Genomic DNA, 72,089 nt, shown 5'->3' on the forward strand with positions numbered 1-72,089 from the left:
ATTAGATGAGTCGATGGAATTTGTACTAGAGGTAGACATCTATTACACAATATCAAACACGTTAAGAGATTAATATATCACATAATATTTACATATTAATAATATATAGTTTCCAACAAAAAGTGTTAAGCAATCGTTTTTAAAGAAAACACGGTCGAAGTCCAGACTCACTAACGCATCCTAACAAACTCGGTTAGACACACACTAATGCAATTTCTGGTTCTCTAAGACCAACGCTCGGATACCAACTGAAATGTCCCGTTCATATTGATTATAAACGTTCCATATTAATTGATTTCGTTGCGAGGTTTTGACCTCTATATGAGACGTTTTTCAAAGACTGCATTCGATTTTAAAACAAACCATAACCTTTAAAATATTACGACGATTATCGAAAATGATAATCTGAAATATAGCATTTTCACACGACCATTACATAATGGTTTACAATAATATTACACAACAATATGTGTCTTCGAATGCAGTTTTTAAACAATATTATACAAGCATGCTGACTCCAACTCTTGTCCATAAATTAGCATGCAACAGCGGAAGCTCTTAATAATCACCTGAGAATAAACATACTTTAAACGTCAACAAAAATGTTGGTGAGTTATAGGTTTAGCCTATATATTTATCAAATCGTAATAATAGACCACAAGATTTTTATTTCCATTTCTCAATAACATGCAATCTGCATAAAAATCATTCATACGATGAACACCTAGTAACCGACCTTAACAGGATGCATATAGAATATCCCCATCATTCCGGGACTCACATCGGACATGATAAATCAAAGTACTAAAGCATCCGTAACTCGGATGAGGCTTGTTGGGCCAAATAGATCTATCTTTAGGATTCGCGTCAATTGGTGACAATTATCATAAACACCAATTCTTAGGCTACCAAGCTAAAAAGGAGCATATTCGGTTCGATAATTCAATATAGAATGTAATTTTGATCACTTGTGTCTATTTTGTAAAATGTTTATAAAACTGCATGTATTCTCATCCCAAAAATAATAGATTTTAAAAGTGGGACTATAACTCACTTTCACAGATTTTTTTACTTCGTCGGGAAGTAAGACTTGGCCACGGGTTGATTCACGAACCTATAACAAATGTATACATATATATCAAAGTATGATCGAAAATATTCACAACATTTTTTATTACGCTTTAACGATTTAAGTTTGTTAAGTTAGCAGTCCAACGTTAGTAATCTACAACTAGTTGTCCACAGTTAGATGTACAGAAATAAATCAATATATATTATCTCGAATCAATCCACGACCCAATGTATACAAGTCTCAAGCTAGATCACAACTCAAAGTACATATATTATTTTGGAATAAACCTCAATCCTGTATAGCTAACTCAAGCATTACTGCATATAGAGTGTCTATGGTTGTTCCGAAATATATATAGGTGGGTCGATATGATATGTCAAAACGTTATATTCATGTCTATGGTATCCCAAGATTACATAATATATGTTAGAATACATGTATAATACAATATAAGTTAGTTAAGTTATGATTTGTATAGATTTGTTACAAATTTCACGTAGCTACAACAAGCAAAATTATCCAATCTTGTTTTACCCATAATTTCTTCGTTTTAAATCCGTTTTGAGTGATTCAAGTTGCTATGGTTTCATAATGAACTGAAATTTATGAAACTAAACAGAAAAAGTATAAGTTTATAGTTGGAAATACAGGTTACAAGTCATTTTTTTTAAAGAGGTAGTCATTTCCGTCTAAAGAACGACATCTTGATGACCATTTAGAAAAACATACTTCCACTTTGAGTTTAACCATGATTTTTGGATATAGTTTCATGTCCATAATAAAAATCATTTTTTCAGAAGAACAACTTTTAAAACAAAGTTTATCATAGTTTTTAATTATCAAACCCAAAACAGCCCGCGGTGTTACTACAACGGCGTATGTCCGATTTTACGGTATTTTTCGTGTTCCCAGATTTTAAATCATTAAATTAGCATATCATATAGATATATAAAATGTGTTTAGTTGATTTTAAAAGTCAAATTAGAAGGATTAACTTTATTTGCGAACAAGTTTAGAATTATCTAAACTATGTTCTAGTGATTACAAGTTTAAATCTTCGAATATGATAGTTTTGTATGTATGAATCGAATGATGTTATGAACATCATTACTACCTCAAGTTTAGTAGGTAAACCTACTGGAAGTGACAAAATTTGATCTAGCTTCAAAGGATTCTTGGATGGCTTGAAAGTTCTTGAAGTAGAATCATGACACGAAAAAACTAGTTCAAGTAAGATTTCCACTCGAAATAAGATTGTTATAGTTATAGAAATTGAATCAAAGTTTGAGTATGAGTATTACCTTGAATTAGAAAGATATCTTACTGTAAATAAGAAAGATTTCTTAAGATTGGATGATCACTTGAAATGAATTTGCAAGATTGGAAGTAAACTAGTAAACTTGAAAGTGTTCTTGGTGTGTTCTTGAGTTGTTGTTTTGTATGTTGACCTAGGTTAGGATTTATGAGCTAGATTGAGCTAGATTTTGATAAGATGATGAAGAACACTTAGAACAATGGAAGAACACTTGAGAGAGAGTTGTTTGATGCATGAAAGTTGTGATCAAAATGTGTTTGTGTGTGTGCATATTCACGTGAACTAGGGGTGTTCATAAAGGCTCCATTAGTTTGTAATTTCGTGTAATCATTCATGCTAGTTGCCAAATGATGGTTCCCACATGTGTTGGTGACTCACAAGGGCTGCTAAGAGCTGAATTATTATGTGTATATACCAATAGTATATACGTCTAGGAGCTGGGTATTGTACGAGTACGAATACGGGTGCATACGAGTAGGATTGTTGATGAAAATGAATGAGAATGCAATTGCAAGCATTTTTGTTAAATAGAAGTACTTTGATATGTGTCTTGAAGACTTTCAAAAGTGTATGAATACATCTTAAAATACTACATGTATATACATTTTAACTGAGTCGTTAAGTCATCGTTAGTCGTTACATGTAAGTGTTGTTTTGAAACCTTTAAGTTAACGATCTCATTTAATATTGTTAACCCATTGTTTATTATATCTAATGAGATGTTAAATTATTATATTATCATGATATTATGATGTATGGATATATCTTAATATGATATATATAAATTAAAGTGTCGTTACAACAATAATCGTTACATATATGTCTCGTTTTGAAATCCTTAAGTTAGTAGTCTTGTTTTACATATGTAGTTTATTGTTAACATACTTAATGATATAAATAATTATCATTTTATCATGTTAAATATAGTGTAACAATATCTTAATATGATACATATGTACTTAGTAAGACGTTGTCATAACGATAATCGTTATATATATCGTTTCGAGTTTCTTAATTCAATAGTCTCATTTTATGTATATAACTCATTGTTAATATACCTAGTGAGATACTTTCTTATCATAATATCATGTTAACTATATATATATATATATCCATATATATATAACATCATATAATTTTTACAAGTTTTAACGTTCGTGAATCGCCAGTCAACTTGGGTGGTCAATTGTCTACATGAAACTCATTTCAAATAATCAAGTCTTAATAAGTTTGATTGCTTAACATATTGAAAATATTTAATCATGTAATATACCAATTTCATTATATATATATATATATATATATATATATATATATATATATATATATATATATATATATATATATATATATATATATATATATATATATATATATATATATATATATATATATATATATATATATATATATATATATATATATATATATATATATATATATATATATATATATATATAAACATGGAAAAGTTCGGGTCACTACAGTTTTTATGTTAATGTGTGGTTTTAGTATACGAAGTTCCGGTGAAGTCAGATATTACTCTGAAACAAGAGAAACCGCTTCCTCAAGCAACCGTGTCTCAAAAGTACTCGATCAGTCAACATCATCCAAGGTAAATTATTGTATATTCGTACAATATTTAGAATGATGCTTTCCCTTTTTCATTTATCATTTTAAGTAGTATAAACCTGAAGACTATAATACTATGTGTTGGTTGAGATTTGATTGAGTACGTGATTGTGGACCTCTGGTTAATCGCCATTTTATTTCTTTGCCATTTTGTTCCATTTTCATCACATCCTTTATTCAACATCACACAATAAATCTCTTTGATTTACTTAACCTATCTATATTTATATTAATTATGTTTCATGACTTTGTTGGAAGCAACATATATATTCTCGCTAAAGAAGCATAAGTTGTATCGTATAATACATGTAAGCTTAATGTATTATGTGTTGTTACGGTGCAGTTCACTTATCTTATAAGCCATTCTCATACTCATTGCGAAAGTTTGAGAAGCCAACCATTATGTGTCTATAGCTTTCATGTTTCTCATTGTATTGTTTTATTATCTATATTGATTGATTGATATTGATAATCTTAACGATATTCTCAATCAATATAGCTTGCTTATTTGTTTTTTTCCCAGGTTTTAACTTGCTTGCTTTGTTATGAGTAATTGAACATGACTACGTAAATTGTTTTAATTTCTTGACAACCTAACAAATACTATATAAAAAATAATTTCTCTGACAATTCATATCTTGATTCGTTCTTAAAAAACTCCGCGAATTTGCGAGTTTTAAGCTAATTTTATATTATACTATTATTTTTATTTAAAATGGTGTTTATTATAATATATAAGAGAAAACTTTTATTACATAATTAACATACGCTAAACAATTTATCCGATAATATTAACTGAAAATCAGTAGTTAGCTAATATTTATTGACCAAGAATAAAATATAACTAAGATGCCCTTAGGGCACGAGGTGTCCGCGTTCATTTTTCAGTGTCTAAATGGAAGCTGAAATTGACTTTCAGTGACATTGGTGGAAGTGTTTACAGTGTCCATTTTTATTTTTTAAATTGAGTTTAATACATTTTTTTTTATTTTTTTGATACTTATATATTTTATTAAATAATAAAAGAGACACGAGACACTATTTTTATTTATAAAAAGTAAATTACAATCTTAAAAAACTTAAACATACTACGATTATTTAAACGAACAATTATTTAAAACTTAAACATAAAACGACACAAACTGTGACGATCGCTCCAAATCCATATGGACGAACACGTCATTCATCGATTTCATTGCGAGGTATTTGACCTCTATATGATACGTTTTGTAAACATTGCATTTTTGTGAAAAGGCCCACCATAAATGAATATTTAAATCAAAGGTTTTCGACATCTGATGATTTCTACATATAGACAATCATCATAAATAATAGTTTACAATAGTACTTAATAGTGTTTACTGTAGCAAATAGTGTTTACTGTAGCAAATAGTGTTTACTGTAGCAAATAGTGTTTACTGTATCAAATCATTGTAGCAAAGTCGTTTTCACTGTAGCACTGTAGCAAAGTACGATTTCACTGTAGCAAATAGTGTTTTACTGTAGCAAATAGTGTTTTACTGTAGCAAAGTCATTTTTACTGTAGCAAATAATGTTTTACTGTAGGAAAGTCATTTTTACTTGTACATACATATATATACATACATATAATTGTTCATGAATCGTCGAGAGTAGTCAAAGGTAATTGTATATATGAAACAGTTCTAAAATTTTGAGACTCAATCTAACAGACTTTGCTTATCGTGTCGAAAACATTAAATCATTTAAAGATAAAGTTTAAATTTGGTCAGAAATTTCTGGGTCATCACAGTACCTACCCGTTAAAGAAATTTCGTCCCGAAATTTAAGTGAGGTCGTCATGGCTAACAATAAAAATGTTTTCATGACGGATATGAGTTGATAAATAGAATTTTATCACCTTTGAATTATATGGATAAAACAATCCGATTTCTCGAAGCGTATGAGAGAAGTTATCGTAAAAGAGTGAAATGAAAGAATAGAGATTCGTCTTAACTTTTGACGTAGTTAAGATTGATTTCCGGAATTTAAGGAATATAAAATCTTCATAATCTAAATAAGATTTGATTCTTCGGAATTTGCGGAAATTAGGATTTTCTTTGATTAAATGCGTAATCTGCCTCGATTGCTATGTCTGATATTTCGCTATAAATTGACCTCTTCCGTTTCATTTATTTTCACCACTCCTATAATCTTCTTTCTTATTTCATACATCCCAATAGATTGTGAAAATGCTTAATCCAGTTCTGATTCTTGATATTTTCCTGGTTATCGTATCCTTCATTCTTCTTTTTCATCTGCCACCAGAGGAAGTTATTTTCTTCTACTATTACCTTGGAGTTATAGTGTTTTTCATTCTCCTGTGTCTTTATATTGCTATACGCATTGATATACACGGTTTGTAATTTCGAGGTTGTTATCGGGCTTTATATTCTCCATTATATTTCGGAGCTTCATGCTTTCGTTTTCTCTTCCCGACCTTAAGTCAAGCGGATAATGGTCCAGAATTCGTAGGTATGAAGTTTCAGATGAACATAATTAATGTTTTAAGAAAGAAATGGTAATAGTACAATCTGACTTGTCAAATTACCAGAATACCTCGAAAAAGACCGAATCATTAAGAAAATATTTTCTTGATATTTTTAGAGATTATATAGAATGAAAGATTTATGTAACATGGTTCATGATGAGAGTATGATCTGTGAACCTTTATCACGTTCCATTAAAAACTCAGCATGACTTACTATAATATAATCACGTTGATCAAATGTCATTATATTATACTAACTCATGCTTCAGTTCCCAACACTACTTCAAAGACATCCATTTTTTGAAATTTTCAGAATTTAGAAACTGAAACAGTTTCTTTTATGATATAACACAGATAGCGCGAAGAGATGAATGATTTCAGATAAGAATAGTTATGAAAATATCTTCAGAAATATGGAGGATATTTATAACGGAAGATACGATGATATCTTATAATATTTAAGATAAGATGATGATAAAGAATATTATACGTAAAGGTTTTAGAGTAAGGAGCAAGGTATTCGCTAATGATTTCAGCAGACACTGAATCATTTGGATTCTTTGAAGGTAGATTTAGTCTTTGTGATTTGTCCACAGCCTCCTTCATGGTCTGCTCAATCCGTTTTTCAGTTCCAAACCTTCTCTTTTTCTCAGCTTTACCACCATACTATTCTTTATCATCAAACTTTTGACTGTTAAGGTCGTTTACAGTTTTTGCTGCTTCATCAGCATTTTTCCAATTTCAGAGAACTATTTCATAGTTTGGGATATTTTTCAGAAACTTCACATTCGAAGTATGTAAGTCTAGAAGATAGATGTTATCTATATATAACTGTTGTCGTAGAAAATGCTGCGAGATTCAAAATACTGATTGCTAATTCCCGGTAGTTGGTATGACAATTACCGTTACAAGATGTGGATGATTACATGATAGGATTTCAATGAGTATAATGACTTTCGGAAGGTCAAGGATCAATGAAGTTGTTGGTAAATTTACTGCTAATGTGGTGGAACATAAAAGGTTCTCCAGTAACAAAAATGTATATGTCAAGGTTATAATAAGACTAATCTGAAAAGTCGAAATTGACTGGTTGAAAGTGGGGTAAAACTGGATACTTTGAAAAAGAAATTGCAAGGTTATTTTCGGTAAAAACAACGCTAAAGGATCTTGCACAGTTTTGAAGTCAAAGTATAGATTTGAAAGATGTAGAGATCTAAGAATGATGTCATCGGTTCAGAGTTATGACTTGGATTCTGATCCGTCAATATCAGAATATGTATTTGAATTTGTATGGAAACGATTGTATATCGCTGTGAACATAGTTAATAATTTTTGAATCAAAGTTGAAGAATGTACAATATAACATATTAATTGTGAACTTATATATTTCCTGGGAATTAACTACCCGTTAAAGATTTCACAAGTAATATTTTGTACAAAAGAATTTTCATTACATTCTTTATGAAAATATATGTATGTATATTTCTTCAGATGTAATACGGATTTAATGAGTTAATATCATATTAAGCTCATTTGATTTTCGACTTGACTTAAAAATGATTAATCTCTAAAACATTAAAGATTACATAGTCTTTGCGGAGTATTTCACTAATGAAATCAACACTTCATTATTTATTCTTATTGATATTCCTTAGTGAAGGATGTTGGTGCTCGTGGAATTTTTGTGAACCTTACAAGGCACAGATGATGTTTTCTGGAAAGTTTCGAGTACATCAAAAATGAAAATGTAAAATCAATTATGTAATTGAATAATACACTTGGTTTATTATGAAATGGAATTCATTAAGTTGAAACAGAGATTGTAGTTAACAATGGTTAAGTTGTTAAGGAAGGATGTACATCATTGCATATTAGTAATATGAACTAACCGAGTAGTACCTACCAGTTAAGATTCACACGTAATAGCTTAGTACGAAAAGATTTATTTTGATTTCAAAATTCATATATATTAAATATACATAAAATTTCTTCAGGGGAAATGAGTTAATACTTCATCGGTTATTGTTGCTGGTATTTCTTGGTAATTACGGTGCGTATGACATTGATGCTCGTGGAATAGATTGTGAAGTTGAGGTTTGCGATGCGGTTGTTGTTGGTGGTGGTAATGGTAATGTTGGTGTTGTTGTCGGTGGTACTGTTGATGCCGGTGATGTTGCTGGTGCTTGTAACCTTTGCACCATATTCTCCAAAGCCACTACCCGAGCGCGAAGCTCGTTGACTTCTTCTACTACACCGGGATGATTGGCGGTTCGAACGAGCGGATGAATAAGATCCAAAATTTGAGATAGTATATTATCGTGACGAGATACTCTGGAAATGAGAGAGAAAATGGTGTCTCGAACAGGTTCGCCGGTAAGTGCTTCAGGTTCTTCGCCAAGAGGGCAATGTGGTGGATGGAAGGGATCGCCTTCTTCTTGTCTCCAATAATTAAGTAGGCTACGAACCCATCACCAATTCATCCAGAATAGATGATGGCTGATTGGTTGATCCATTCCGGTTACACTGTCTTCGAAATTCAGGTGAATATCCATATCGGAATAGCTGTCGGAGTTTAAGGAATTTGAACTAGATACGAGATCCATCTTGTATAATTAGGGAGATGATTTTTGATATGAATTAGATTATAGAATTTAGTTTGGTATTCTTCAATACATAATTTACATATGCATATATAATACCAAATTCCATAAATCACGGAGGAATTTTCGGAAGATGTCAGGAAAAGTTTACAGTAACAGATACGCTAAGATATGAATTTTTGTCTATACACTATTTATGCAATAAATGCAGGAAAACATGCCTAGACTTAAGAATGATAAGCAGATAATTTCCGACAAGAAATGATAAGCAAAACTTTTGACATGCAGCTACGGTCGAAGTCCAGACTTACGAATGCATCCTAACAACTATCAGTTAGATACACTAATGCAAGATCTGGTTCACTAGGACCAACGCTCTGATACCAACTGTGATGATCGCTCCAAATCCATATGGACGAACACGTCATTCATCGATTTCATTGCGAGGTATTTGACCTCTATATAATACATTTTGTAAACATTGCATTCTTTTGAAAAGGCACACCATAAATGAATATTTAAATCAAAGGTTTTCGACATCTGATGATTTCTACATATAGACAATCATCATAAATAATAGTTTACAATAGTACTTCAGTTGACAATGCAGTCAAAATAAGATACATGGTGATGATTTGGTGAATGCAACGTTTCCTTGAAAAATATGTCATGTAAGACTCCATGCACATAGCTTGTCTAACATATAAGCAAACAGCGGAAGACTTCTAGGGAACCTGAGAATAAACATGCTAACAAGTGTCAACACAAAGGTCGGTGAGTTCATAGTTTTAATGTTTTGCATAATCTGTACATAAAGGTGGATCACAAGATTTCAGTTGTTTCATCCAGAAACGTTTATCAAAATATTCTACGAAATTGAGCACCCTGGTAACTAAACTTAACGTATATATAATTTGTACCCTTTGTATAATCATCTTAATAATACACGCAAACCAACGTGTACGCTTCTCAAATAGCATACGTCCGTTAAAAGGCTAGTGCTCTAGCTCAGACGGGGATATCAAGCCCTATGGATCCATATACTACTACTCACGCCCACCAGTTCTTATAACCGGCAGTTACTAGTTACCAAAGCTAAGGGATTTTCGGTTCAAACTCAGTATAGAATTTAATATGTACTTGTGTCCATTGTTTAAAATAAAGTGCATGTATTCTCAGCCCAAAAATATATATTGCAAAAGCATTTAAAAAGGGAGCAAATGAAACTCACCTTAGCAGCATATAAAGTCGTTCACCAAAATGTGATCGAAACTCGGATTACCAAATAATCGTAAATCTCAACCTAGAGAACATATGTTGGTCAATAAATATCTATCAAGCTAGGTCGGGTCATAGTGTATCACAATCCTAATGCTCGAGATCGACATACAAAAGTTATCCAAAGTCGTTTCAAAAAGTCAATTTTGACATTAGTTCAATAAAACGAGACATACCTTATATAAGGAGTCATTTACTCGGTTGGTAATATTCAAAAATCCATTTTATCAATCTCGTAAACAAGTTGTTTAAATCTTAATTGCAGATTCAAAAGCAATTTCAATTAACGTCAATCATAATTCAGTTGATCATATCTCTTAATCCGTTCATCGAAACTATTCGATATCTAAATGAAAAGTCATTGATTTTTCGCCAGCTTTCCAAAAACATGCATATCATATACCTTTTACCAGTAACATATGTATTTAATTCGTGATTCATCATAAACTGTTTAACGACGAAATTTAGCATACAAGCATGTATAAATATATATACTCGAGCACTAGACATGGATACACAATTAATATATAAAAGATAAAATATGAGTGCTTACGTATCAATATTGAGATTCAATATTGTAGGAAAGTACGTAGACGTAACGGAGATGATAAACACTAGATTTGATTCACAAATATACCCCCGAACATTACCCATAACCTCCTTGGCAATAACCCATAATTTTCTTAGCTCTATCCCGCTTGAAAACCATTTTGAAAGTGACACGCTCATAACCTCGTCGTAGTATTTTATGTATAATACTAATTAATAATATTAATAATAATAAGATTAATAATAATATTAATCTTAATAATAATAATAATAATAATAATAATAATAATAATAATAATAATAATAATAATAATAATAATAATAATAATAATATAAATATAAATAATAATACGGAGGAATGAAGAATGAAAAGTGAATCAGAAATCGGAAAACGTTCGAATTTATAGATGTGGCCAGATTTCAGACCCCATGCGATCACATGAGTTTTCAGTGTTTTTGCCATGCGATCGCATGGCCGCCTTTTCCGTTTTTGTTTGCTAGTTCGTCGACATCAAATAGTGTTTGCTGTAGCAAATAGTGTTACTGTAGCAAATAGTGTTTACTGTAGCAAATCATTGTGGCAAAGTCGTTTTCACTGTAGCACTGTAGCAAAGTTCGGTTTCACTGTAGCAAATAGTGTTTTACTGTAGCAAATAGTGTTGTACTGTAGCAAAGTCATTTTTACTGTAGCAAATAATGTTTTACTGTAGGAAAGTCATTTTTACTTGTACATATATATATATACATACATATAATTGTTCATGAATCGTCGAGAGTAGTCAAAGGTAATTGTATATATGAAACAGTTCTAAAATTTTGAGACTCAATCTAACAGACTTTGCTTATCGTGTCGAAAACATTAAACCATTTAAAGATAAAGTTTAAATTTGGTCAGAAATTTCCGGGTCATCACACAAACCACCATCTATTCCGACTCCTCTTCCTCCTCCCTCTCCTCCGCACCACTCTCCATCCAACGCTTCATTGCGTCACGCCTGATAGTATGAATAAACGCGAGACTTCCATTCGAAGAAAAAAAAAGCGAAAAGAAGACTGAAACAACCAGGTGAAGACTTCAAGTGATGATCACAAACCCTATCCCTAATTTTATTATAAATTTAGGATTTCTGTTTCTATCAGCAATAATAACCCTTTCCGTCCTTAATAGAACCCACACAAACACCTTTCAATCTTCAAGAAGCCTCGATCATTCAGATTCTCAAGAACAACGAAGAAACCCTAGAATGATTTCTTTCAACAATCTAAAATTTGAGCGTACCACGCTCTGATACCATGTAAAATTATTATAACTAAACCATAACCTAGATCATTAATCGAACAGAAAGATTATTACACAAACTATCAATCCTCGAAAACTAGAAATACACACCAGATTAAACCTCAACTACACTCACATCAAATGAACTTGTAGGAACTAAACTCACAATCAAAATCACAAGATAGTGGATTGATTTCACAAATCAGTTAAGAATAGAGGAAATAACTAGATTGATCTAGAGAGAAAATATGGTGAAAAATGATAATTGAATGAAATCGTATGCTAACCCTAACCAGAGATTAGGCTTATATACTCCAGCTAATTGAGCAAGCTTTCTTCTTCTTGGGCTTATTAAACAGCATTTTCTTATAGTAGCCCAATACCTTCTTGTATAAAATAACTTAGTCCAAATATTACACTAAGCCCAATTAGCTGCTGTAATTTCACTTTGCACCTTAAAATATAACATATTCTTCTTTCAACAACAAAACTTGAGCTACAGTGAACTTTTTAGACTACAAGCCTGCAACATCAACTTGCTTTAGTTTGCTTCCACAACTACAACAATCCATGCATCTGCTACTCTATCTCACACTCAAAATATCAACATGAATTCCTGCAATTATACTAGAAAACACCATAAGTGAGTGTAACTTAAATAAATGTATTTCAAAATAAGTTTGATTTTAAGTATTATTTGAATAATAATAACAAATTGAATCTAGTTACCCATTGAGTTAATGCATCGGCTAGGTTAAATATGATCATTTTAGATCGCCAGGTGGTCATGAAAGGTTTAAAAAATGGTTGCGGACTATTCCGAATAGTTCTTGTACCTCGGACTTAATTAACTCGCCTTCTCAAATAATCCAAACAGTTAGAGTAGTTATTAAAGCACACTTGAATTGTACTAAACGAGGATATTGATAAGTACGATTCTTGAACTGTTACAAAATTGAACTAGTTCAATCACATTAATTCAAATCTCATACTATAACGTATGCAGTTCATCAGGATTACGCTCTGGTTGTTTTCAACCTTTCTATAACCACCACAAAATCTGACATAATCATGATTCGAACTCGAGGCCTCTTGCAAAGAACTCGGGGATCTAACTAATGGACTAACTAGTGATGGTTTAAAACCTGTAAAAAACATAAATAAATAAAAATACACGGATATATAAAAGAGAAAAATGGAAATCAATCATTCACGTTTTAAAAGTCAAGAGTGTATATTTTCAACCAGGCCCGACCCAAAGAGGGTGTAACGTGTGCAACTGATTAGGGCCCTAAAATTTAGAGAGCCCAATATCTTTTCATAGATACTGGCCGAATATATATATTCTATAAGGCCAAATTTAAATCAGACCCAACGAAAGTAAGCTAAGCTTTTTGTCTTATTGAATTGTAACCAGTGTCCTTGAATATTATAGAATAAATATTCTTGTTTGTCCATCGATGTGGGATACGAGATGCAAATGAACTATAGTTGAAACTTGAAAAGTATGGATAGTCCATCTACAATAAATAACAACTTTATTACCTTTTATTAGAATATCATTTTGTAAACACCTTTTTATATAAACATAATTACGTTGAAATATGCCGAATTCAGAAGAAAAAAAAAATCAAAACTCGAATCCGGAAAAAAGTAATAAAAAAAACGAACCGTAAAGCGGTTTCAAAACCGAAAAACCCCGAATTCGTTACGGTCTAAAGGTCTTTTTTTCCCATCTCGCTCGGGGCACTAAAATCCTCGGGACCGGCCCTGTTTTCAACACATCGAAACGAGGACTTTTAAGGCTTGTGTTTGAAGTTATCCGTGTTAAGGCTATTAGACCGGTACTAACACGACGTCAGAAAGAACGCGTCAGATGAGGTGGCCACCATTGACGGAATTGAACGGCACTAGCGCAACGTCACTTTTTGACGCCTCCCTCCGTTAGTTGTTTTTCTGACGGTATGGGTCAGATTTGGTAGAGTCGATCACAAGTTTTTGCCATTTTATATTTATATTTAATTTATTTTTTTTCCCATCCAATTTTCAATCAGATTTTACCACCTCACCCTCCAAATATTTGACACTAAAACTTGACATTTTGGGTTAACGGCCTAACGGGGGTCAAATACAGTCACAGTCAAAAACCCACTTTTTCACCAAAAAGTGCACAATTCGACTCTGACGTCACAGTCAGGGTTAGAAATAGTCTTAAGGAACATATCTTAATAAGAATCTTATGGGTTCGTGTGGCTAAGCTAGTTTGTATCGCCGGTCATCAACAAACAATTGATACGTTTCATATCGAGCTTAAAGAACTTGGCTAATCAAACAAGTTGGCTCGTGATAGTGGCTTTGGTATAAGTTTCTTAATGTTGTAAAAAGCATTTAGAACATAGGAGTCCATAGAGCTTTGTAAATTAACAATAGTCAACCATGTCATTTAAATACTGAAAATTATGCTATAATTTTTAGTCAAAATCATCAAAGATCTGATCGCTCAACACGTACAGTTGATATTGATATATTAAGAAGGGTCGTCTCAACGATTTTAAGGACCCTGAACGAGACAAAAAAATGAACCTCATTATAGACATTAAATCTTTTAATACATATAAAAAGATAAAACTATAAAAATTATTAATACAAAAAAGTTCATAAAAAGCATATCAATCTATCTTATTCACAAATAATTGTCATTTTATTATAATTAAACTACTATTTTTTTTAGAAATTTTGAGCCCTTAAATTTTTTGGGCCCTATTCAATTACACATTCTGCACATGCACAGACGACGCACTTGATATATAAAAAGATAAAACTATAAAAATTATTAATACAAAAAAGTTCATAAAAAGCATATCAATCTATCTTATTCACAAATAATTGTCATTTTATTATAATTAAACTACTATTTTTTTTAGAAATTTTGAGCCCTTAAATTTTTTTGGCCTTATTCAGTTACACATTCTGCACATGCACAGACGACGCACTTGATATTAAACCATTTACAATATATATATTAGCCAACAACTATGAATAGTACCCCGCTTACATCATCATCGCGTCAGAAATTTATATTAGCCAACAACTATGAATAGTACCCCGCTTACATCATCATCGCGTCAGAAATTTTGTACCTTTCCTTTTTTTTCACTTTTTTTTTTGAATATTGTATTTCCTATCTAAGCTTTTGGCCCAACAGATTGGGCTATAGGCCACCATCTAGTTCAACTATATCAGCCTAGTTGTAGGAATAGTACTTGCTTACCTCATGCTTACGTCATATATATATTTAATATTTTTATTCGGCCCAAATGGGCCAGGCCCCCCACTAGTTTATATTAAGTTTGGGTACTTCAATAGTTCAATCAATTATCGAAAGGTTTCTGATGATGTTTCAGTCCTAGAAAAACAGGCCCAAACACGATAGCCCATAAAAACCTTAACTTATGGCCCAATTTTTATTTCATTCGTTACATGTACCGTACGTTTTTAGCAAAACCAAAACTATAAGGATCTGACCCGAACCGACCCCTAGATCTGAAAGGGTTACGTTGCACACAGTACAAATCACTTGTTAAATTAAAAGTTGAAATCCCCCACCAGCAGTTATTCCCCGCCAAAATCGTCCCCGACTAACTTGTGTTTATTCTTTCAGTTAACCCAAAAATCAAAATAAATAAAAAACAACGAAAATGAAGCCACTCATATTCATTACTCTGATTTTCACTCATCAAATCGTGAATATCGCATGCGTTCAAATCTTATCAAAATCAAAGCTCGAAAAATGCGAAAAGGTTTCTGGTAACATCAATGATCCTCTCAATTGCACTAAAAAAATCGTCATCGATTTGGCGGTTCCTAGCGAATCCGTAAGTATTCAATCCTCATATTTACTGTATTTATTCATTTACACCGTTCAATTAAGTACTCCGTACTTGATTTATAAAATTGTGTATTTTAGAATGGTGAAGAAGCGACAATTGTGGCTGAAGTTGCTGAAGTGAAGGAAAACGCAAGTTCTAACCCTAGAGCGCTCCGTATGCCTCCCCAGATTACTATTAAAAAGTCTGCTGCGTATGCACAATATGAATTGACTTATGTTAGGGTAAATTTGTATTTAAAAGTTGTTTCTGTATTTGTTTAGTGAATGCGTTTGTAAACTGTACGTAATATACTCTGATGTTTATTATTGAATTGAATGTTCCTATAGGATGTCGCTTATAGACCCGAGGAGTATGCCTTTATGACTCGCAAGTGTTCGTATTGGGGTGATCCAAGTGTTGTGGGTCCCTGTGAGAGGTACGATTTCATGCTTCCCGTGTATCACTATGTTGTAAAGGTTTGAAAAACGGATAGTCTTCGAGCATAGGCAAGATAGGCAACTGCCTAAGGCCACAAAATTTAGCCACAAAATTTAGAAGGGCCCTAAATTTTGAATTTGTAAATATTTTTCTCAATATATTTAATTAAATCAAATAAAAAAATTGTCAATTAAAGTTAATATAAGTAAATAAATAAATAAATTGAAGTATTCTTTTTTATGCGTAGTAAAAAAATTTAACGTATATGTGTGTTCATTTTAATTTTCGTCCAGGGCCTTTAAAATTGTTGAGACGGCCCTGCGGATGGTTCAGAATGACTGTAAATCACATGTGATTAGATACGTTTGAAACTCATTTAATAAAAGGTTTATGTGATTTGAGTGAATCTACACAATCATATGTTTATATAAAGTTCTCCCTGATATGATATCGTTTTGACTATATTTGATAGAACTTCATTTTGTGTCTGAAATTAAGGTTCAAACATGATTGTTTATAGCTGATGGAAGTTATCTTTGTGTGTGGTTGATAGATTGTTTTATGATAATGGAGAGATGATTCCACATACTCAGGTAATACTTGATGCGAGTCTCATCAAGCATATTCTTATATATACTCGGAACATATATTAGCAGCATGCTTCATCTTAAGTTCCCTTTTTGTATCCACTTTGTATTTCATAAGTGGTGTTGATGGGCTTTGTTGTATGAATTTACGATACAATGAGACAATGAACAATCAATTATCTTTACAACGTATCAATTTAACATGCCCATATACTTATATTTACTTCTTTTTTGGTGTAGCCAATGTGTTGTCCTTGTGGGCCTGACCATCGGGTACCTACCTCATGCGGCAATATTTGTATGTGCTCTGAAATCGGTTTTCTTCTATAAAACATTTACGTTGTTCATTTTTTTCTTTAATAACGATTTCGTTCCTTTTTGATATTAGTTAACCAGATTAAGAAAGGAAAGGCAAACACCGCACACTGCCTCCGTTTTCCAGGTGATTGGTATGGACTTGACATCCTTTTCAATAGCTTCTCTCAATATCAGCTTTTCTATTTGGCATTTTTTATATAATTTTTATATGTATAAGTTCATTAAAAGTATTCAGCAAAGAAAAAGTAACCAATAATATTTTAATGATGTGGTTTCAATTCATATATCATTACACGAGGTAATAATATAAGTTACATGGGCCCTGTACTAAGTTTGGTTCGGTTGATGCGGAATCTAAGTTTGGTTCAAGGCCCAATTTGGTCTTTTGTAATAACTCACAGCTCGTGGGAGATAGGAATTCCAATGGATTTGTCTCCAATGATGGGCCTGTTTGTAATAAGATTAATTTTGGTTCATTTGCGGTTGACGATGTCGATTTGATGGAACTAGATTTGACATTTGACAAAGGAGTGAGTTTCGGAGAGATTACGGAAAAATGTCCAAAGGCGATTCGAAGTCAAGTGAACATCGTAAGGATTTAGTCGATGGGGTCATTGACGATTCTTTTGATGCGACGGAGTCGAAGAACGGCAACATTACGTTTGCGGTTAGATTGGATCGTTTGAAGGAGGAGAAAAAAGAAGAATAATTGTTGGCAAAAAGAAAGGTTGAATCAAACTGTGAAAGACCAAAACCGATTTTGATTGGTCGAAGTGGAAGACTTTATTGTGATAGTGAGGTTTCCTCGTGTGACGATTTTTGTAAAGCGTGGTATGTTTCGAATAAGGATGTTTCAAGATGTTTACTTAGTGAGGTTAAGCCGAGGTTAACCCGAGGTCAAGAAAGAAGGCGATCGAGGCTTCCACATCGAATACTTATAAACTTAAAGATAACATCGACGACTTGGATTAACGGTACGCAATTTAAAACTTGTTCATGGGCCCTAAAGTTTGAAGAGATGGTGGCTCATCGGCAATTGGGATATGAAATATGTCCATGGAGGCTCTCACGGTATTCGACGTTATGAGACACGGTTGGTCGCCGTGAGCGCACCGGGTGATGCATCCGCTAACGTGTTATCTTTCAAGTTTGAGAATTGATACGGGAAAAATGCTTTAAAAGAGACTGTCAACGAAAATTTGAAAAGGGCGGGTCCTCGAGGTTGATTGTTATGGTCCGTTTTGTTTTTCTTCGGTTGCCTTTGTTCGTTGTATTACATCTATTATTCTGTTTTTGTGTGGTTAATATGTTTGTATTTTCTTTGGGATGTTGGGAGGCTCACTTTTATAGATAGTTTTTGTTTAGTTGGTTGTTTTCTAAGCGCGAGCCTGATGGGAAAATAATCACAACGGGCAATCTACAAAGCGGAAACAAACCCGTTTGACAAGCATTTCCAGACCCGTATGAACCCGTGAGGAAACTAACAAACAAGCTATATCAAAACCAACCCAAATCAGTCCCCAAATCAGTAGCAAATCAACTAATAACGAATAATCAAGCACACACAATACACGCGAGACTTTTTACGTGGAAAACCCCTCAAAATCGAGAGTAAAAACCACGGGACTCGTAAGCCACTTAAATTCCACTATCATCAACAAGGAGAGAAATACAATAATCCTTCTCTAGATCAACTAGAGGTATACAACATCATCATACTCTTGAACAAGAACAATCAACAAGTATATGAAATAAATAAAGACAAAAGAGGAATAAATCACCCAAAAACTGCTCTCTGCTCCAGCAGCAATAACTCGACCTACAGGCCTTTTTAGACTAATTCAACGGTTGAAAACCTTGGCACTGATGTCAGGAAGACACAGCCCAAAAATGAAGAAGATTCAACGGTCGGATCTCCGGGGATCGAAGGTTTTCTGGACTGCTGTAAGAAGTGACGGAAATTGGATTTTTTTTTCTCTCTTTTTCTTGAACTCTCTTCACTCTTGATAATGAAAAACAGCTGCAACTTGATGTTTTAAGATGCCCTCCTATGCTTGACCAAGTCAACCAAGCAATGGGCCTAATTTTGTTGGGCTTGGACTTGTTAATACTTACTCATATTTGGAAACCCAATAACAAAACCCAACAAATCTCCCCCTTTCCAATTATGAGGAAGGAATCGCCATCCCAGCGATCGAGCAACATACCTTGAGCTTCTCACTTGCTAAAGCCTTTGTGAACATGTCGGAACCATTATCATCAGTGTGAACTTTATCAAGTTCAAACGAACCATCTTCAAGACGTTCTCTAATCCAATGATACCGCACATCTATATGTTTTGTCCGCTTATGATACATAGAATTTCTAGCCAAATGAATCGCACTCTCATTATCACAAAGAACCACATATCGTGATTGCTTAAACCCAAGGTCTTGTAGAAACCTTTTCATCCACAATAGTTCTTTGCACGCTTCTGTTGCTGCCATATACTCAGCCTCGGTTGTAGACAATGCAACACACTTTTGTAACCTTGATTGCCATGAAACTGCTCCCCCTGCGAAAGTCATCAAATATCCAGAAGTGGATTTCATGTTATCTTTGTTTCCTGCCATATCTGAGTCTGTATAACCAACAAGCACCGGCTCTCCATTTCCGAATGTGATACCTAACTTTGAAGTACCTCGTAAGTATCTCATAATCCATTTAACCGCTTCCCAATGCTTCTTACCCGGATTTGACATAAACCGACTAACAACACTTACCGCATGAGCTATATCTGGCCTAGTACACACCATAGCATACATCAAGCTACCAAGTGCTGACGCATATGGAACTATATCCATCTCCTCAACATCCTCCTTTGAAGTAGGACAATCTCTTTCTGTTAGCTTAAAGTTGTTTGTAAGAGGGGAACTAACCACTTTAGCATTCTTCATGTTGAATCTACTTAGCACCTTTTCAATGTATTGCTCTTGTGATATATGTAACGTCTTAGCACCTCTATCTCTAGAAATCCGAATGCCAAGAATCTGTTTTGCTGGCCCCAAGTCTTTCATAGCAAAAGACTTACTCAATTCTCGCTTCAACTGCGCAATTCTTTTAATATTTTTACCAACAATTAACATATCATCAACGTATAACAACAATATGATGAAATCATCATCACCAAACCTCTGAAAGAAAACACAATGATCTGAAGTTGTCTTTCGGTAGCCTTGCTTTCCTATAACCGACTCAAACTTCTTATACCACTGTCTCGGTGCTTGCTTCAACCCATATAAACTTTTCTGAAGTCTACAAACATAATTTTCTTTACCCTTAACCTGAAAACCTTCAGGTTGCATCATGTAGATTTCCTTATCCAAATCACCGTGAAGAAAAGCAGTCTTGACATCCATCTGTTCAACCTCAAGATCAAGACTAGCAGCTAACCCAAGAACCACTCGAATAGATCCCATCTTCACAACCGGTGAGAAAATCTCATCAAAATCAATACCCCTTTTCTGGCTGAATCCTTTAACGACTAACCTAGCTTTGTGATGTCAAAGCAGAGGGGTATAAAATACTATTAAATTTTAGAGGAAAACACTATTAAATACGATACAATTTTACACAAGATATTTATTTATTTATAGAATGGATATACTTAAACCTTGCTACAACACTTATAGGCAGTGTACCTAATCGTACAGTAGTGTAGTTTTTAGTAAGTCCGGTTCGTTCCACAGGGAGATCTTTAAGCAAAGCTCAACGCTATATTAGTTTACTTTTATTAAAATTACAAAAATATATATAAGTAATATTATTATTATAAAGGGGGGGTTTTTACCGTTTAATGACCGGTTTGTCGATTTTAAAACTTTAGTCGCAGTTAAAACCTAATGTAAAATATAAAATAAATACAAGACTTTAAATTAAAGCGTAAAGTAAATAACGATAATGAAATTGCGAATAATAAAAATTGCGATAAAAATTAAATTGCGATAATTAAAAAGTACGATAATTAAAAGTGCGATAAAATGAAATAACAATAAATAAAAGTGCGATAATTAGAAGTGCAATTAAATATACAATAAAGGAAATAAAATATGATATAAAAGAATTATGCTTATTTAAACTTCCGTAATCATGATGTTTGACGTGTTGATTTTAGTTTTATGCCCATGGGTTAATTGTCCTTTGTCCTGGATTATTCAATATGTCCGTCTGGTTTTTGTCCATAACAGTCCATCAGTCATAAATATAAATTGCAAGTGTCCTTGTCAAATTATTATTATACCCGAAGATAAATATTCCAACTAATTGGGGATTCGAATTGTAACAAGGTTTTAATACTTTGTTTAATGAATACACCAGGTTATCGACTGCGTGTAAACCAAGGTTTTACTACTTTGTTAACAATTACACCAATTACCCTTGAATGTAATTTCACCCCTGTTTTAATTATTCTAGTGGCTATTAATCCATTCCCGTATCCGGTTAAATGAACGATTATTCGTACAAATAAATACCCCGCCCATCGTGTCCGATCGAGTGTATATGGTAATTTATAGGGACGCCCAATTGTAAATCTTTATATTAACATTAACAAACTTTCATTTAGTTAAACAAATATAAAGCCCATTAATAGCCCATAGCCTAGTTTCCACAAGTGTCGTTCTTTTATCCAAACCCCAATTATGGTACAAAGCCCAATTACCCAATTTTAGTAATTAGCCCAACATCATGATTACTTCGTTTTAAATAAGCATAATAATAACTTAGCTACGAGACATTAATATAAAAAGGTTGAACATAACTTACAATGATTAAAAATAGCGTAGCGTTACACGGACAGAATTTCGACTTACACCCTTACAACATTCGCTAACATACCCTTATTATTAGAATTATAATTAAAATTAAAATATAAATTATAAATATAAATATATTACGTATATATTGAGAGAGATTGAGAAAATAATGTGTAAATTCGATCAGAATTCGGTTGGCTTTATAGCCAGAAATGATTTTTGGGGCTCCGCGACTCGCGGCAAAAAGGCCTTCAAACTCCGCGAGTCGCGGAGAGGTATTTTCAATTTACTCCCTTGGAGTTTCTGGCTGCCGACAGTTTTTAATATATATATATAATATATATATAATTAATATAATTAATTATATATTATATTATATTTATATACATAGTTAACTTGTAATTTTTAGTCCGTTGCGTCGAGCGTTAAGAGTTGACTCTGGTCCCGGTTCCGGTTTTTCGAACGTCCTTGCGTACAATTTAATATCTTGTACTTTGCGTTTTGAATCTTGTACTCTTGTGATTTCGAGACGTTTCTTATCAATAATTGGAACCTTTTTGATTGTCTTTTGTTCTTTTGAGCTTTTTGGTCGTTTGCGTCTTCAAATCGTCGAATCTGTCTTTTGTCTTCACCTTTTATTATTTAAACGAATATCACTTGTAAATAGAACAATTGCAACTAAAAGCTTGTCTTTCTTGAGGAATAATGCTATGAAATATATGTTCGTTTTTAGCATTATCAAATATTCCCACACTTGAGCGTTGCTTGTCCTCAAGCAATATCGTCTTGAAATACTAGAATCACTTTTTTATTCTTCACACTTTGTACATCAGTGATTTCTATACGGCGGTATAAACAATGGTAGTAACGATATGGTTTACAGTCCCACATGACTATAAAAATTTAGATCCATTAAGGAAATTGGATCTTTATGAAAACATTTGATCTTTTGAAAATTAAATCTAGTTTTTACCCTAGATAAGTTTTCCGGAATAACCCTTTACCGGTGTTTGCAAAATATTTGTGGGTTTGGTGGGTTTCAGATTTGAAAATTTTAGCTCAAAACTTGCGGTTTTGTGTCACCCACTTGCTAACCTTGTATTTGGAAAGCAACACGTCCAGTTTACTTGTCCCGTATATTACCTTTCGGCAAACTACCGTCCGGTTTTAAAGGAAAGCGTTGAACAAGCAACTGTTTAAGGCAATGTCCCGTGACATGCTTTTGATTATGGTCTATAACGTGTCGGACGCAATTACTATCCTTGGTAGGAGCAATAGTAAAGCTCATCCTATGATTTTTCGGTCTGGCACAAGGTTCTGTCTTTGACCATGTTATGCAACCACCGTTCTTACGGTTGACACCCGATTTAATTCAGGTGACCTAATGAATTCTAGGTGAATTCCTAGGATTTTACGTTCAATGGTAATGAACGCATTGAAAATAGGGTTTTTCAGAAAACAAATCGGTTTATAATTTTGATCAAAATATTTTCTCGTTCAAGCTCGAGTTTAGATATCATTGAATTCCATGAGTTTGTAATTCTCAATCTTTAAGGTCAATCTCTAGGATTGAGTAATATCAGTCTTAAAAGCTGATTTTTAATCTTTAAGGAGATTATCCTTTCTGGGGATCTGATTCATTAGTCTTATCCAGCTAATTTGCACGGTGCCCCCCCATTGTACGAGATAAATCCTTCTCATGGTTAGGATAAATCTGACCACATGGCGACCCTGTTTGATGCTGAGGTCCGTGGATTTCCTGCTGATTTTAGTGATGACTTTTCTAGATTTTTCGTCAACCTACAGCTGGTCTGAACGACAACTTCATGACCTAAATCAAGAAGCGCGTGTCTTTTTCGGAAGACTTTACTTCCTTTTAATGATGGAATTGATTCATCGTGTAGATCCATCTCTTCTTTTCTTTCATTGGGTAAAACAGTTTAGTTTAGTTCAAAGCAAAAGTATTTTCAGTTATTTGTTACAAATATATGTGGCATATGTTTAAAATAACTTGGTAAATTTTCCCACACTTGGCTTTTTATTTCTTTTTATCGTCCTCTATTCCATTTTAAATGAATTTTAACATTTTAGTTTGTTTCTCAATTTATCTCCTTTCCGAGGTAACAATAATTTCGGTGTTAAAACCTAGTTTTATCGTTCATAAATATGTATAAACATGATTTTAATTCATTTAATTGAAAATTTTACTAGAATTGGGTAGTCAGTATATAAGACTAGGGCTGTTCTTTTTTATCAGAGAGCACTAGATTCTAATACAACTACTGCTTTACTAGTATTTTTAATGGTAACCAAGTGTTTAATACAAAAATTTTTAAAATCCGAAAGAATTTAACCCCTTCCCACACTTAAGATCTTGCAATGCCCTCATTTGCAAGAAATCAGTAACAATTTAAATTATTGAGGGTGATTTGTGTGAAAATGATTAAATTTTTACCAAAGTTTCCAAATATATTGGCGTTTGTTTGCTGAATGATAAATGGTGCACGTCATTTGTTCATTCCGTCTTGTTGTTATTTCACATGTATTTTGCATCATTGTCGTCAAAATTACTTGCTTTTGCTGAACTTAATGCCAGTCTTTGAAAATGCGTTGTTTTACCCTGTTGTGTACATAAGATAAACTGCAAACATATATACATATTTTTGAAGTTTGGTATATTACCCCACATTCAAAAATTATTAAAATCTAAGAATAAAAGTTAGATAAATATAAAAATGATTACAATATTAACAAAAAATATTAAACATATCAATAATTACAAATTACAAAATAAAAATAAAAATAAGTAAACTAAGGATGATATTGGTACCAATAGGGGTTCCACGCATAACCATAAGTGCTATAGAATGCCTCGGCAGGGTCATACGTAGGATATGGTGGCTGCATCTCTATCGACCAAGGAGGGAAGACGGGTTTCGGTGTAGGAATATAGTTTCTACCTATGTGTTGGCAATGCGCTATGATCTGGTTCTGATGAACTTGCCAATCTTCAAATGCTCTCTGTCTAGCATTTTCGTATTCCTGAGAAGCTATAAACCTTTGCATTTCTTGCCCCCCTCCTACATTACCTTGTTCCTGGTTTCTCTCTACCTGTGGATGTCTACCATTGTATCGTACTGCGGCGTTGTTTCGCCGCTTCAAAACTTTCGCACCATGGTACACATTTAAACCTATAGTGTCGCGGGGTTCCGGCTCTTCTACTAATAATCCCCCCCGACTTATATCCACACCGAGATATTCACCAATCAAAGTAATAAAAATACCACCCCCTATTATGCTATGTGGACGCATCCCTCGAACCATAGCTGATAAATAATAACCCACACAATATGGTATACTTACAGCGCTGTGTGGGTCTCGAATACACATATGGTAAAACAAATCTTGTTCATTTACCTTTTCTTTGTTTTTACCCCTTTGTGTAATCGAGTTAGCTAAAAACCTATGTATTACTCTTAATTCGGCTCTATCTATATCCAAATAAGAGTAGTTTCCCCCTTTAAAACGGTGGTGGCTTGTCATTTGACTCCACACACCGTGTGTATCAAAATTCTCATCTATTTTCCTACCGTTTAGTATCAATCCTCTACAATCGGCAGATGCTAATTCCTCAGGCGTATATATACGTAAAGCCTGAGCCATGTCTAGTAAAGACATGTGGCGCATCGAACCGCCTAACAAAAATCTAATAAAAGAACGATCGGTTAAACTGGCTACCCGATCATTCAACTCTATACTACATAACAACTCTTCACACCATACTTTATATACAGGTCTGCGTATGGTGAATAAACATATCCAGTCATTAAAAGAAGAATTACCATACCTCTGTACCAGTAATTCCCTAATTGGCCCGGCCAATTCTACAGCTTCCAAGGGTCCCCATTCTATGACCCTCGGTACCTCAACAACCTTTGAGTGAAGAGTATGCAAACCCCGTTGATATTTTGGATAATCTATCCAAAGTCTGTCAAATCGTAGGTTCGGGTGCAACTGTTCCAAATGCATATCTGAAAAGGTCATGACTGGATGAGGTACATCCTGCCTGTAGTAGTTATCTACCTCCTGTTGTTCCAAGTTCTCAGCAGGAGCGTGACGGGCTTGGGATGAAGATTCACCCCTTTCAGTCTGCAAAACACATCAAACACAAATTTTGTGCATCCAAATATGCATTAGTGTCAGCAAAATCATCAATTAAAATAATTACAATGACATTATCAATTTATATCAAACTTAAGCTTATTTTCACATTTTTATCAATTCTACACTTTTTCAAATAAGCATATACGAAAATTTTCGCCAAGTTCATAAGCATTCAACTCAAATAACATGTCAAAATAATCATTACTAGAAAATAAACAAGTCTCAAATGGCATTATCTTTCAAAAATCAAGTTCATGAATTTTGGACTTGAAAAAGTCCACTTTAATTCTCAAAATCATGTTTAGGCTCAAAGTTTGGATCATTTAACTACCTAGACATGTTACACTACTTAATTTAGCAACAATTCATGACAAAAATCGGCCATAACCTGTTTATATCAAAAAGCCCCAAATTGCTCAAGAACACAAACCCTAGATTCTAAAGATTTTGAAGTTTTTGGCTTCAAATCATGTTAACAAGCATCAATCTAGGTTATACATGCATAATATACTAACAATTTAACACTAATTACACTAAAAATTAACAAAATTCAAATTATGAAAATATGCTCAAGAACACACTAAAATTCGGATTTAAAGGTGATTTGGGGTGTAATTGTACCTGTTTTCTTGAGTAGTTCCTAGATATCATCCTTCTCAACATGATTGTAGTGAAAAATTTGAAGATTAACGGTGAAAAATCGAGTTTTTGGGATGATTTTTGTGGGTTTTCTCGGGTCTTTTTCGCAGTATTTTGGGTGTTTTTGTGTTGGTGGGAGTGAACTGATCGTGTGCAGCTGTTTTATTTTTTTTCTGTAATTTGGTCCCTCCGCGAGTCGCGGAGGTTTTAACTGAAAACTCCGCGAGTCGCGGAGTTATTTTTTTTTTTTTTTTTTTTTTTATAATCTTTAACTTATAAAACAATTAAGAAATTAATTTTAAAATTTTGTTTCCCTTGTTATTTAGGACGAGGTCGTTTCGGATCGATGTCCTAGTCCGTCCCTCGACAAAATTTTAAAATTTGTCTTTTTGTAGCGATTGTTTTAAAAGCTAAGATTTTTGGGTTTTTTAATGTTTTTGGCATACTTTAAATCAATAAGATTAAAAATAATGATAATAAAAGTTCTCGTCCCTCCCTCGGGTAAAGCAATTTCGGTTCAGAGACCTAGTCTTCAACTTACGACGAATTTTAAAATTCATATTTTTAACTTAATGAGATAAAGTAAATTTTTGTTTTTAAATTCACACAACTTAAATATAAAATTCAAAATTAATATTAAAAATTCAAAATTCACACCAAACTTAAAATTTGAAATGCATAAAATTAAAATTTCATATTTTAAAAATTAAAAATTCACACCAAACTTAATTTAAAAATTCATAAATTCATACCAAACTTATATTAATTTTTCAAATATTTACAATTTTAAATATATTGTTTTTACAAAGTTTACAATATTAATTTAAGATTTAAATATTAATTTTAAAAATATGGTAAAAATAAAATTAAAAATCTTTTTGTCTTTTTATCCCACTTTAATCAATCAAATATTATCAAAAATATGCGCCCCTCTTTTCGGTAAAGTAATTTCGGTTCCAAGACCTAATTTAACTCATGACGAATTTTTGAAATATTTTGGTTTGATTGTTTAAAGATATTTATACCTTAAGAATAAACGTTAAATTTCGCAGTGATGTAATAAATTTTTGAATGATATCAATAATTTCGGTCGCCAAACCTAATTTTATTTAATACCAATTTAATACTTTTTAGCGAACAAATTAGCGTTTATTATCAAAAGGTTAAAAATAAAAATAAAATAAAAATAAAAACTATACAGACATACCTGTGAAATAGATTTCTTAGTTATATGATCTATTATATTCATAAGATAGTCGGTTCAATTGGTCTTCCATGGCTGCATAGGCGTAACCTCGAGCATTCATTGTCTTTTCTTCTAAACATATGAACGGTCCGTCTCTGCATAAAGTAACAAATTCGGTATTTGAATAGGTTTGATTATTTGAACATTTACCTCCATGTGACCATTTTCCGCATTTGTGACATTTTTCTAGGTGTCGTGCTCTTCTTTTCGCTGCGGATTTTGATTTTCCTTTACCAAATTGTAACTTATTATCTTCGCATCTGGATCCTTTTCTAACTTCGTCCATTCTTTCTCTGATTACTGATACTAATTCACTCGGTAGTATGTCATTATTTCTTTTAGTGATCAAAGCGTGTAGCATTAGACCATGGTTTAGTTCACAGGCAGTCTTCATTTTGTAAAAACCTAAAAAAAATAAAAATTCAGAATGGGGGGAGAAGACTAGTTCTTTAGGGTCTGCTAGGGAAAGACCATACGTGTTCCATTTTCGAGAACTATACGAAAACAGACAATCTAACTCTAACAGAAATTCATATTATCCTTTAAAGACTTGATTCTCCCCACACTTAGTTAGCTGTGGTGTCGAAATTGTGATTAACTTCGTTGACGACTTCCATCGGACCATGTATGTAATGTTTAACTCTGTGACCATTAACTTTAAATTCAATCCCATTTGAATTTATTAATTCTATTGTTCCGTATGGGAAAACTCTTTTGACTATGAATGGTCCAGACCATCTTGATTTCAATTTTCCAGGAAATAGCTTGAATCGTGAATTGAAAAGAAGAACTCTGTCTCCTTCTTTAAATTCTTTTGAACTTCTGATTCTTTTATCATGCCATTTCTTCGTTCTTTCTTTATAGATTAACGAATTTTCGTATGCTTCATGTCTTAATTCTTCTAATTCGTTTAGTTGACTTAATCGTAGATGTCCAGCTTCATGTAAATCAAGATTACATGTCTTCAAAGCCCAAAATGCTTTGTGTTCAATTTCTACTGGAAGATGACACGCTTTTCCATAAACAAGTCTAAAAGGTGTGGTTCCAATTGGAGTTTTGTAGGCTGTTCTAAAAGCCCAGAGTGCATCCTCCAATTTAATGGACCATTCCTTCAGATTTGATCCTACGGTTTTCTCTAGAATACGTTTTAAGGCTCGGTTGGTATTTTCAACTTGTCCACTTGTTTGTGGATGATATGCGGTGGAGATTTTATGAGTTACTCCATATCTTTTAAGAACTTTCTCAAGTTGATTATTACAGAAATGAGTACCCCGATCACTTATTAAAGCTTTCGGTGTTCCAAACCTTGCAAAAAGACGTTTCAAAAAGTTGACTACAACTCGTGCATCGTTAGTTGGGAGAGCTTGTGCTTCCGCCCATTTAGATACATAATCAATGGCTACGAGTATATATAGATTATTATGAGATTTTGGAAATGGACCCATAAAGTCAATACCCCAAATGTCAAATACTTCACATACTTGGATGACATTTTGTGGCATTTCATCACGTTGACTTATTTTTCCGGCCCTTTGACATGCATCACAGGATTTGCAAAGAAGGTGTGCGTCTTTGTAAATTGTAGGCCAATAGAATCCAGCTTCATAAACTTTTCTTGCTGTTAGTTGAGGCCCATAATGCCCTCCTGTTGGTCCTGTGTGACAATGGTTTAAAATTTTACTAGCTTCATCTCCAAATACGCATCGGCGTATTATTCCATCGGGACAACTTTTAAACAGATGTGGATCTTCCCAGAAATAGTGTTTTATATCACTGAAGAATTTCTTTCGTCTTTGGTACGATAATCCTTTTTCAAGGAATCCACAAACTAAGTAGTTTGCATAGTCTGCAAACCATGGGATTTCTTTATAATCTATCTTCAATAGATATTCATCAGGAAAGTTGTCTTGTATGGCTGATTCATTCAGAACTTCTAATTCGGGATTTTCAAGACGAGAAAGATGATCAGCGGCGAGATTTTCTGCTCCTTTTTTATCTCGGATTTCAATATCAAACTCTTGTAAGAGTAAGATCCAACGGATTAATCTTGGTTTAGCATCTTGTTTTGAAAATAGGTATTTAAGAGCAGAATGGTCGGTATAGACCACCGTTTTTGCTAGAACGAGATATGATCGAAATTTGTCAAAAGCAAAGACAATAGCAAGGAGTTCTTTTTCAGTAGTTGTATAGTTCGTTTGTGCTCCTTGTAATGTTTTACTAGCATAATATATAGGTTGAAATCGTTTTTCAATCCTTTGTCCTAAAACGGCTCCCATTGCAAAATCACTTGCATCGCACATTAGTTCAAATGGTAGATTCCAATTTGGTGTTATCATGATCGGTGCATTAGTGAGTTTTTCTTTAAGAATATTAAAAGATTTGATACATTCATCTGAAAAGATGAATGGTGTATCCTTTTCTAGGAGTTTATTCATAGGAGTGGCAATTTTAGAAAAATCTTTTATAAAACGTCGGTAAAAACCGGCATGCCCTAGAAAACTCCTAACTCCTCTAACATTGGTGGGATGTGGAAGTTTAGCAATTACATCTACTTTAGCTCTATCCACTTCAATTCCTTCTTTTGAAATTTTATGTCCAAGAACGATGCCTTCTTTAACCATGAAATGGCATTTCTCCCAATTAAGTACTAGATTTGATTTTTCGCATCTAATTAGCATTCGTTCCAGATTAACTAGACATGATTTAAATGTATCACCGAAGACTGAAAAGTCATCCATGAATACTTCCATGCATTCTTCTATCATGTCATGAAAAATCGCCATCATGCACCTTTGAAAGGTTGCAGGGGCGTTACAAAGTCCAAATGGCATGCGTTTGTAAGCAAAAGTACCATAAGGGCACGTGAATGTGGTTTTCTCTTGATCTTCGGGTGCTATTGGAATTTGAAAATATCCGGAAAATCCATCTAGAAAACAATAGTAACTATTTCCGGCTAATCTTTCCAACATTTGATCTATGAAAGGTAAGGGAAAGTGATCTTTTCTGGTGGCGTCATTTAATTTTCTATAATCAATACATACACGCCATCCTGTTACAGTCCTAGTAGGAATAAGCTCATTTTTCTCATTTGTGATGACAGTCATGCCACCCTTCTTAGGCACGCATTGAACTGGGCTTACCCATGGACTATCAGAAATTGGATATATCAAACCTGCATCTAGCAGTTTAATAATCTCTTTCTTAACTACATCTTGCATATTAGGATTTAGTCTTCGTTGGCGTTGCACATACGTTTTATGACCTTCTTCCATAAGGATTTTATGTGTGCAATACGAAGGACTTATTCCTTTAATATCATGAATCTTCCATGCAATGGCTGGTTTATGAGCTTTCAACACAGAAATGAGTTGTGATTTCTCATTTTCAGTAAGAGAAGACGATATTATTACAGGTAATTCAGATTCACCATGTAAATAAGCGTATTCCAAATGGTTTGGAAGTGGCTTTAATTCTAATTTCGGAGGTTCTTCTATCGATGATTTATATCGATATCTGTCTTCTTCTTTTAGCATTTGAATTTCTTCTGTTGTTGGTTCATATCCATTAGCTATAAGTGTAGCTAACATTTCAGCTTCATCAATTGGTTCATTTCCTTCTCCTAAAGAACATTCTCCTGTTCCTTGTAATTCTGGAAATTCTTCTAATAATTCTGCATGTGCATCTATAGTTTGAATATAATAACATGTATCATCTGCAGATTGTGGTTGTTGCATTGCTCTATCAACTGAAAAGGTAACACTCTCATCCTCTATACTTAGGGTCAGTTTCTTACCGAACACGTCTATCATTGCTTTAGCCGTGTTTAAGAATGGTCTTCCTAATATGAGAGGAACTTGAGAATCTTCTTCCATGTCCAGAACAACAAAATCTACTGGAAATACTAAAGTACCAACTTTAACTAGCATGTTCTCCATTATCCCTCTAGGATATTTTATTGATCTATCGGCTAGTTGTATGCTTATTCTGGTTGGTTTCAATTCTCCAAGGTCTAGTTTAGCGTATAGTGAATACGGCATTAAATTTATACTAGCACCTAAATCTGCTAATGCTTCTATTGAACTAAGACTACCCAGAAAACATGGAATTGTGAAACTTCCTGGATCAGATAGTTTTTCTGGTATCTTATTCAACAGCACTGCTGAACAATTAGCATTCATAGTAACAGCCGAGAGTTCTTCCATTTTCTTTCTATTCGTGATTAGATCTTTCAAGAATTTAGCATATCTTGGCATTCCTGAAATTACATCAATGAAAGGAAGATTTACATTTATCTGTTTAAAAATATCCAAGAATTTGGATTGCTCGGCTTCTAGTTTTTCCTTCTTCATTTTACTCGGATAAGGAAGTAGTGGTTGGTATGGTTTAACATAAGGTTTATCCTTAACTGTGTTATCTTCATTAACCTTTTCAACTACCGGTTCTTTTTCCTTATCTTGATCAGGTTGTGGTTCTTGTGTAGTAGGAATAGTTTCATCAGAAGTTACAGGTATTTCAGGTGGTTTAAGTGTTGTACCACTTCTTGTGGTAATAGCTTTAGCTGTTTCATTCCGGGGGTTAGTATTTGTATCACTAGGTAGACTTCCCGGTTTTCTTTCACCTATTAACCTTGCTAGGTTACTCACTTCTTGTTCCAGATTTTGAATAGAAGCTTGTTGATTTCTAAATGCTTGAGCATTTTGTTCATTGGTTTGTTTTTGAGATGTGAAAAACTGCGTTTGAGTTTCAACTAGCTTCGTCATCATATCTTCTAAATTCGGCTTTTTATCATCGGTTTGTTGTGGTGGTTTGTTTTGAAAATTAGGTCTTTGCTGATTGTAAGTATTGTTAGATACTTGTTGATTGCTAGGACCTTGTTGGTTGTTGTATGGAATATTTCGGTTATAATTCTGGTTTTGATTGTAAATCGGTCTTGGCGGTTGATAATTATTCTGATAATTATTTCCAGGCCTTTGGTTTATGTATGAAATATTCTCTCTTTGTTCCATTGTTAATTCAATACTGAGACAATCTTTTGTCAAATGTGGTCCTCCACACTGCTCACAACTAATTCGTATAGCATGAATATCTTTAGTCATCTTTTCCATTCGTCTCTCGAAAGCATCTATCTTTGCCGAAATGGAATCTAAGTCATGGCTAGAATCGGCTCTAGCTGCTTTAGATGATCTAATGATGTCTTTTTCTTGGTGCCACTCATGTGAGTGGGAAGCAGTATTATCAATAATTTTGTAAGCATCAGTTTCGGTTTTCTTCATAATCGAACCACCAGCTGCTATATCTATATCTTTCCTTGTAGTGATGTCGCATCCTTGGTAGAATATTTGTACTATTTGACAGGTGTCTAAACCATGTTGCGGACATCCTCTTAACAACTTTCCATATCTTGTCCACGCCTCATATAGAGTTTCATTTGGCTTTTGTGTGAACGTAACAATTTCTGCTTGAAGTCTTACGGCTTTAGATGCAGGAAAGAATTGTTTAAGAAATTTATCAATTAAAACGTCCCATGTATCAATCGCTCCTTCAGGTAACGATTCCAACCAATCTTTTGCTTCTCCCTTTAAAGTCCAGGGAAATAACATGAGATATATCTGTTCATCCTCCACTTCTCGGATTTTAAATAGTGTGCAGATCCTATTAAAGGTACGTAGATGTTCATTTGGATCTTCCTTCGGCGCACCACTAAATTGGCATTGATTAGTCACCATGTGTAGAATTTGTCCTTTGATTTCATAGTCTGGCGCATTAATGTCGGGATGAGTAATTGCGTGACCTTGGCCAGTGCGTTTAGCTCTCATTCGGTCTTCCATACTTAAAGGTTCCAGATTCTCCATAATTGAATTTGTTGAATCGGTATCACTAGATGATTCTGATTTAATAGTTCGTTCCTCAACAATCTCTGTTTGAATGATTGGTGGTTCCGGAGGAAAGTTCAATGGTTCAGGATCTATGAACCGTTCCTGAATATTTTCTGGATTCTCAATTGTGAGGTTTGTTTCAAAAACTGGATTATCAGAAATTTGAACTGAAGTACTTGGTCGACTGGATGACGATTCTAAAGAAAAATCAACGGCGGTTATATTTGTTAAACGATGTCTTGATCGAGTTACAGGTGGTGAACGTACAAAAGGTGATGAACGTCTTGCTCGGTGCATTCACTGAATATCCTATTAGTTTTTAAAAGGAAAGAAAAATTATAATAAGTTATCCAATCAATAGACTTTTCTGATTTTGCCCACGTTTCGAATAGCCAAAAGATGCAGCAGAGGGGCAGGATTCGTTTGGTCTCAATATAATTGAGGACTGTTTGGCTCCAATAACCCGGTCCACGTACAAATCCAACTATTACTACGAACCAGAAAATTTTGATGTCTATCAATTTAACCACTTAAAATAAATTTTCGTAATTTTAAGAAATTTAGATAAGAAGTAGAAAAAATTCTAAGTCCTAAAACTAGAATAGCGAGAAATAAGAAAGACAAAGAGTTCGTCGCAAAATGTCGAAAAAGAAATGGTTGAAAAATAAAAGGTGACGGAAAAATAAAAGAAACTTATAAAAACTTAAAAATACTTAACTAATTTAACCTTATTATTACAACTAACTTAAAATTATAATCGCAAATTGAAATTACTAATTGGAATGATAATTGATACATAGTAAAAGGTGTCTAAAAATATTAAAGCTTACAAGAAAAACTAAATCCCAAATGGAAATAAAGAAATTAAAACTTAAAAAGGCGTCGCAAAATTCTAAAGCACCTAATTCTTAGTCTAAAGAAAAAGCACTTAAGGAATTCTACGGCAAAGCCTAAAAATCTAGGAGTAAAAAAAAACTAAGTTTAAAATTAATTATGAGCTAAAAAATACAAATATTACGCTACAACGATTAAAAAGGTACAAAATATAAAAATATACAAAAAGTTGTAAAAAGTACAATTTTTATAAAAATATTATTTTTATATTATTATTTTATTAAACTACTAATTTTACAATTTTAATAAAACTAATTTAACAAAATACATAAATATAAAGTAAAAAGTAAAAATAAAACTAAAATTAATAATAATAATAATAATTAAGTAATTATTAATAATAATAATAAATTAAAACCCGTGATTAGGGTTTTGTCCGTGTGTCAGAGGGCCTCCGCGAGTCGCGGCAAATAAAGAGAAAAACCCCGCGAGTCGCGGGGATTCAGAATTCAGTTGACAGATTGTACTTTTACGCGTTTTTCTTTATTTTTTTTTTTTTTTTTTTTTTATTTTGTTTTCTGTTTTTAATTTAAATAAACGATTTTTAATAAAATTTATATTTTTATAAATTAAAATAAAGATAAAGAAACTTATAAAACTTAAATATTTAACAAAATCCTAAAAATACTAATATTTTTGTTTTTCTTTTTATATTTTTGAATGATTAAAACGTAATTTTTACAAAAACGACTTTTAATAAAAGTAAATAAAAATCTCTTTTTTTTTTTTTTTTTAGCGTTGCGCTTCCGGCTTTTAAGAGTTATTCCCCGGCAGCGGCGCCAAAAATACTTGATGTCAAAGCAGAGGGGTATAAAATACTATTAAATTTTAGAGGAAAACACTATTAAATACGATACAATTTTACACAAGATATTTATTTATTTATAGAATGGATATACTTAAACCTTGCTACAACACTTATAGGCAGTGTACCTAATCGTACAGTAGTGTAGTTTTTAGTAAGTCCGGTTCGTTCCACAGGGAGATCTTTAAGCAAAGCTCAACGCTATATTAGTTTACTTTTATTAAAATTACAAAAATATATATAAGTAATATTATTATTATAAAGGGGGGGTTTTTACCGTTTAATGACCGGTTTGTCGATTTTAAAACTTTAGTCGCAGTTAAAACCTAATGTAAAATATAAAATAAATACAAGACTTTAAATTAAAGCGTAAAGTAAATAACGATAATGAAATTGCGAATAATAAAAATTGCGATAAAAATTAAATTGCGATAATTAAAAAGTACGATAATTAAAAGTGCGATAAAATGAAATAACAATAAATAAAAGTGCGATAATTAGAAGTGCAATTAAATATACAATAAAGGAAATAAAATATGATATAAAAGAATTATGCTTATTTAAACTTCCGTAATCATGATGTTTGACGTGTTGATTTTAGTTTTATGCCCATGGGTTAATTGTCCTTTGTCCTGGATTATTCAATATGTCCGTCTGGTTTTTGTCCATAACAGTCCATCAGTCATAAATATAAATTGCAAGTGTCCTTGTCAAATTATTATTATACCCGAAGATAAATATTCCAACTAATTGGGGATTCGAATTGTAACAAGGTTTTAATACTTTGTTTAATGAATACACCAGGTTATCGACTGCGTGTAAACCAAGGTTTTACTACTTTGTTAACAATTACACCAATTACCCTTGAATGTAATTTCACCCCTGTTTTAATTATTCTAGTGGCTATTAATCCATTCCCGTATCCGGTTAAATGAACGATTATTCGTACAAATAAATACCCCGCCCATCGTGTCCGATCGAGTGTATATGGTAATTTATAGGGACGCCCAATTGTAAATCTTTATATTAACATTAACAAACTTTCATTTAGTTAAACAAATATAAAGCCCATTAATAGCCCATAGCCTAGTTTCCACAAGTGTCGTTCTTTTATCCAAACCCCAATTATGGTACAAAGCCCAATTACCCAATTTTAGTAATTAGCCCAACATCATGATTACTTCGTTTTAAATAAGCATAATAATAACTTAGCTACGAGACATTAATATAAAAAGGTTGAACATAACTTACAATGATTAAAAATAGCGTAGCGTTACACGGACAGAATTTCGACTTACACCCTTACAACATTCGCTAACATACCCTTATTATTAGAATTATAATTAAAATTAAAATATAAATTATAAATATAAATATATTACGTATATATTGAGAGAGATTGAGAAAATAATGTGTAAATTCGATCAGAATTCGGTTGGCTTTATAGCCAGAAATGATTTTTGGGGCTCCGCGACTCGCGGCAAAAAGGCCTTCAAACTCCGCGAGTCGCGGAGAGGTATTTTCAATTTACTCCCTTGGAGTTTCTGGCTGCCGACAGTTTTTAATATATATATATAATATATATATAATTAATATAATTAATTATATATTATATTATATTTATATACATAGTTAACTTGTAATTTTTAGTCCGTTGCGTCGAGCGTTAAGAGTTGACTCTGGTCCCGGTTCCGGTTTTTCGAACGTCCTTGCGTACAATTTAATATCTTGTACTTTGCGTTTTGAATCTTGTACTCTTGTGATTTCGAGACGTTTCTTATCAATAATTGGAACCTTTTTGATTGTCTTTTGTTCTTTTGAGCTTTTTGGTCGTTTGCGTCTTCAAATCGTCGAATCTGTCTTTTGTCTTCACCTTTTATTATTTAAACGAATATCACTTGTAAATAGAACAATTGCAACTAAAAGCTTGTCTTTCTTGAGGAATAATGCTATGAAATATATGTTCGTTTTTAGCATTATCACTTTGTACCTTGGTTGTGAAGTAAGCTCATCTGTCTTCACTTTGAATACCAATTTGTTTCTCAAAGCTCTCTTGCCTTTAGGTAACTTCACCAGCTCATAAGTATTGTTCTCATGCAAAGAATTCATCTCATCTTGCATAGCTTCACCCCACTCTTTCTTATGCGCATCTTTCATTGCTTCTGAATAACATTCTGGCTCTCCCCCATCAGTAACTAATACATACTCATCAGCAGAATATCTAACAGAAGGATGACGGTCTCGAGTAGACCGCCTAAGTGGGACAAATGGGGGCACATCTGGTACTGGAATCTCTACATGCTCCGGAGCATAATCATCATCAGTACCATGTTCATCATTATGAACATCATCTCCAACATGTTGTGGAGTAACTGGATCCAAATCAACAAGATCAGCACTAGTTTGAGGAACTGAATCTGTCTTCTCAACATCTTTTAACATCTGATCTTCTGTAAAAACAACATCTCGGCATCGTACAAGTTTCTTCTGAACTGGATCGTATAACCTGTACCCAAAATCATCTTCACCATAGCCGAGGAATACACATGGCTTAGTCTTCATATCAAGCTTTGACCTCTCATCTTTGGGAACATGAACAAAAGCTTTACATCCAAAAACCCGTAAATGACGGTAAGAAACATCTTTGCCGCTCCAAACCCTGTTAGGAACATCAAAACGCAAAGGAACACAAGGGGTTAGATTAATAATATGAACTGCCGTATTTAAAGCCTCACCCCAAAAGGAATCGGACAACCCTGCATGTGAAAGCAAACATCTAACTCTCTCAACCAAAGTTCTGTTCATCCTCTCTGCTAAGCCATTCAACTGAGGTGTCTTTGGTGGAGTCTTTTGATGCCGAATACCATTCTCCTTACAATAAGCATCAAATCTGCCAATGTATTCACCGCCATTATCAGTCCGAATACACTTGAGTTTCTTCCCCGTTTGCCTTTCAACTAGTGTATGAAATTCCTTAAACTTTTCAAATACTTGATCCTTTGACTTTAAGGTATAAACCCACACCTTCCTGGAATGATCATCGATGAATGTAACAAAGTAGGAACATCCACCAAGTGTCCTAGTCTTCATAGGCCCACAAACATCCGAATGAACTAGATCAAGTATGTTCTCCATTCGAAAAGGAGAATGACTCTTAAACGCAACTCTGGTCTGTTTCCCTGCCAAACAGTGAGAACACTTACTCAAATCAATACCACTAACACCCGACAACACATTCTTCTTGAACAAGATAGACATCCCCTTTTCACTCATGTGGCCAAGTCTTTTATGCCACAACTCAGTAGAATCAACATTGTCCACTGCGTTAACAATGTTCTGGATGATCTTCGGACGCGTGATGTATAATTTTGAGTCTTTCTTGCCTCTTCCCACTATCATAGAACCAAGAGTTAGTTTCCAAATACCATTACCAAAACCGTTATAATAACCATCATCATCAAGAATGCCTGTTGAAATAACATTAAGTCTCATATCCGGAACATGTTTTACATTATGCAAAACTAACTCCATTCCCGTGTCAAATTTCAAACAAACATCTCCAATACCAACGATCTTTGATAACCCGGCATTACCCATCCTAGCAAATCCATAGTCACCTGGAGTGTAAGATGAGAAGTGATCTCTACAAATTGCAACATGACATGTAGCACCACTATCAACAATCCAACTCGTGTCATCATGAGTAAGATTGATCATATCATAATCAATACAAACAAAGAACTCATCTGTGATAGCGTTAACTTCAACCTTATCATCATCACCACCATCACTTTTCTTTTGTTTATTCTTGTCATATGCTTTTTTTCTTCTCGTTCTTTAACTTTGGACAATACCACTTTGTGTGCCCCTTTTCATGACAATTATAACACTCAACATTAGCAAATTTACCTTTGCGTGAGCTGCTACGATGATTGCCTCTTTTACCCTGACCTCTACTATGACTTCTCCCCCGCGTTTCTGTGACCAAGATATCTGACTGTGAAGAGGAACCTTGTGACTTTCTTCTCATCTCTTCATTCAAAATACTACCCTTAGCCAATTCCATGGTGATAGTACCATTCGGTGCAGAGTTGGACAAAGATGTCCTAAAAGTCTCCCAAGAGTCCGGTAATGTACCAAGTAACCAGAGACCCTGAATCTCATCCTCAAACTTGATACCCATACCTGCAAGCTGATTTATAATACCCTGATATGCATTTAGGTGATCTGTAATAGGAGTCCCATCATGATACTTCAAAGCCATCATCTGCTTAATTAAGAACAACTTGTTATTCCCAGTCTTTCGTTCATATAACTGCTCAAGCTTTTTCCATAAGGCTTTAGCATCAGTCTCCCCAGTAATATGATTCACAACATTATCATCAACCCACTGCCGAATATACCCACATACTTGTCTATGCAAAATTTTCCATTGAGCATCAGATTTTTCTTCAGGTTTATCCTCAGTAAAAACAGGCAAATAATAATCTTTCACATAAAGAAGATCCTCCATTTTACCTTTCCAAACATGATAATTTGAACCATTTAAACTAATCATTTTACTTGTATTAGCTTCCATCTTTCACACAAGTCAAATCAAATAACCTAGCTCTTGATACCAATTTGATAGGAAAATAATCACAACGGGCAATCTACAAAGCGGAAACAAACCCGTTTGACAAGCATTTCCAGACCCGTATGAACCCGTGAGGAAACTAACAAACAAGCTATATCAAAACCAACCCAAATCAGTCCCCAAATCAGTAGCAAATCAACTAATAACGAATAATCAAGCACACACAATACACGCGAGACTTTTTACGTGGAAAACCCCTCAAAATCGAGAGTAAAAACCACGGGACTCGTAAGCCACTTAAATTCCACTATCATCAACAAGGAGAGCAATACAATAATCCTTCTCTAGATCAACTAGAGGTATACAACATCATCATACTCTTGAACAAGAACAATCAACAAGTATATGAAATAAATAAAGACAAAAGAGGAATAAATCACCCAAAAACTGCTCTCTGCTCCAGCAGCAATAACTCGACCTACAGGCCTTTTTAGACGAATTCAACGGTTGAAAACCTTGGCACTGATGTCAAGAAGACACAGCCCAAAAATGAAGAAGATTCAACGGTCGGATCTCCGGGGATCGAAGGTTTTCCGGACTGCTGTAAGAAGTGACGGAAATTGGATTTTTTTTTCTCTCTTTTTCTTGAACTCTCTTCACTCTTGATAATGAAAAACAGCTGCAACTTGATGTTTTAAGATGCCCTCCTATGCTTGACCAAGTCAACCAAGCAATGGGCCTAATTTTGTTGGGCTTGGGCTTGTTAATACTTACTCATATTTGGAAACCCAATAACAAAACCCAACAGAGCCTTCCCGTTTTCCCCTAGTCCTTTTTGTATTTCCTGTTGAGAGCGTGGAATACGACCTCGTTTCTTTATGTGTATTGTTTTTTTTTTTTCGCCAAAAAGAAATTAGTATAAATTAGATTGTTGTTAAATATTGTAAAGCTTACATTCATGCCCCACAATAGTTACTCTCTATGAATTGAATCATTTTGATCTAACTGCATGTTTGTTAGTATATTAAAACTATTTTTTGATGTCCACCTAGGTACCATGTGTTTGGAATTGGTCGACGCTCAACTGGGTTCAACATTCGGATCAGTGTCAATTCAGGAGGGAAAACTTCGGTATGCCATTTTGTATATTCTTCAAGTTAACTATGACTGAATTTGAGTACTGTAACATGCAAAAACTGTAAAGCATTCATTTATCTAAGATTTATTGGCGTCTTGACTGCCCGTTTAGAGCCTAAATTGAATTGCATGCAGGATTTAAAACCCATGGAAATTTGATTCTACCATTTTCATGGCGTCTCAATTTTATTTTTAATTTTATTTTACTTTTTTTATAAAAGAATTTCCTACTTATTGGCCGGAGGTCCATTCGGAAGCAATCTCTTTATCCGTCGAATAGAAAGAGGGACGCCTTTCTCTACTTTTGAGAGTGTTTCACTCTGAGTGGAGAAATGACTTGTTTTTATTCTCGGATAGGGGAAGGATTGTCTACATCTCACCTCCCCCATACACCACTCATGTGGTATTGGGTTTTGTTGTTGTTGTTGATTTTGTGATGATCATTAACAACTACCACTGATAGTGTTGTCTAAAGGGTTGTTTCTTTATCTTTGTATTTCATTTGTCATTACTAACAGTTAACTCAAAATGTTTGGTTTAGACATCCGGTGGCGAAAACAGAATTTTTTTTCACCGGGGTCAACAATTTTTTTAAAAGCGGAGCAACTTTTTTTTTGCCAAAACATGGAGGTTTTGGACAAAATATGGGGTTTTTAGACAAAATATGAAGATTTTTGGGGAAAAAAAAAAATCCAGTAGGGGCAAAATGAAAAATTCCAAATTTTATGCACTAAAAAACGGAATCCACTGGGCAGGTGCCCCCTGCCCCTACCTATTTCCGCCACTGCATACGGGTCAGTACATGCAACAGTTAATTCTTTCATGTTTATATCCTGACAGGATGTGGTTATTGGGCCTAACAACCGAACTGCCACGTCACTTGATAACTTTCTTCGAGCGAACCTCATTGGGGACTATACTGGATACATTAACGTACCTTCTTTCGAAGAGTTCTTTCTTGTTATTCCTAGACAGGTACTCTTATGCATCACTGTTGTAACCATACTTAACAATAAATTCAAGTCCTTCAACTGTCCTATTATATCCTTACGATTTACTTATTTTATCGTGCCTTGATGAATACACATTATATATCATATATGCTAATTACGTTACTTGTGAAGGGTGCGCCAGGTCAACCAAAAGATCTGGGGAGGGATTTTATTAAGTGGATGCTGCTTGAGAGAGTGAGGTTCACATTAGATGGGCGTGATTGTGATAAAATAGGTGTCGGTTATCAAGCGTATCTTGAGCAGCCAAGTTTCTGCTATGTACCTTTCAAGAGTTGTATCCATAATCAGTTATGGAATTTCTGGGAAGTAAGCTGTTAATACAGTTGATATTAACTGTTATTCTTATTTTTATCTCATGTGTCACCACTTACGTTTGATATTAACTTGAATCTGACAGTCTGATAAGTATAGGATCGACAGAAATCAGGATCCACTTTATGTTGTGCAAGGAAGATTTCCAAGGATAAATGAACATCCAGTTAGGTCCTCGTTATTTTATACTGATATATATGTGTGTATATATATGTGTGTGTGTATATATATATATATATATATATATATATATATATATATATATATATATATATACGTATACGTATGCGTATACGTATACGTATACATATTCGTATACAATATACATATACATATAGTATTTACAGATCGCCATTGGTTGAATGCAGAATGCAGGAAGACTTTCATTTTCTATAGGAATTACTGAAGCTGTAAATTCAAACCTTATGTTAGAATTGGCAGCGGATGATATAGAATTTGTATATCAGAGGTTGGTTCACTTACTTCACTTTCACACAAACTATTCTAATATTATTACCACAATACAACATTGTATATGAAAATGTAGGTCATTAGGTTTCGTTTTCTCTATATTGTCATTTAATTTAACTAATAAAAAGAATATTTAATGTACACACGATCCTGTACATTCCTTGTATGTAATTCCATGTCTGAAGCTGTCAATCGTATGTACACATAAGTAATTTTCAACATGTTTCGTACAACTTATTATCTCATACTGGCCGGAGGTCCTTCTAGAAGCAGTCTCTGCCTTCGAGTATAGGGATGGATGACTTTTTCGACATGCAGGTGGAGAAATGTTTTTTATTTATCCGTGGGGTAGAGGAACGACTTCCCTTTTACTTTAGGGTAGAGGAAAAACCCGTCTACATCTAATAACCTCTCCGATACTCCACATTGGTGGAATTGGATATTGTTGTTGTTGTTGTTGTTGTTTCTTACAACTTATTGTTTTGGTTGCTGAAATAGCCCATTCATATACATTTTTTTTCGAACGGCGGAAATTTACTTAATTCTGTTTCAGGAGTTCTGGGAAAATTATAAGCATCATAGTTCCCACTTTTGAAGCACTTACTCAGTTCGGGACTGCAGTAATCAAAGCTAACAACACTGGCCAAGTGGAGGCTTCCTACAGCATGACGGTTATTTTCCTCCTCTTTTATATATATATATATATATATATATATATATATATATATATATATATATATATATATATATATATATATATATATATATATATATATATATATATATATATATGTATAATGGGTAAGTAACCAATTGGGAGAAGCGGGGGGAAGCAAATTTTTTTTTTCGTTTTTTGAAAAAACTTCGTTCACGAACATTATAGATTGGATGAAAATATGAATATTTAAAAAGGATACTTTGTGATAAATGTTTTTATTTTGGCGGGAAAATGCTCGAAGAAATAATTTATATAATTATCGTGTTTTTCGAGCGTATTTTGAGGGTTTAGAAATTATGGTTTAGAAATTTAGGGTTTAGGGTTTAGATTTAGGATTTAGATTGAGTTTTTAACACGAATGGTTTTGGGTTTTGGGACTAAACCCAAAACCCTAAATTCTAAATCGGGCTAAATTTTGACAAAAAGTATTTCACAAAACATGAAGAAATTTTTTTTTCCGAAGATTAACATTCTTCACGATCAATGTTATCTTGAATGTTATTTTTGCCGATCGTTTTCCCGTCTGAATAATAACATTCATCACGAAGTGTCTTTTTTAAATGTTCATATTTTCGTGTGATCTTGATGCCTGGAAAAGAAAATTAAAAAAAAATGGAGAAAATTTTTTTTGATTCCCTCTACTTCCCTCAATTGGTTAAATCCCCATTGATCATATATATATATATATATATATATATATATATATATGGAGAAGATCCAGCGCAATAAGTGATTTTGTGATTTTTACATCTTTAGTTCTACGACTCTGATTTTAAAAATAAAAAAAAAGTTCCGGTATCAATTTTCATTGTGTAGATTCAGAAAATAATATTTTTTTAACTAGCTTGTTAAATACATCTGATGTATGTTAACAGCTGTTCATACACCAGATGTATGATAACAAAGAAAAAATGACTTTTGATTAATGAAAAACAGTGTTTAGGGTTTAGGAATGAGGCTTTAGGGTTTAGAATGAGTTTTTTAATACGAACGGTTTAGGGTTTAGGGGTTAGGGTTTTGAGTTTAGGGACTAAATCCAAAACACTAAACCCTAACCCCCAAACCCTAAACTTTATATCGAGCTAAATTTTAAAATACTCAAAACCGGTTAACATACATAAGGTTATGGCAGGTGTTACATTAGTTAAGATATATATATATATATATATATATATATATATATATATATATATATATATATATATATATATATATATATATATATATATATATATATATATATATCTTAACTAATGTAACACCTGCCATAACCTTCATTGTACTAAATATGATCTAGCTCACTAGCTGCTTGTGGTTATACGTGTTAGTATCTGTCATATTCTCTTAAATATCAAAATGAGATACAATTTATGGATATAATTATTATATGCTTTTACTTTATGCAGTTTGATTGCATTGGAGGTGTCACTCCAATGGAGGTATATTATCATATCATATCATATGTAGTATAATACTAATAACTAATATGAAATATGATATGAAAGTTGTATAGAGAAAAATAATAATATGTTTGAGCATTTATCTGCAGGAACAATGTTTCATTATGAAGCCAAACGAAGTTACATCACGATTTTTCAGACTGTTCCTTGCATCTGATCAAGCAGCCAACTATGCGTGTATTGGTAGGTAATAATGATCATGCTATTATTATTTTTTATAGAGTTTTATATACTCTGTATGAATATGAATAAAAACGTGTTGTGGCAGCTATATTGAAAGATTCCGACTATCATGAAGTTGACAGAGCCGAGTGCCAATTTGCAACGAGAGCAACAATTCTCAACACTGGAACACAGGTATTGTTAACATTTGAATTTGTATATATTATAGTTAGAAAAAATGCATCACTTACTAAGTGACACTTAGTTGGCTTCTATAATGCTTTTCCTTTTTTTTTTTTTCAGCTTCCATTTAATCCACCTAAAGAAGTAGTTAAAAAAGGCTTCTTTGCAACTATTGAGGGATGGTGGCATTCATTCTGGGATGGCATGGTTGACTTCATTACTGGAAAAACTTGCAGGTTAATTTGTCATTTGTCAATACATCACATTAATTAATTATGGATTCTGTTAAGATTTTCAAATATTGTTTTATTTAAAATTTAAATTTAATCTTCATTCATGATTTCTCCTTTATGCCAGCAGAGTGAAATGCTCCAGTTTCTTCGACATAGATTGCCACTTACGTCATATGTGTATGAGTTGGATGGTGTTGTTTGGTCTGTTTTTGGTTATCTTTCCTACAGGTATTTGATATATGATATAATTTACTAGTTATAATCTTGAATTTAAGTAAAGCCAAATGTTGCCTTTGTAAATGACATTTTCCCCCCCCTTTTTTATGATTTTAGTGGCCACCCTAGTTTGGCTTCTACATGAGTATGGAGTTTTTGATCCCATTTATGATTGGTGGCAAGATCACTTTTGGGATGATGAACAGAGGATCCAACATATCAAAAAAATCAGTCTTCATGGCCTTCATATGAAGAAACCAACACATCATACAGATGGTCAACATAAAAGGCGTAAACACACTCATTCTGAACATCATGTTAAGAAGAATGAACGCAAACATGGCCGAAGTAAGGTAGCAAGTAAGGTGCAGCATCCACTTTATGTGAAAAAAGGAGATCATGTTGTTAATGAAAGACGCCAGAAAAAAGAAAGAGATGACAATACCCGTAAACATTTGCACTCTAAGGGAAAGGGATAGAGGAATATATGACACTAAAGGATTGTTAACTTGGAGTAATAATTATTTTATTCCTACGCTTACTCTTACTCCGTCGTTATTTATTTTATCTGTATAATATCACCTGATCATGTGTCTCTATCTTTGTTTTAGACCTAAGTGATTGTCTGCTATCAGGATATGTGCAGTTATATATATAAGTGTTGAATTCCAGTCATACACACACACATAATAGTATGTAGCTTTTTCGTTTTCTATGTGTTCCGTGATAAATGCTAACTTTTATCTTTTATTTATCTTTTTCGATATTTGGTCATTAAGCAATGGAGAAAAACAACAATCTGCAGGCTAGTGGAATCTGCTCCTACGCAAAACCTCTGGCCAACTCCAAAAGCCATGAAAATATTTGACGTACCTTTTAAAGTTTTACATTATATATTCTACTTTAGTTAGACGTGGCAAGATGGGCGGGTTAGGCGCTGTGTTTGGTTAGGCTAACCAGCAAACACTCTTTTGTATGGGTTTCAAAATAAAGATATATAAGGTGCTAATTGTGATTTTATATGATTAAGAATAGATTTGCGCAACTTTTAACCAGTTTCTCTTTGCTACATTTTTCATTTTGTCAGTTTGAGAAAAATACAACTCAAAATTTGACCCAGGGTCCAAATGGGTGAGTTGTATAGTTGAGTGGATAATTATAATTGCCAGGGTCCAAATGGGCGACTGTTGGACTAACCATTACATACTACCCAACCAGATGGAATTGCGTAGTCCGCATCAAAATTCATATCTTGGCACCTTAATTATACCTGCTCTAAAATTTTAGGATCTGAATAAATCATTGTAATTCTACGGTGTATCATGTATGTAGTTAATTCCTTCCATGCTTTATAGGGCTCGGTATGATTTATAATATTGAAATATATTTCAAGGTTTTTGAAAGTTGATACAAAATTAAACTGCAAGAATATTCATGAAAATAAATATTAAAAAAATTTAAATCCAAATTTGACTGATAATAATGTAGCCGCGATGGAACAACGGTGTTGCTGAACACATGAACCGTCCATATGGACCCAACACTATGGGATGACCCATTATGTTTCAAGCCCGAGAGGTTTGAGAAAATAGGAAATGACCATTTGGAATTGTTTGTCGACAGTGTCAGATAGGCTTGTTTAGTTATTGGGTTAGCGTTAGCTTCTTTAATCCAATGTTTTGAGTAGAAAAAGGTTAATGAGGAGTTGAAGACTTTGTAAGAAGGATAAAGTCAAATTAACCATGCCCAAAGAGGCAAAGAATAATAGTTTCTTTTTCTGGACATCAGTTTGGGATTACTCAGTGGAGTCGAACTCTCGCTAAGAGAGGGATGCCACTACCAGTTGAGCTACAACTCAATGTTGGCAAAGAATAATAGTTATGCCTCCTTTGTATATGATACATACTATAACTTTTGTTAATACAATTACAATACAATAATTATCAGAGTAGTATTCGTATTAGAATGATAATTCGCATTTTGAAAATTAACACAACTCCTTTCAAACTTCTAATGTGAACAACAATAATTAAACAAAATCTTTGCACACCATAAAATAAATCTGCATTTTGGCTATACATCTTTTGTTATATGTATACATGCACGATTGACTTCCAAAAATATATATCTATATATTTCGTAAAACCCAATAAAAGGGTAGTAAAAGTTGAAAAGTGTTTAATTAAGTTAATGGCCTGGTCCTCTTTTACTTGGGCCAGAAGCTAACTTGTATGCTAATGATCTAATTTTCATCAACATTCTATCACTTGCATTGTAGGTTAACGAAATGTTAAATTCCGTCATCGTTTCACTAGGTTGGTTGCATTCGGTGGCGGCAATGGTAGTAGTGGTGTCGTCTGTGAGTTGAAGATATCTGCAACGACCCATGCTAAAACTTGTTGTCATTAACAAAACAATAATACTGAAAACTAGATAACTTACTCTCATTGTCATCTTTAGTTAAATTGTTTTTAGGTGAAACAATACTCAAAAGAAGATATGTGTTTGTGGTGATGCTGTGGTGGTAGTGGTAGTAGTGGTGGTTTAGATGGCTGTTGTGGGTTAAGATGTTAAAGTGCAAGTGTCAATATATATAGGAGGCAAAGAGCGTGCAAGGACGGTTAGGGGCTTATGAAAATTTGGTAACATAACTACTATGGAATTTGACTTTGGCTTGTTCATATCATGTACGGTAATCATTATTTATATCAAACTGCCTTTAAGTTTCATTTATGTTAAGTATGAACCCTTGAGTTTTATTAATGTTACAAAGTTAAAAGAAGATATCATTTCGTTTATGAATCCAAATTTCAATCGGGTCGTTAGTACTAACGTGTAAATGATTTTTATTACAGACTAACAACTATACGATAGTTAAAATTTGGCGTTCTGTGAGAAATATGCTTAGGTGTGAGAAATATGCATAGGTTTATTATTGATTGTTATAGAGCTGAAGAAATCTCTTATTCTTACATACACCTACAAATACAAGCTATGTTTATTATGTTTATGAAGAGTGTTATTTTATTATAAAACTAGTAAAAAGGTCTGCCACTTCGTTGGCAAAAAAAAAAAAAAAAAAACTGCTCATCGGCTCCTGTTACTGTTCATCGGCTCGGTTACTCTGGTTACTGTTCATAGTTGTTGGCTGATATACTTATTGTAATTAAAGAGCATTGATATATTCAACACTATTTTTAATACATCTATCATAATTGTATATTAACAGATTATACGGTATAACATGTTTATAAATAAATTATGCAGGATATATTAAAAATGGTGGTGAATATATCATTATCCAAAATAAAAGTCAGCTAACTTTTCCAAATTTTTGAGTAACTTTAGAATTATAAGATATGAATTGATTTACAACTCTAAAACTACAAAATTACTTTTTCAAATAATTGACTACCTTCTTTCTATCAAAATTTACCTTTCTTTGGTAATAAAAATGTCTAAATATAGGTTAGTTGTAATAATAATTTTGCTTATTATCTAATCTAATCTAATATGTGAGTAACTATTACTATATATAAAAAAAAAATGTCACGTAAATGTATCCAATTATTATTATTACCTGTATACTAATACTCACCAAAATTTTCGTAGTTTTAGTTCTTTTGGGTTGTAGTTTTACGTTTGCTTTCACACTGCAATTAACCCCTCATCTTTGCCTCAATTTACAAAACAACCCCTCAAATTCACAATTTTTAAAGGGGTAAAAAGTGTAAATATAGAATTTTACTAAAATAAAATAAACTAATTCCACCCGAATTTTTAGAGGGCTCTATCTTCTCGCTCGGTATGAGTTAAATTTTTCCGAACCCACCGTTCAATTCAAAAAAATCTTACGACCACAACGGGACTAACTATACGCAAAACGGACACTAAAAAAAACGCTCAATACCTCAGACTATATTCAATACTTATACCCACCTATAATACGCTCCGTTAACTATGAATACGCAACCTAAAGGCCCCGTTACCTATGAATACGCAACCCAAAAGACCCGCGGCATCGCGCGGGCTCCTTTTTCTAGTATATACTAAAAGTGGTGGCAAAAGGTGCAGTTTTAGTTATTTTTTATTGTAGTTTTGACTTTGCGTTCACATTAAAACCGGTCCCTCAACTTTGTCTATATTTCCACAATAGTCCCTCAAGTTTACACTTTTAAGGGGTCAAAAGTGTAAATATATAATTTAATTAAAATATAAGAAACTAATTCCACCCGAATTTATAACGGGCCCTATCTTCTCGCTGGGTGCGAGTTACATTTTTCAGAGACTACCGTTCAACTCGAAAAAATCTTCTGAACCCAACGGGACTAACTATACGCGAAACAGACACTTCTCAAAAAAAAAACGCTAAACACAACGACAACCCGTATCTTCTCGCTCGACACGAGTTTAATTTTTTCGACGGCAACGTCAGACTCGAAATAATTTTATGAACAAAACGAAACTAACCACATTCGAAACGGGCACTTTTTAAAAAACGCTAAGCACAACGACAACCCGTATCTTCCTCCTCGACGCGAGTTAAATTTTTTCCGACAGCACCGTTAGACTCGAAATAATTTTATCAACAAAACGAAAATAGCTACGTTCGAAACGGATACCTTTTAAAAAACACTGAAGACGACAACACCTACAACAGCGCTTAACAGATGGCCCGTTTTCCCCTTCTGTAAATACACAACGCTACATTAAATATGAATACACAGGCCGAAAGCCCCCGCCGCAACGCGCGGGCCAGTCCGGACTAGTTTCAACTATTAATGGTTATTTTAAGTTATAATCTCGCCAACAAATTTGGTGATGATATCATATTTGTCTCCCTCTTATTTTTAAATCAATGATTTAAGTCTGAAGCATTGATTAAAATTTCAACTAAATCAGTATTTGTCTGGAGAAGTGTTTAATTTCTTCCCAATTAGTTATTCGTATCTCTCCTAATTAATTATTATTTATCAGTATTACTCACTTCGTCACAAAAAAAGTGTCTCCTAACAAAACATGTTCAATTTATTATATGTTGTTAAAATGTTTATTTTTTTCTTTGTTTAATATGTTATCTGAATTAATTAGCTTCATTAACAGAGTAAATGAGAAAAGAATTTGTTGACTTCCATATATATATATATATATATATATATATATATATATATATATATATATATATATATATATATATATATATATATGGAAGTTATAATTAAAATTTCAATGACTTTTTGTTGTTATATTGAGAAAAAACGAACATTTATTTTAAGACATATATAAATATAATGCGGACTTTTTTTTGTTACTGAATGAATAATATTAATTATTTATTAGTTATTAATTTACTTAATAATAATCAACATAATTACCTAGATGGTCCTCGTGGTTTCAGCCAAATTGCTTAAATAATCCCTAAGGTTTTTATCGAGATAGCCCTCGTGGTTTTCAAATGTTGCTGATATGGTCCCTCTGACTGACATGAGTTAAATATCTCTTATTAAATCAGGGCATGTTCCACGCATGCGAGAACAAATCTTTTTTCTTTAGTCAGTTCTTCCATATCTTCAATCTTCTTCTCTTCATACACCAAAGCGCTTTTAATTTCTTCACCCCAAATTCCCTCATCAAAACCCTACATTATTTTCATTCATATTTCTCACAAAAATTTCCAAACACTAAATTAAAATCCATATGAAACTATTCAAATGACCATACAAACTAAACTTAGAAACCACAATATTAACAATTTCAAAATCTGCAAAACCCAAAACAAAAATTCATAAAATACATCAAGCTATTTATTTCAATCAAACTTGGAAACGACACACAAATCGAACACAGCCTCGAAATTCGTCAAAAATGGTGGAAATCGAATAGATCTGTGGAAATCATCAGCGGCGCCTATTGGTGGTAGTTGATGTCTGTGACAACCCGGAAATTTCTGACCAAATTTAAACTTAATCTTTATATGTTTTCGACACGATAAGCAAAGTCTATAATATAGAAATCTCAAAAACTTTGAACTGTGTTCATGTATTCATTTACCCTTCGACTGCTCTCGATGATTCACGAACAATTATGTGTAAATAGATATGTATGAATATATGCATATGTGTGATTATTAAATTGAGAAATTATTAAATTGAGAAATATTAATAAAACATTTAACGGTTTAGTTGATATGAAAATAAGTTATGAAATTATTATATGACTTGTAACATTAACAAAGTATTTGATTAATAATACTTTACATAAACGTATTAGTTTCAATATATGTTTATCGACGGAAATTAAAAGATAATATCAAATGATTGGATTATCAGATACATTGTGATATGATTAGGGGTCTCGATTGTGAGGTCCACGTTGATTTGAGAAATCGTTTCTTTTTAACGGTATTCGGAATAAATGGTAAAGTAATGTACATGTAAGAACAAATGTGTCAATTAACGAGAGTTAGACAAATATTAGTGGCGATTCCTGTTTGATTTCCAATACATGCTTTACAATAATTTTCCTCGTGACTTTGATAAGCTAACGAGTTTAGCTTTCATGTGATTTAAATGTGAAAGTAAGAAAGTGGAGTTTAAATAACTTAGATGTTGAATACCGACAAGTAAAGTAAATTGAAATTTTACATTAAGATGATTTCATACATTTATTCAACCTTTGGACTTATCCCACGCTTCACCAACAAACTGTAATTTAAAAGCTTGAAACCTATTATGAGTATAAATAACTTTATGTTTTATAATATAACGATTTCTATTTTTACCTTTTTAATAAAATGATTCTTAAATATATTTAGTTGTAGAAAACAAAGTTATCATATTTATTTGATTTAAACGTACAAAAACGGTTCAGTTTAAAAAGAACTTTATTAATCAAGACGTTTTATAAGATAATTTGTATATGAATTTTAAAGAATTTAATTAAAGCTTATATTATAAATTACAAATATATAAATGATGTTTCAAAAACATAAACGGGATACGACATAACATTTTTCTATTATCTAAACGATTCTAAATGAACTTTGAAATATAATAGGTTTTGAAAAACTAAATATTATATTATTAAATAAATATTTCAATTATATATAATATGTACAAATTTATATTTTTTAATGAAGATATATATATATATTTTACAAGTGATAAAATATAATACAAAATGTTTTGATTTAAATTAATATATATAACTAACGAGAAGTTGAATTAAAGAAGTAAATGACCACAACCCTCAAATATATAAGTTACATTTCTTATAATATGATTCATCCTTGATTAAGTCTAGTTATTGATAAAGGTACGTGTCACGAAACGTAAAGTACAAGTTTTCTAAGCGTACGAAAAGATGTTCGAAAAACCGGAACCGGTACGTAAGTCGAGCGTCAACGTACAATTCATTGGTGCTAAAATTACAAATCAACTATGCACGAAAATATAATATAATATAATATTTAATTAATTCTAAAGATTAAATAATATATATATATATATATATATATATATATATATATATATATATATATATATATATATATATATATATAATAATAGAATTAAAAGTGTCGGCAGAGATTTGTAGTGCATGTGAGCTGTCAAGTGAGCTCATGCACTCGCATGAGCATCACTCACATAACTCATGCGAGTGCATGAGGATGGGATTCAGAAAACTTGTATAAAGTTCACAAGTTCGGGTTTAATTTTTCACACACACTGATCTATATCAATCCATATAATATCCAGCATATATGTTTTATTATTATTTATATTATTATTATTATTATTAATATTAAGATTATTAATATTAATCTTATTATTATTATTATTATTATTATTATTATTATTATTATTATTATTATTATTATTATTATTATTATTATTATTATTATTATTATTATTATTATTATTATTATTATTATTATTATTATACTACGACGCGGTTCTGCTCGCATGTTTTTAAAATGAGTTTTACGAGCGGGACAGAGCTAAGGAAATTATGGGTTATAGCTATGGAGGTTATGAGTATGGTTCGGGGGTATAGCTCGTGAGGCCAAACTAGTGTTTATCATCTCCGTTGCGTCTACTACTTTCCTGCAATATTGAATCACAATATTGATACGTGAGCACTCATATCTCAACTTTTATATTAATAGAGTATCCCTGACTAGTGCTCGAGTAGATATGATTATGCATGCATGTACGTTTAATTTAGTCATTAGATAGTTTTGATGAATCATGAGTTTGATACATATGCTACTAAGATAAGGTATATGATATGTATGTCGTTGAAAAGGTGGCGAAAAATTAATAACTTTTCATTTAGAAAGCGTATGGTTTCGATGAACGGATTAAAAGATATAGTCAATTGAATTATCTATAATTTTAAGTATTATTGTTAAAATGATTATTATTATTACTATCGTCGTTATTATCGTCGTTATTATTATTAACTAATTATTATTATTATTATTATTATTATTATTATTATTATTATTATTATTATTATTATCATTATTGTGAATGCGATATAAAAGAGGACTAAAAGCTATTAAACAAATCGATTAGGAAATAATGAGTATAGGTATCATGATGAAATTAAAATATTGTAAGATACTGATTTAGATAAAAATATCGTTTACATTATTTTTATCATTATTATTATTATTATTAAAAGTATTATTAATATTAAAACTATCATTTTTACAAAAATTATCATTTTTTTAGAAATATCATTGTTATTATAAAATATCATTATTATTATCATTTTAGTATTATTATTATTAAAATTATCATCTTGAATAGAATTATTATTTTTATAAAATATTATTATTATTACTGTTAATATTAAAAAGTATCGTTATTATTAAAATTATCATGATTAGAATTATCATTTTATCATAATTAATATCATCATTTGTAAATATAAATATTGTTATTATTATTAGTAGAATAATAATAATTATTATTATTATTACAAAATAATACAACTTTTACTTATTATTATTATTATCAATATTATTTTATTAAATGAATATGTGATACAAAGATATAATTACATTAATAATACAAACTACTATATTTTTATGATATTAAGTGAACTTTATAAATTTTATTACTTAAGATATATAAAAGTATATTTTTATCATATATAAATTTTAATATAAATTTGTATTTATTAATAAATGATTTATATTATTTACTATAATAAAATCTGTTAAATATATTTAAATATATAAAACGACTAAATTTAAGTTATATAATAATTATGTATAGATTTTGGAAGTCATTTTGGGTTAAGTTGACTTTTGTTGACTTTTACATATCAGTCTCGAGCATTAGGATTGTGATACACTACGACTTGACCTAAATTATTAGATAAATATTGACCAACATATAAATATATATACTTAATTTAGGTTCGTGAATCCGAGGCCAACCCTACACTTGTTCAGTGCCGTCATATGTATTTTTACTACAAAATACAGTATTGTGAGTTTCATTTGCTCCCTTTTTAAATGCTTTTGCAATATATATTTTTGGGACTGAGAATACATATGCTGCTTTTATAAATGTTTTACGAAATAGACACAAGTAATCGAAACTACATTCTATGGTTGGATTATCGAATCGAATATGCTCCTTTTAGTCTGGTAATCTAAGAATTAGGGAACATACACCTTAATTGACGTGAATCCTAAAGATAGATCTATTGGGCCCAACAAGCTCCATCCAAAGTACCGGATGCTTTAGTACTTCGAATTTATCATGTCCGAAGGGAGTTCCAGAATGATGGGGATATTCTATATACATCTTGTTAAGGTCGGTTACCAGGTGTTCAATCCATATGAATGATTTTTATCTATATGCAGTGCGAAATGCCTGATATGAGTTGATGTTTATGAGAAATGGGAAATGAAAACCTTGTGGTCTATTAAATTAATGGAAATGATTGATTATAATAAACTAATGAACTCACCAACCTTTTGGTTGACACTTGAAAGCATGTTTATTCTCAGGTATTAAAGAAATCTTCCGCTGTGTATTTGCTCATTTTAAAGATATTACTTGGAGTCATTCATGGCATATTTCAAAAGACGTTGCATTGAAGTCGTTGAGTTCAAGAAAGATTATTATTAAGTAAATGATAAATTAGGTCATTTATAGTTGGATATTATGAAATGGTATGCATGCCTGTCAACTTTCGTTGTAATGAAAGTTTGTCTTTTAAAAACAAATGCAATGTTTGTAAAATGTATCATATAGAGGTCAAATACGTCGCAATGTAACCATATGTTATTGTATTCGTCCTTATGGATTAGGACGTGTCGTCTCAATGTCAACGGTGGTGGTTGTATGATGATATGTACAATATTTTGTGCAGCAAACTTTATGATGATATGTACAAATTGATCTCCAGATCTAAAAATATTCAAAATATGAACATACAAGCAACAAGAACTTTTCGAAGCCACTGACTCATTTTGGCTGAAAAAGTGTGGTGGCGTCAAAATCTTCTCCTGTGACTGACGGTCGAAGAAGTTGGTAGACGATGCTGAGGCTGTGAGGTTATGATCGGTGATGTGACACAGGTCGGGATTTGTCGTAGTTGCACCCGCCGGATTCTTGTTGTTCAAATTGTGGTGTAAGGAAGTATTATATTTTTAATTGAAGCTTTCTAATGATTGTCCTTAAGAGTAAATTTATGCATAAAAAGTGGTATAAATTGATAGTTGGTGGTAGTTATTTTCATGGAGTGGGTACAAATTAGTTAAATGTCTTAATTTTTTTTTAAGATAACCCTTAAGGTTGTAATTAGAAATTTTCTTTTTTATTTCACTGTTTAAAATCTATGATTTAGTAGACAACTGATGGGCCATTCTGATTTTAAAATCAAATTGATAATTTTTTATTAAATTGAAATAAATGATTTTTGAGTCTAATATTTACGGTTTGTGGAGAAATGAGAAAGTTAGAAAAGAAGGATGGTTTAATTCTATCATTTTCATAGCGTTTCATTTTTTATATTTTATTTTTATTTTCTAGAAAAAACTTTCCTACTTAATGTCTGGAGGTCCTCTGAGAAGCAATATCTTTATCCGTCGAACATAGAGATGAAGAACTTTTTATATTTTTGGAGTGTTTCACTCCGGGTGAATAAATGACTTATATTTATTCTAAGATAGTGGAATGATTTTAAATCTTACATCTTCATACCCCATACATATATGAGATTAAGTTTTGTTATTGTTGTGACAAAAATATATCATTTGCCTAGCAAATGATCTGATTCAGCGGAGTTATTAACGACCCTTAATATAAGGGATTATCTAAGTACGATTTGCATACTACGAGGACTGTCTCAATCAGAAAATATCTTAGGGACTATTTCAGTAATTTAGTTGAAATCACAAGGTCTATCTCAGTAATTGTATCATATTAGTTATTGATATTAAACCGTAATGTTATGAATTATTATATAAATTATATAAACTGTATATATTTCAAAGACGAGATGTTTTATAAGAATAGTTAATGTAAGGTAGGTAGTGAAAAATTACTTGGTCAAACCACATCTTAATGTAGGTGTGGACTAAATTATTTGGTGAAGAATATATAGAGAATTTTGGTCTGTAGTCTAATGTTGACCATTACATTATATACCTCCAAATCAGGCCACGCTTATAACGCCACACATATTTGTAAATTGTAAAATTGCTTACATCACTAGAACTATGACTAAACAATTATATTAAAATAAAATTTTGTAAAATGTACATTTAGTCATTGACCATACACAAATTTTTTTAGAATTTTTCAGTGAAATTATTTTTCAAACAATAAAATATCATCTCTATTAAATTAATATAGTAATACTTATCAATGTCGGTGATTTAGTGTCATCCAACATTCATTTTAGTTAATTAGGATTTACTTGAATTCAAGAGTTAGTTAATTATATTTAACAACGGGTTCGGAGAATGTGAAGTACACGCCCGTAAAAGTTGACTATTAACTGTCGCGTAATTGCAGGGTCCAAGGGGCAGCGCCCCTGGCAAGGTCCAAGGGGCAGCCAAGTGTTATGAAAGGAAAGTGTATTCAGCCAAGTGTTATAACATTTTTCCCCGCCCATTATGAAAGGTTACATCCTTTCAAAAATATAATTGTTTTTTATACAGTTTTCACATCCGTTTTTGGTACATTCTGCATTCACAAAAACTTTTTCACATCCGTTTTTGGTACATTCTGCATTCACATAAACTACAGACAGATTCTCTTTGATACATTGATTAGTGATTTCATTAACAAAACACTAATTGTATTTTTGTCATATCCCTATAGAGATTTCGTGAAATCAAGACAATCATTGGGTCGAAATACTTTATAGAGAAATTGAATACACGATTCAAGAATCAATTCGGAAAGTCAATTCATACCCAATTTCTAACAATCAACAAATTAAAATGGTATATAAGCACTTATAATATAACAATTCAATATATATATATATATATATATATATATATATATATATATATTATGATGAAGTGAGGTACTACACTAGGAATATTGCTCTTTTAGTCCATTAACTAGTGTTAGGCTGTGCGTGATGCCGCATCATCGTGTAAATTTTTTTTTGACAATGTTTAGGAAAAATTGTAGGGAAAAAGAAGGGTAAAAATAACAAAATAAGAAGTAAGCATAACGTCTTTTTGATGAAAATTAGTTTAAAAAAATGGGGGCAATGTTTTTGTACAGTCCTTTAGTAAAGTTTGTAGAGGAGAATGAGGAGGAGAATTAAAAAAAAAAAAGAAAAAAAGGAAAAACATTGTTTCTGCAGAACGTACAAGTCGTTAAAGTGTAAGAGTGGTTACTAGTAGTAAAGTAATTAGAATATAGTAGTAATTTTGATGAAAATTAGTTTAAAAAAATGGGAACAACGTTTTTGTGCAGTCCCTTAGTAAAATTTGTAGAAGAGAATGAGGAGGATAGTTTTAAAAAAAAAATATATTGTAGCACAGTAGTAGCCTTGTGGGTACAACTGTTTATGCAGAATGTACAAGTTGGTAAAGCGTAAAAGTGTACTATTCACTTACTATTCTAAAGCTTTATCAATTAGTATGTAGTAGTAAAGTAATAGTAATATCTAAAATATTCTAAAGATGGTGATATATATTATTTAAATTGATTAGATCAACAAATTGATGTGTTAAGTGGTTGCACAATACAACTAATGAATGCATTGTTTGATGAATCTTTATTCTTTATTATATATAAAAATTCTTAGATGGTAAAACCTCCACCATTTAATGTAAAAACTAACTTTAATCTTAGCCGTTTAATAAAAATTATACGTCTCCCTCGCTGAGGAAACGTCACTCATCAAGTTAAATTACCAGGATGTCCCAAATCATAAATTTCTTTATCACGGGATTAAAAAACCATAAAACCCTCGCGATCTTTAACAAATCATTTCATCATTAACTTCGGCGCTAAAAACCCTAATTAACAATTCACTCAAGTTGGACTTAAGAATCATGTTAATTAATTTTGTATAGCTCCCGATATGATTAAACGAATACTGGTAACTCGTATTGAGCTGAAACTGACTTCATGTGCACACTAAATGACCTTATATGAACTAGAAATTGTTTTAGACTTTGATCTTCTGTAATGTTGTTATTTAGATGTTCATAATCATATTACATTTGTATGATAGCTTCTGAAAACGTTGTTTGCTATGTGTTATGTGCATCGCCAAATGACATGTCTGATTGCTGTCCAAAACAGAAGGTCTGAATTTAATGAATAAACTATAAAAAAATGGCTACATGAAAGTATTTGGTTATTTTATCACTGAAAATTTGGAGTGTCTAGAGTCATCTCCAATTGGCCGTTCGTTAATAGCCATTTTCTAAATTAAATGAGAATTTTTCAAAAACTGTTGCGCGTGCTGAAACTGATTTGGTAAACCTTAACTAGACCATATCTGAAACCCGACTTGTAGATATCGTATGAGGCCCTGTCTAGACTTTTTGGAAACTTTTATGAGTCTAGTTATGATCTGGAGTTTACAATATTATCATGATTTATGTGTAATGTGACTACAAAGGTACGGTTGAAACGGACGGTTTTATTCGTGCGGTGTCGTTAGGCCGCATGACGTCAGATTCAGTTTATCAGGGTAGCACATAGTGGTTTTGTTTATTTATATTATGCGGGGCCTAAATTTACTTTTACTTTCTAAGGTGTAGAAGGTGTAAGTTAACCTAGTGTCGTGTTTTTGAATAGATTAACGAATTGAAAATCAAGTGGATAATTGTCTTTTATTTAAATTACCTAGATAAGGATAGTAGTTGGTTTAAGCTAAAAGTCCTAAGTTCAGAAAAGTAAATAAGTGGAAGGATATCCGGAGTATGCAGATCAAGGAAATGTTGACCAAGATATCGGTGTTGGGTTAGGGAAAGGTAATTATGCTTTATGTTAAGGTTATGCTTGGAATAATGTAGATCTGGTTGGATGAGCCAATTACACAGACCTACTGGTCTCTGAACTCTCGGAGTTCTCTTTGAGCAGTGAAAACTTTGTCACTTGGTTGTATAATTGAAAGGTAGCTATACCTCGGAGGTTATCCTCAGTAAAGTACTAGGTTTATTAGTGAGTTGAGCTCTAATCCGAACCCTTGTTATCAGTTTGGTTAACTGAATAACAACGTGCCATGTTGATTGATCACTGATCACAAACGGAAGGAGTCCGTCGGTTTAAGTTGGCAAAACCTTAAATGAAAACTAACAACCATTCCATCATACTAATGAGATCATATCAGTTCAAGCATTATACAACATTACAGTTGATATACTGAAAGTAAAGCAGATAGAAACCTAACAAATACCTAAACAGTTGATATGACTTATTCCTAAGGCAACAATCAAATAAGAACATACAATAGGCTTGGGTCACACAGTGAAGGCACTAACTAGATCTTAACATCTCCTAAGAAGTCTCTTCGGAATAGTCAATAGGCATACTAGGTCATTCATGTCTCAATTCCTAAGTTCCGTGTCCTAAAAGCGCATTAGATGCCTCTCGGGAACTCCGGCCATACCGAGTTCATAGAATCTTCAGATGCAGTATAACCAGGGGTCTTAATCCTATGAAGTAGCTAATTTCATATAGGTGGACAAGTCCTGAGCACAACTTAGGTTGGTCAATCCTTAAGATGCTAGCATACAAATCTATTAGACTTCCTAATTCAGTATTACGACAGTAATCGTACTAAATTAACATAATTACGCTAACCCAAACTTCTATCATGGAAACATACAGATTAATTAAGCTATCATGGTAATATCGGAACGCATTATTAAACATAAAAAGTAAGAACACATGTTTAATACAAAAGACAAGCGTTTTGGATAAAAACCTGAAAAGTCGAAGAAATCTGCTCGAGATCGCAGGGACTCGCCGGGATATCCTCCGGAAAATAAAAGCTAAGGTAACCACTACTAAAAAATAACTAAAAGCTTGAAAATATAAAATAAATTACAAATTGAGTGTGTGTTAAAATGAATGGAGAAAGCCCTTTAAATAGACTTGGATTTTACCTGCAAATGGCTGGCAGACCATTTGGCAAGCCGATTGGCAGGCCATTTGCCAGGTCAAGTCGTTTACATAGGCCGTTTGGTCAGGGCGTATGGCAGGCCATTTGTGAGCCAGGCAGGCAGTTTGGCAGGTCGTTTAGCAAGCCGTTTGGGCTTCCTGGTCAGTTGATATTCGCTGGATCGTAATTTGATTTCTTATTTTTCACCATTTTCGCTCTAGAATCTTTGTTTTAGCTCCGTTTTACTTGATTCTTTTTGCATCGCCTTCGTAATTACTTAATCTACAAAATCAACCGAAAAAAGCGATAATTTTGCAGACAAAGTTTGAATTTTTATTATTCTAGGGCTTAATATTGGGGGTAAAAATGCGACTTTTTGACCGATATCAAATACCCCACACTTAGCTTTGCTTATCCACAAGCAAAAAGAGGGAATATAAAGTTCTTTCTAATAAAGTCTCCCTTGCCCATCCGTGGATCTTTTTATTATGCCTTCATCAGAAGTCGTCACATCTTTCGAAAGTATTAGAAAAAGTTTCGAGCTCCGATGATTTGGTCGCTAGATTTCAATGGTATCCATAGTGAAAAAGGCGTACTTTCCAACTCTCAGATGTAGAGTATACATTATCAGACTCCTCACTAGCGGATCACTCATATCACTAAAGTGTTTAGGGGGTCCTAATCTAATTGTATTGTCGCTCAGAAGCCAGTCGTGTAACAGTTCTCATCATAGGCTTGGTAAATCATCGATATCTCCACCGGTTAAGTAAGGACGGCACTGATCTTCTTCCTAGGCATTCTTTCAAGAGGAAGACGGGTTGTAGGGTTTGTTTGGAAATTTCTATAGATTGGTGAAAGGTATGCAGATCTTTTGATTTAGAGAGAATTGATAGACTTTGATTCTTCAGAGTATCCATTTTTGGATAAAGAACGGCTTGGAATCCGTAAAAAGTTTCTTCGGAAGAGACGGATTTTGCTAAGACTTTGTCTAGAATTTTCTTTGGCTCCTTCGGTCCTTCTTGGGGCAACTTCTCGGGTTTTTCTTTGCCTTTATTTCTAGAGACTTTGCTCTTTCATAAATATTTTTTTTCAGCATACCCTTTCTTCATAACTTTTGTCTTTCGTTCCTGGTGCCCAGAGAGGAAATGATAATCCACTGAAAATAGGTCTTTGACCTATCAAAAACAATCAGGGGTTCGGAATCTTTTAACAAGTGCTTTTGAAGCGAATTAAATCGATCTATCTCCTCATTAATCTCTAGATCTTTTGATAAACGGAAAGGGGAATGAAGGTGAATGGGTAGTGTATTTTTTGGGAGTGAATTTAGGGTGAATATTTCTGATTCATCAACTCTTTATGTGAGTTGTTCGGTTTAAATTACGTGGAGTGGAAATGGAAATGGATGGCTTTTTGTCTTCTCTATTCAGAATGATTTCGGAAGGAGTATCACACCTGCACCACGTATGGCGCTTACTAACCATTGGTCTTGAAACATATGTTAGAACTAAGTTCTAACTTGAACCGTACACCAGCACGCTCATCAATTGAAATGACAAAGTACTGCAGATTTGATGGGTCGTACAGATACTTTGGGTCCAAGAGCCCTCATTTTTTTTTGGGAGTAAGGGTCGTGCTTGATCATGCGTAGCCTTTTACATATTTTCTTAAAAGAAATCTTTTGACACAAAACATAAGTTTCAGCTTAATCGTTCCGTTCTAATAAATGTTCCGAAAACCGATTTGTAGCAATTTTATTGGATCTTTTGGGTAAAACAAGGTAAGAATTTTTCGAAATCACCCAATATCCATTGCTTAATTACTTTTTAGACAAAAGAATTTTTTAAAACTTGGCATTTTACGGTTACTCGTCCTTTAAACCTTTACCCAATACCCCACACTTAGAAGAACATTGTCCCTAATGTTCTCTAAAAAAGAATATTTTAATACTTTATAAATTAAGGACATTGTCTTCTAAAATTTCTAAGTTGGTTGCGGGGGTGACCCCACACTTAGATATTTTAGTGCGTAATAGTTGAAATAGGTTTGAGGAAGGATTACTTCCCTATGGTCATGTTACTTTCCTAGTGCTGGGCCTTCTTACGGTCGATCTCCTAATTGCTGGAAAGGACCAGTCTCTTTTGATAAAATTTCTGCATGAAGAACAAAAAGAGAAAAGCAAAATTTCCACTATTTATAGCTTTTGTAGTACAAACGCTTCAAAAAGATAAAACTAAAAGTAAATAAAGTAGTCTATGAGATACTATCCAGGTCAATGTGCTGAGTCGTCTCTGCTGGTCTCTAAGTAATGCCCATGCAACATCTGGTCATTCAAGGTGGCTCCATAGTGTATTATCGTCTGTGGCTCATGTGTCTCTAGTGGCTGTGTATACTCAGTAGGTCTCCTAGCTAATCGTCTGGATCGTCGAACAGGAGGTGCTGGCGGTGCTATACTAATATCTTCCTCAACACTCTCCAATATCAATCGCTTTGGGCCTAATTGCCCTGTTGATGGCCTGTTCTAATCAGCACTGCTTCCCGATGAGTAAACTCTAGGAGTCCTCCTCCTACGAACTGGGATGTAAACTGAAGCTCCTGAACTTGGCATTTTGTCTGAACACATTCAACAAACTTGTAAGTACTAAGCGCAAGTATGGCGCTTAGTTGTTAGTACACAGAGATAATATTTTTATAGACTGAAAATAATAAAAATAAGTAAAATAAAAAGGATAAGCAAGAGGTGCCTCCCAAGAGCGCTTTGTTTATCAAGTCGTTACAGCTCGACTTTTCTTTGCTAGATCTTCAGAATGGATCAAAGGAGAAGAGGTGCTCCTCTTTATCGTGGTCTTCTAGATAAGTTTTTACCCGGTGGCCATTGACTTTGAAGTTACCAGTAGGTCCTTCTAGTTCCACGGCTCCGTGTGGAAAAGCATGTATAAATTTGTATGGCCCACTCCATCTTGATCTAAATTTTCCAGCGAACTTCTTGAATCGAGAATTAAAGAGCAGAACTTTATCTCCAGGAGCGAACTTTGTAGGTATCAGTTTTGCATCGTGTGTCAGCTTCGTTCGTTCCTTGTAGATGTATGACGTTTCGTACGCTTGGTCTCTTAATTCAGCGAGTTCATTCACCTGCATCTACCGATGCTTAGCGGTAACTGAGGGATCTAGGTTGCAGGTCTTCAGTGCCCAGAGAGCTTTATATTCGAGTTCCAGTGGAAGGTGACAGGCTTTTCCATAGATCATGCGGTAGGGTGTAGTTCCTAGAGGATTCTTGTAAGCAGTCCGAAATGCCCACAGAGCATCGTCTAGTTTCTCGGCCCATTTATTTCCATGATGGCCGACGGTGCGTTCTAGGATTCTCTTGAGTGCTCTGTTGGTGACCTCTGCTTGTCCGTTAGTCTGCGGATGATAGGCAGTGGATATTTTGTGGGTGACTCCATATTGTTGCATCACCTTCATAAATTGGGTATTGCAGAAGTGTGTGCCTCTATCACTTATTATAGCGAGGGGAGCTCCAAATCGGCAGAAGAGTCTCTTCAGGAAGTTGGTGACGACCTTGGCACCATTGGTTGGAAATGCTTGGGCTTCGACCCATCTGGAGACGTAATCTACTGCTACGAGGACATATTTTTTCCCATTAGACTTTGGAAATGGCCCCATAAAGTCTATTCCCTATATATCGAAGATCTCGCAAGCTTGGATATTAGTCTGTGGCATCTCATTCTTCATAGAGATAATACCTTGCCTTTGGCATGCGTCGCAATGCTTTACAAGCTCTTGCGCATCTCAGAATATAGATGGCCAATAAAATCATGATTTGTAGACTTTTTTTGCGGTTAAGTTTGCTCCATGATGACCTCCAGTTGGTCCGTGGTGACATTGGTGAAGAATCCCCGCTGCTTGTTTTTCATCTACGCATATCCTGATTATCTGATCAGGGCAAATTCTAAACAGGTAAGGGTCTTCCCAGAAGTAGTACTTGGCATCTCTGAAGGACTTCCTTTTTCAGGATGTGCTCATTCCCTTTTGTACTACTCCAGCAACTAGGTAGTTGGCCATGTTGGCATACCAAGGAGTATCAGTGAATTGTGATCCTATATGAGCTTGTCCTAAACTCATAAGCTGTTCTTCCATAAATTTATCTCTGATATCTTGTTCAGCAAGTTGTTCCATTGCTGGGTTCTCCAAACGACTAAGATGGTCTGCTGCGACGTTCTCTGATCCTTTCTTATCTTTAATTTCAATATCGAATTCCCGAAGGAGTAAGATCCATCGTAGGAGTCTTGGTTTAGCGTCTTGCTTAGTGAATAGATATTTAAGGGTTGAATTGTGAAGACCCGTCCTAATCCATCCGGACGAAGTCCATATCGATTATAAACGATTCACAACAGTTGATTACATCGCGAGATACTTGACCTCTATATGATACATTTTACAAACATTGCATTCGTTTTTGAAAAGACAAACTTTCATTACATCGAAAGTTGACAGGCATGCATACCATTTCATAATATATCCAACTATAATTGACTTGATAATAATCTTGATGAACTCGACGACTCGAATGCAACGTCTTTTGAAATATGCCATGAATGACTCCAAGTAATATCTATAAAATGAGCAAATACACAGCGGAAGATTTCTTTCGTACCTGAGAATAAACATGCTTTAAAGTGTCAACCAAAAGGTTGGTGAGTTCATTAGTTTAACTTAAACAATCGTTTCCATCATTTTAATAGACCACAAGATTTCAGATTTCCATTTCTCATAAACATACGTCCCATGCATAGAGACAAAAATATCATTCATATGGATTGAACACCTGGTAACCGACATTAACAATATGCATATATAAGAATATCCCCATCATTCCGGGATCCTCCTTCGGACATGATATAAATTTCGAAGTACTAAAACATCCGGTACTTTGGATGAGGCTTGTTGGGCCCGATAGATCTATCTTTAGGATTCGCGTCAATTAGGGTGTCTGTTCCCTAATTCTTAGATTACCAGACTTAATAAAAAGGGGCATATTCGACTTCGATAATCCAACCATAAAATGTAGTTTCACGTACTTGTGTCAATTTCGTAAAACAGTTATAAATGTTGCGCATGTATTCTCAGCCCAAAAATATAAAGGGTAAAAAGGCAAATGAAACTCACGATACTGTATTTTGTAGTAAAAATACATATGACGTCATTGAACAATGCAGGGTTGGCCTCGGATTCACGAACCTATATCAATTGTGTATATATTAATACGTATAATGTAAGTTACAAAATTTCATTTATTAATATGTATTATTTATATATTATAGTTTTGTAGAATTTATTCTAACCTTTATTTTAAAACGTATACTTATATTATATTTTAAGTTATATTTTATATATATATCGATTTTATGTATATATATCTATAATGATTTACGTTTATATAAATAGTGACATTAATATATTTATATACATATATTTGTGGTTAGTATTGTATTTATGAAATTTTATTAGTTTGTTATGTGAATTATTAATACAATCCTAGTATATACCATAAGTATATATATAGCGTACAAAAGATTTATTTGTTAAAATAATAATTTAGATAATAATGATTTACTAATAATAATAATTTTATTAATAATGATAATACTAATAGCAAAAAAAATGAAAATGATAACTGTTAATGATACTAATAATAATAACTCTAAAATAATATTAATACTAATACCATACTTATGTTAATAATAAGGGTTCTAATATTTATAAAATGATAAATGATAATCATAATAATACTAGTAAATATTAATGATGATACTGATAAATATGATATTATTAATTGTAAATGTACTGATGATACTATTATTTATAAACCGGTACAAATTCTAATATTGATGATAATAATATATTTTTATTTCCTTCATAATAATAATAATAATGATAATCATAATCATAATCCTAATGATGATAAAATACTAAAATGATAAGTTTATTACTAATAATAATATTATTAATACCTATCATAATAATAATAGTAATGTCTATAATACTTTCAAATATGATAACAAGTATGATACTAATAATAACAATAACAATAACAATAACAATCAAAACAATCACAATAATAATAATAATACTAATAATAATTAATATATAATAACAATAATAAAATTAGAAAAGAAAACTACCTCACATGAAAAGAGTTTAAAAAAAAAAAAAAAACTGTCGTCCTCTGGACTCGATCTCGTGACCACATGCTCACACGCAAACACTCTCGACCATCCCACCAATTCTGATTCTCTGTACTAATATCGAATTTAAATTTTATATATAAACTGTTTTTCTTCTATTTCTCTTCTTCTCCACAAGTCTCATGGATTCAACAAAACATCAATAACCAAAAAAAAAAAAAAAAAAAAAAATCAGGGTTCCTTTTAAAGCTTCAAAACATTACAGAAAAAAAAATAATTTGGGTTCTAAAATAAAATAAAAAAAAACACTAAAGGCCTACTGCAGCGTCGGTTCTTGGAACAAAACAAAAAAAATTGATTTCGTAATAGATAACATTATAGATAATGTTTATAACACGAAATAGTTTTCTAAACATGTATAAAAACTACTGGAATCGTCAATTTGATCAGAAACATATACACGAACGCGAATTTGTCTCAAGAACAATTGTTGACTTTTTTTAAACTAAACTTTGACTTCAAAATTCAAGATCGATATAAAGATTTGAGAGTTGAGATTTTGCAGATAGATTCAAAGAAAGATTTCTAACCTTTCTGCATTTTTAGATTTTGAAACTTTATTCGAAATTGAATTAAGAGAAAAAAAAATTGGAGCGTGCAGAGAAGAAGAAAAAAAAAATATCGCTGTGCTCTTTAATCCCATTGGATTTCCTTTTTATTTGATTTGCAATTATACATAATCATTTTGTAATAATAGAGATCGGTTGATAAAAAATGGAGAAAATGTCAACACAGGTTCACGAGTTTGGAGCAGGAAAGAAACAAAAAAAATAATAATAATAGAGATAAAGGATACAGAGGTCAAGCGTATAATATAGATCCCTACTGTTTTTTTTTAATTAATAATAATAATATATAATAACAATACTATTAATATCTAATAATATTAATAAAATTAATAATAATGATAAATATAATATTAATGATAATAATAATTGTAAAAATGATAATAATAATAATAATAATAATAATAATAATAATAATACCATACTAATTATGATAATATTAATATTTTATTGATAATAATAATATTAGTAATAATAATCTAATTTATACATCTAATTTCATCTTTATATGATATAAAGTGATATTATGAATACAAATATTGATATTTGACGATACAAATAACATTACTACAACAACTATATTTGTATTTAAATTTAATTTATTAATATCATCTGTTATTATGTAATATTTAATAATTATGTAATATGTATTGTAACATATACTGAATATTATATATTTATGCATTTTAATATAAATATATTATAATATTTATTTACATACTAATTATATTATACTTATGTATGTAATTATGAAAAATATAAATGTTTTATATATGTAAGTATTATATATATTTATTAAAATAGTACATTATTTCATCATAGATATATTATAAATTTCTACATATACATAATATAATAATTATGTATAAAATCATATATATATAGTTATATTTATGTATATATGTATACTACCATATATATAAAATCATGTTTTAAATGTTGAGTAGATGATTAATTATGTATATTAAACAATTAACTACAAAGTATAACATTGTACATTTAATATTTTGATAACGTTGGTAAAATATGTTTGAATCATTTATATACAATATACTATATATATTCAAAATGAAAATCTTTAGTTATTAAATGTTATCTTTTATAATAACAAAATTACTTAATAGTTCATTAATACTAATATAATTAGTTTTATATATAATTATTTATATTTACATTCTTAGTTACAATTAAAGGTTCGTGAATCGTCGAAAATAGTTAAAGGTCAAATGTTATCATGAAATAGTTCAAACATAATGAGACTCGGTTTAATAGACTTTGCTTATCGAGTCGAATCATATAAGATTATGTTTAAATTTGGTCGAAAATTCCCGGGTCATCACAGTACCTACTCGTTAAAGAAATTTCGTCCCGAAATTTGAGTGAGGTCGTCATAGCTAACAATAAATATGTTTTCCTGACGAATATGAGTTGATAACTTGAGTTTTATCATCATTGAGTAATATGGATAAAAATAATTCGATTATTCGAAGAGTGCGAATGAAGCTATTCACAAAAGGATGAAATGAGAAACAAAGATTTGTTTTTAACTTTTGACGTAGTCAGGTTTGAATTTAGAAAATAAGGCGCGTCTTAACTTTTGACATTGCCTTGGTTGAATTCCGGAATTTAAGGGATTTAAAGAAAATCTTGAAGATCTATAAAATCTGATTCTTCGGGATTTATGGAAATTAAGATCTCTTTAATTAAATACGGTGATCTGCCCCGATTACTACGTCTGATATTTCCAGTATAAATTAAGCTCTTCCTTTCCATTATTCTCACCATTCTTATACTTTCTTTCTTAGTTCATACATCCAAAAGATTCTGAAAATGATTAATCCAGTTCTGATCCTTGTCCTCATCCTTACTATCGCAACAATCATTCTCCTTTTCCAACTTTCACCAGAGGAATCTGCTTTCTTCTACTTCGCCCTCGGGATTATAGTGTTTTTAATTCTCCCGTGTCTTTATGTTGCGATAAACATTGATATACACGGTTTGTAATTTATGTGTTGTTATCGGACTTTATATTCTCCCTTATATTTCAAAGCTCTATGCTTTTGTTTTCTCTTCCCGACTTCAAGTCAAGCGAATAATGGTCCAGAATTTATAGATATAGAGTTTCGAATGATTATAATGTTCTAAGCATGAAGGAACGTGATAGCACGATTTGATTTTCAAATTTATCAACATCACGGAAGATAGAACCATCAAGAATACATTTTCTTGATTTGTTACGGAGTTAAGTAGGATGAAAGAGTTATGTAACATGGCACACGATGACGTTATGATCTGTGAATCATCACGTTTTATTTAGAAACTCAGCATGACTTACTGTAATATAATCACGTTGATCAAGTGTCATTATATTATATTAACTCATGCATCAGTTCCCATCATTACTACAATAACATTCATATTTTAAGCTTGAAAATTTACAGAATATAGAAACTAACAGTTTCTATATGATGTAATACTGATAGCACGAAAAGATTAATGATTTCAGATAAGAATAGTTATAAAAATATCTCCAGAAATATGGAGGATATTTATAATGAAAGGTACGATAATATCTCAGAATATCTAAGATCAGAGGATGATAGAAACTATTGTCTGCAAGGGTTTAGAGTAAGGAGCAAGTTATTCACTATAGACTTTAGCAGACATTGAATTATTTGGATTCTTTGAAGTCAAACTTATTCTTTGTGATTTATCCACGGCTTTCTTCATAGTTTCGCATAATCTGCTTTTCGGTACTATATTTTCTATTGAATGTTTCCAATATATTGATACACAGGAAGCACGAAGAGGTATATAATTTCGGACGAGAATATTTATGAAAATATCCTCAGAAATATCAAAGATATTGATGATGATATTTTGGAATTTCTAAGTTCGACGGTTGATGGAGAAAGATTTTCCGCAAGATTTTAACATGACTTCGGAGCAAGATATTCTCTAAAGATTTCAACGGATCCAGAATTACCTGAATCCTTTGAATATAGGATTTGGTCCTTGTATTTGTCCTTGGTCTCCTTCATGGGTAACTTAATCTGTTTTTCAATACCCAATTTTCTATCGAGCGTTCCTAACACTCCTTTCTTTATCATTAAACTTTTGTCCGTTTAGACCATCTACCATTTTTCTGTTTCCTCTGCATTTAATGCTATGATATCTGAATCATCGGTTATTAATCCGAGGTGGTTTCAGGAGAATTGTGTTTTTAGATGATTAAACGCTGATGGTAATATGATGGAATATGAAAGGTTACCTGGTAACAATAAAAGAGCACGCGTATATATAAATGTTATAATAAGGTTGTTTC

At 32.6% G+C, this 72,089-nt stretch overlaps 1 protein-coding gene across 1 annotated transcript; it reads left to right on the top strand.

The window, feature by feature from the left end:
• Positions 1–15,932: 15,932 nt before the first annotated feature.
• LOC139840507 (protein HAPLESS 2-like) lies at positions 15,933–46,823 on the top strand. The gene is made up of 18 exons (XM_071830771.1): positions 15,933–16,109; positions 16,202–16,345; positions 16,451–16,539; positions 17,095–17,134; positions 17,369–17,426; positions 17,517–17,577; positions 41,492–41,570; positions 42,417–42,551; positions 42,701–42,895; positions 42,987–43,067; positions 43,270–43,370; positions 43,926–44,043; positions 45,497–45,529; positions 45,640–45,733; positions 45,819–45,907; positions 46,016–46,131; positions 46,256–46,356; positions 46,462–46,823. Exons 1-18 carry the CDS (start codon positions 15,933–15,935, stop codon positions 46,821–46,823), a joined length of 2,073 nt encoding a protein of 690 aa, XP_071686872.1.
• Positions 46,824–72,089: the final 25,266 nt, after the last annotated feature.

This window comes from Rutidosis leptorrhynchoides, chromosome 4 (genome assembly GCF_046630445.1).
Source record: "Rutidosis leptorrhynchoides isolate AG116_Rl617_1_P2 chromosome 4, CSIRO_AGI_Rlap_v1, whole genome shotgun sequence".
NCBI classification, from domain to species: Eukaryota; Viridiplantae; Streptophyta; class Magnoliopsida; order Asterales; family Asteraceae; genus Rutidosis; species Rutidosis leptorrhynchoides.

Bases quoted from the DNA above. Each gene is read 5' to 3' on its own strand.
- LOC139840507 (XM_071830771.1), top strand. From the start codon at position 15,933: ATGAAGCCACTCATATTCATTACTCTGATTTTCACTCATCAAATCGTG. The intron at 16,346-16,450 runs GTAAATTTGTAT...ATGTTCCTATAG, and splicing joins ATGAATTGACTTATGTTAGG to GATGTCGCTTATAGACCCGA. The intron at 43,371-43,925 runs GTTGGTTCACTT...ATTCTGTTTCAG, and splicing joins ATAGAATTTGTATATCAGAG to GAGTTCTGGGAAAATTATAA.